Here is a 72,089-nt window from a genome sequence, read left to right as displayed (position 1 = left end):
TTTTGAGAGAGAGAGTACAAAAGGCTGAAATTCTTAAATTTTAGACTACCATTTTGAAGTTGAAAGTGCTATCATTTTTTTATGTGTACAATTGTTTAGAAAATAAGGACAGACATTTCTTATATAGGATGTATATAAAAGGTTTTTTTTTTTTTAGACTATAAACAAAAGGTTCATCTAAAGAATACAAAGTGCTATATGTTTATATGTTTCTTTTTTATTTTTCTTTGAATTTTAGAATAACTTTTATCTCCAAAAAAAAATTAATATTTTCATGATTTTTTGCGAAGGTCAATCATGGCCCTTGCAAATAATTTAGTATTAGTAAGGGTATATTTTTAACTCACACAAAAAATAAACTTTTTTCAAGAGATTTTTATTATCCCTCGGAAATAATTTGGTGGGAACATTTCCCTCCAATTTTTTTGACATTTTAATGATTATTTGTGAAGGTCGATCCTAGCCCTCGCAAATAATTTAGTATTAGTAATAGCTTTTTTTTACCATCACAAATAATACACTTTTTGCGAGAGATTTTTTACTGTCCCTCGCAAATATTAGTATTTGTGACGGCTATAACACATAATTGCGACAGCTTTTCTTGTTGGTTACAAATATTTCACATTTTACCAAGTATTTGTGAGGGCTTTATTTTGCCATCACAAATAAGATTTTTTAAGAGGGCTTTTTGGGTCCGTCAAAAATTCTTGGTCGCTAATAGGCATTTTTTTTTTTTTTTTTGTAGATCCCCAATCACGTTATCAGGAACAAAGACAGATACGCAGTATATACTATCATTTTCTGCTTTTATCTCTACAGCATATATTCTTGAACTTATTTCTTTAAAGCTGAAAATGGTAATGATTATCATTGGAAAGGAACAAAAATGAAAATATGTTAAAAGTAAATATGCCATATCAATTGAAATATTATTTCCATCAAGAACCCAAATGGTGCGTAAAAAGGTCATCATCATGATTTCTCATTTGTGTGTGGGTGCATTATGTATGTGATGCATGTGTTCATGTATGGGTTAATATACATAGATACAAACACAAAGGTAACCAAAATTACTTGCCTCTGTATATGCCCTCCAGTGATTGATATTCTAGAAGAGGTGACGCCAAATACAGGCTTCACGAATTTTACCAACATAGGGATGTTGCGTTCTCTTGTCCTAATATGGGATGGTGTACTCAACATGACAGCAGGCCTCAGAGATTCTGAATGTGGTGTACACAACGTTACAGCAGGCCTCAGAGAATCTGAAGGTCACATTTATATGTATCAGGAGGAAACACCCTACAAATAGACCTTTAAATATAAAGCTTTCCTAATTGCATAAAACCATAGAAATATTCAAAGAGTTAAAAAAAATATTTGAACATAATTTTGATTCCACAAACAAATGATTTATTTTCTCTTTGTAATGCTTGTAAACTATTGTCAATCATACCATATAGGAAAGTAATTGGTTCAACTAGGCAAACTGGAGTCCCTGAAATGCATATTATGGTTGAATTAATGTTTACTGTGACTATACCCATGCCAGATATGCATGTAGCAGCCTGAAAGGAGAGAGTGAAAAAAAGTAAGAAGGTATGAGAAAAATAGGTCCTAAAGATATAAAAGCGATTGATGTTCTGACACACTCACATAATGTACACTCCGTACACACTAAATCCACAATTTCACATGTGATATCCATATTTTTTAAGAACTCCCATATTTAAATGTGAAGTTGGTAGTGTGTATAGATGATGTACAATAATGATTGTGTGATAATCAATAGATTCAATACCCATTTGCATTTTATATTAGGGGGAAGTTCAAGATGTGCAACCATGTAAATTTTTTGAAAATGATTAACTTTCTCAATACAATTAATGGCTCCAATGTTTCTTAGTGACCCCATTCAAGATGATGATGTGTATTACATATTATACAAAATATAAATGAGTCATTCCAAATTCATAGGACAACTAAACAGCCTCCTAACCAACTTCTATTCTCATGGCTGAAAAAATAATATAAGATTCTGAGAACCATCTGACCTTATATTCAAATCTGTGATGCCCTGGATGTTGTTTACTGACAGCCAGGGGAAGAAGTGTGCCCTGATTCAATTGGAGAGCAAATAGGATTTGCACTTTGATAGAATTTAAAATTTCTGCAGATGAGTTGAGAACAGGCTCTAGAAAGGTTAAACACATCCTTAGTTTAATACAGTTGTTAGTTACTCGCACCAGTCTAGTTTCACTATTAAGCTGAAGTAGCCTTTCAGGGACGTGAGTAGTAAAGTTGACAAACATAGTTCGTCTATCTGTAGAATTAATGAACAGAGCATGTAAAGAACACATTGACAAGAGCAACAACAATCAATCAATCAAATTGGACAAAGTCAGTTACATAAACAGTCCAGATGATTCATTTTAAAATGATAGAGACTCCCAATAAGTAAAGCTCAAGGCATCAATTAGAAAAAAAAAAAAAAAAAAAAAAAAAAAAAAAAAAAAAAAAAAAAAAAACAAGAATAGCTATGAAAGGACATGTCACTTATAACTCCTGAAAAAAATGAAAAATGTTGCCTATTGGGAAAAAAAATATTCCTATGGAAATAAAGACTAGACTCACCAAAATGCACATTAAAAGTAGAATTCTGATTTCTTGTAAAGTTGTTCCCAGCACTGTCAGTACAAAAGTTCTTATCCATTACCAAAATCACTCGCCCATACTGAGCAGTGGATGATAAACCCACAAGGATAGAATATTGAAGGTTTGGCTGTAGAATGTTGAGCGAGGATGGTATAATTTGGCCGGAACCAAAGACCAAAAGCTGTAAAGAGTTTTCCAAAAATGATGAAAATGTTAGATTTGGTTTATTTCTCAGTCTAGACAGCATAACTAGTCAGAGAACCTAGATTATGGGATTCAATTTACACATCCATTCAATTAACATGGTGTACAGTTCCATATGAGGAATTTCAAGACATTTGTCAGTGATTATAAAATTTTAAAAAGATTATTATATCTATATTGGTAAGTGTTTCAAGCAAGGTTATTATAAAATATCTGACAATAAATCCTTGACCAGGGAGATAATCCACCATTATTGCCTTTTGTGTATGGACTCCATTACACTAGCGGGAACTCCATTTTATCTTTCTCAAATCGACCAAAGTGATTTTTCAATAAATAGAAAGGTTGAGAACAAATCAACCCAAAAACCACAATTCTGAAACACTATAATAATGCAAGAATCGAATAGAGAACATAAAATCAATTTAACGTGTTTGTTAGCCACCTACTCACATTGCAGTCATTTACAGATAAGCATACAAAACTTCCACCACCAGTAGGTCCAGTACAGGGTTCACTGAAAGATATATTTATAGAAACATTCAGAGCATTGGTGAAAGGTGTTGAGGTTGTGATATATGCTGTAGGTGGGACTGTATCTGCAAAGTTAAGGTATAATATGAATCAGCTTAGTGTACAGACAAAATATAAGTCAACATGATTGCCAGAAAAGCTAAATTGGATTGTTACATCATAGACTCGGTTTGGTTTCAGCAGGCTTGATAAAGTGTCAAACTAACCTCAATGTAGGTTGTATTTGAGTCTTCAAGAATAAGAATTGTAAGGTAAATTTTATGCGTTTCATATTTAGTAGACGGATTTTGTAGAGCCCATCTTCCGAAAATGTATACATTAGAAATTGGGTACTAAAGAACATAATATAAGCTCATGAGGGGGGAAACATTTCCTAGAAATTTCCTCATGGACATAACTATTGAAGACTTTCAAGCAAGAAGGTCTTCTTAGAGTGGTAATTGAAGAAAATATAATAACAATAAGAAAAAGAATAAAAGGAAGGTTCTTAACCAACAGTCCAGTTATAGCTACCGCAGCCAACTCCTCGAGACCCGTTGGTGCAAACCTCAAATGTATGATTTCCATCCTGCAAGCCTGCATACAAAACTGATAGTTTTTAGACCTCTTAAAAACACAATTAGATTAACCTAGGTAATTAGCCAAGTTGTTACTTAGTCCAAATTCCAAATCTAGGTTATCACAATCAAACAATCATATCATGCAAAGCAGCGGAAAGATAAATAAGACAAAGATATGATCACCTAGGAAACCAAACCGGTAAAAACTTAAGGAGGATTTAAACTAATTATCCTCAAGATAAACTTGAATTCACTATGAAACAATCGAAGTTGTTCAACAGGACTTAGAACACTAACATCCTATTGCTACCCACCTGTAGAAACTTATTGACACGACCACATGCAAGCTTCAAGATCACGGACTCCTTCTTTCTTGGATTCTCCAGCAAGTACAAACACACCTGTTTGTGTTTCTTTAAGTTATTATGGCAACAACTGAATGATCATCAAGCTCTTGAAGAAATCTCCTTCTTGATAATCCTAAACTTGTGTAAAGGAAAGCTCCTCACAGATCTCACATGAGATTTACATAACCAACAATATGAGCAACACAAAAACGTGGCTAGGGTTTGCCTTATATACCTAGGACAAATTAGAAAACCCTAAACATTTTAAAACAAAACTAGGCTTGAGTTGAAATTCTGCAGAAAACGCATCTGACTTGATTTTCGATTGATCGAGCCTAGATTTTCGATTGATCGAGCCTAAGCTTTGATCGATCGAACCAGGCCGAGAAGCATAAATAAATTCTGCATCAGTTTATTCCAACTTTACATAAATGAATCAACTTTGAGCAAGTCTAGACATGACTAAACATTTTGTTTTGATCATGGTTTGCCAACAATACACATTAGAGTTCTAAATACATAAAATCCTAAGTCTTTAGAACCTAACAAACCATTCTACCTTCACAATTTGAAGCAATGTCATCATCCAGCTGCAACAAGAAGTTTATTACTTTTGTTAAATATTAGCAACGTGAGATGTGATATACCATGTTGTGTATGCTAGAGTGGATGCGGAAGAGAAAGCATAGAAGAGGAACACTGAGAACACGAGGGTTACGTGGTTCAGCCTTGACGGCCTACATCCACGGAGGAATCCCTTAAGGGCTACATCTTTATTGTATGAAAGTGTTATACAATAACCTCCTATGTTACAATGAACCCTAACATGAGTATATATAGGCGACTAAACCCTAGACTACTAGTACAAGCAGGAATGGGCTTGGGCCTATTACATTGGGCTAATATGTCTAATATATATCTCTAACAACTTTATTAACCTATTATTTTGTGGAACAAACCAAATGGACATCAAGATAAAATCCAAAGTTTTCCCAATAAATCAAACCATGATGCAGCTTCTTCACCTCCCTCTTAACATTGAGTTGGAAAGCAAAACACACACACAAAGCAACAACAACAAAAAAAATTCCAATAATTTAGCTTGGCACCAGGAAGAATATGACTAAATAGCAAGTATATGAGTGATCGTTCATTATAATAATCTTATCAACTATAGAAAAATACAAAAATATGTACATATGAATAAATTGAATTCCAAATAGTTTTCTTGAACAGTCTAAAAACTCTAAGCGAAAATTTAAGCCCATTACATCCTTACAGAGTAAAAAGAAGTGCTAATTAGTAATTACTCTCTGAAATCAACCAACTCGCTTACATTAATTAACTTAAGAACCATGAAACAAATAAACTCATGACAAAGAAAGAGAGAGAGTAGAGCAAGCAAAATAAAAGCTAAGTAAAACTAACTCATAGTAATACTAGAGCTTAAGGTACCTTGCAAGTGATATTACTATTGGTGCAAGCGCCATTCCCACCCACAAGAACTTCAAAGACGAATGTGGCTGAGTTAAGATAAGAGAATGCATGAGGCGCCTTCAAGAACTTCACAGTTACCACTGAGTATTCAGAGAGTGCTATGAAACTCAAAAGATGAAAAGCCAAGCAAAGTAAAACCACCAATGGAAGCTTGCGCAAGCCCACTTCAGAATAAACCTCAATTGAAGTCCGAGACATGTAAAGGACAACAATTTATAACCAAAAGAAACACATTTGTGGGGTTTGTGAAAACAATTTTGAACAATGAGAGCAGGGGCGTAGCCAGGAATAAATACTTGGGGGGGGGGGGGGCAGGTTGTAACAGAGATATACTAAATATAATTCTTAAGTCTATTGGATACAAAATTATCAACTTTCATATCTCATTATATACTTGAACATGTTGGGAATTCAACCGAAATTCCAAACCTGTGAGAAACAAAAAAATAGAGAAAACAAAACGCCAAAAGAAAAACAATCACATGCACAAGACAGTATTTACGTGGTTCGGCAATTTTCCTACGTCCACAGAGTTGCAGGGATTTCACTATTATCAAAGAAAATTACAATGTGCGGCTACAATGTTTTTCTTTCTCAAAAACAACAACAAGACAAAACCCTAATCACCAAAAAAAATGGCTTTTATATCCTGCGCACAGGATTCACAATGGGCTACAAAACGGGCCAAAATTTTTTTGTCAGCCTAAGTCTCCGCTCCATGGACTAAGCCTCAGTAAATCTCCCATTATTTGGGTCAGGTCAGGTCATCGACCGGATCAAATCATGCCTGACGATGATTTTTCATGGAATAAAATTCGTCCATTATCATCTCTATAGTGAAATTCCTTGCAATTTCCTTCTCTATATAAACTATCATATTATCTGCCAAAAGCTTATCCTCCATTCTATTGCGAAGTCTTGTTTTTAACAACTTCATAGCTGAGAAAGCTTGTTTTGTAGTTGCTGTAGAAACTGGAAGGGTCAACACAAGACAAATAAGTCTATCAATCAAAAAATAGATTTTAGACTTTCCTAAAATTTTTAATCCCTTACATAGCTCAGAAATTGTACTCATATTCTGAAAATCTGGATGTTTTATCACATCAAGCTCATAATGTTGCAATTAAGACTCCAAAAGTTCTTGTTCATGTTCAGTGAAATCTTGAGGATAATATTTCTTAACCAAATTGCATATATGAACAATTTTGAATAATCTAAAAGCATCCTTGGAATTTAAAGCTGAACTAAGAATGACAAGTTCCGTTGTTAGCTCACAAAATCTACTTTTCAATTATTGCAATTGAAAGTCTATTGCAACTGTAAATATGCCAATTCTAAAATGATGTTCCATTGTTAAACCGTCATCTTGACGACGATATCTACCTCGACCTTTAGTGTAACAAGCATTCATATCAGGAATATCAATTTCATGTTGCTTACAAAATGATATAACACTAGCAAGTAAAGGCTCCCATCCATCATCTCTCAACTTTTAAATAAGTGATTTTGTAGTTAAAACTAAATGCATGGCATTTAAAAGGTCTTAAGAATGTTGTTGCAAAGCTTGACAAAGAACATTAGTAATTCCCATTATCTCTTTTATCAAATGCAAGAATAAAATAAATTCAAATGATGTTAATGATAAGCTCCCTCAGCATCACCGCGTTGTTTATAGTTAGCCCATTCCTCAGAGATAGTGTTGATAACTTTGCAAGTAGCATCAAACATTTTAATCAAATTACAAATAGATTGAAAATGAGATCCCCACCTAGTATCTCCAGCTCGTTGCAAAGTACCAATCTAGTTTGCACCTCTTCCAGTCTCAATTTCATTAGAAGCAATCATATTCTCAACTTGTTCTGCTTGAGCATGTTGCAATTCATCATTACGCTTACTAGAACCAACAACAATATTGATAATATTAACCAAATGATCAAAGAATTGGTGAACATCTTTTACTTCTCTAGATGCTGTAACTAGAGCTAATTGCAACCTATGAGCCATACAATGTACATAATAAGCATATGGGCAATCTTTAAGAAAAAGAGCTTGTAATCCATTCCATTCACCACACATGTTACTAGCCCCATCATATCCTTGACCTCAAATATTTTCAATGTGGAGGTTGTAACGAGAAAGGACAACACATATCTCATTCTTTAAAGTCAATGCAGTAGTGTCTCTAACATGCACAACATGAAAGAAATGCTCTTTAATGAAACATTCTTTATCAACAAAGCTCAAAATGATGGCCATTTGCTCTCTCTTCGACTCATCCCGGGCTTCATCAACAAGAATGCAAAATTTTGCATCCCCAATTTCTTCACGAATAGCATTTCGCACATTACTAGCAAGAATATGCAAAATCTCATTTTGAATTGTGGGTGATGTATATTTGGCATTTCCTGGAGCATTTTCCAAGACAACACTAGCTACTTTGTCATTGAAAGTTGATGTGAATTTTATCAATTCAATAAAATTACCTCTATTTTTTGAATCAAGGCTTTCATCATGACCTCTAAAAGCACAAGCTTGGAATGCTAGCCATCAAGCACACTCTATTGAGGTTTTGAGCCGCAACCGATTATTCTCTAATTCTTTTGACGTTTGTTTCTCAATTAGATTGTCAATATGTCGTGAATAATTCTTTAAATCCTCGCATCATTTCACAGCAATTTTATGTGGGGAGTTTGGTTCTTTCCCTATATCACGAATTAAAGGACAATTCATTCCATCTTTCACCTTTTTCCAATTATTAAAACCTGTTGAAATGAATGCATCTGATCTGGGACGACCTATTGGTTTCTTACTAAAAAGGTAGCAAGGTAGACAATATATCGCATCCATTGAAGGTGAGTATTCCAACCAATCCTTATGTGAAACAAACCATGAAGGTTGAAATCGACGACGATGAGTATCATCATTGTATAAATAGTCTATATTTTTAGGTTGATATGGACCTTCTATGAGATAAGCTCGTCGGATTTCATCTTGTTTGTTGATAGGAAATTCACATATTTGTTTACATGTTCCTAGATCACGATCTATCTCTTCAAATTGAAGTTTTGGACATTTGGAGGGGTGTTCATTAGGCATTGAAGTATTAACATTTGTTTCTATAGCCACAGGTGTCCTAATTTCTGAATTGCTAACATCTTTCTTCTTAAAAAATGCATCAATTTTTTTTTTTGTTTGCTCATAATTCTTTTAAATTTAAGAATATGAATCAAAAATTAACCTGAAAAGAATTTTAAAAAATAAAATTTGAATTAGAAATTTTTACTTAATTATATGAATGTTATTCATACTCAAGAAAAAAACAAAATTTCCACTATAATTTAAATAGTCAACCCATTTTTAATACAACTTTAATTAATAATAACCCCTCAAACAAAAACAAAAAATAATTTAATTAATTTGTCTTTTATAATGTATTGGTTAATTTAATTATATAGCTTTAATTATTGTTGTTTAGCGTAACAATAAACTATATTGTTTTAATTTATTTGTCATTAATTATACTATTTTAATTTGTTATATTGTTTAGCTCCTTGTACATATTACATTAAAAGAGCCGAACATTATACATTCCATGTGCAGCACAATAATTAAAGCAGTGTAATGTGCTGCATATTACATTGCTTTAATTATTGTTTACTCGGCCCCATGAACCCATCTACCCCCTCCCCACCCCACTCAACAGACAACAGACAAGCACAACATGCGCCCCAATCACAATAGCCAACTGCAATAAAAAAATTTTGCAATGCCAATCACAAATCACAACACACGTTACACTAAATGACAATCAATATTTCACCAACACGGCAACTCCAACACACTGACCAACAAAAAGGGATAGGATAAAGCCAAATTTAAAAAGACAAAAATAGGAAAAAAGCAAAAGCCAGCCAATAAGAGACTCACAGTTCAAAAGAGAGAGAGACTTACTAAGATGTGAGATCAGATAGGCTATTAAAGAATAAAGAGAGAGACGTTCATAAATTTCATTTCATTTTTTTCATTCAATGAGATAAAGAGAGAGAGATTGAGAGAGAGTCAGAGAGAAAAACCTTGAGGGAGGGCCGGACTGCCGGAGGGAGAAACGAGCACCATTGCACCGGAGCAGAGGCAGAGCGATCTGCGATCTCCATCTCTGATGACCAATCTACAATCTGCGAAAATTTCATTTCATTTTTTCATTTCAGTGAGATAAAGAGAGAGAGAAAAAGAGAGAAATACCTTGAGGGAGGGCCGGAGGGAGCACCGAGCACCGAGCACCGGAGCAGAGGCAGAGCGATCTGCGATCTTCGATCTAAGATTTGCGATTTGCGATAAGGGGCGAGCGACGACGACGACGACGAGTGAGCTGCGGCGACATGACCGTGGGTTACTAGGTTTGGTTTACTGGGGTTTGGTTTTGGTTTGTGTATTGAGGATTTTTTTTTTTTTTTAAATAAACACCTTTGTGTTTGGTTTGCTAGAGTTTGATTTGCTTTTGCTCTGTATAGACAGTATTGGGGTTTGATTTCTTTGCCAGCGACGTGATGGGTTTGATTTCTCTGCCACTGCCAGCAACGTGATGGGTTTCATTTCTGATTCTCTGTATTGATTTTTTTTTTTTTTTTGGTTGAGAATCCGTGGGCTTGCCGTGAGCGAGCTACCTCTGTAATCTATTGGGCTCACCATGGGCTTAGCTCTGTTAAATTTTATTTTATTTTATTTTTTTTCAGATTTTAGTTCAAATTTTTTTTGGGCTTGAATGTAGAACAAATAATTTTTATTTTTATTTTTTAATTTGAGGGTGTTCCTAATTTTTGATTGAGGGCTGGGAGAATGTGTGAGAAATGGGTAGGGGGGCCGGTTGTCTAATGTTGGGGGAGCCCATTTATTTTTTCTTCATAGTCTAATGGGAATTTTTTTTTTTTTTGCAGGGGCCACGGCCCCTCCAAGCCACTATGTGGCTCCGCCCCTGAGTGAGAGCTTGACGTTGAATAGAAACAGTGTTGAAGATGAGGTCAGTGGAAAAGAAAAGAGATTATACAATGAATAGTAGAAGCAAGAGAATGACTTAAGAAGTTGAGTTTGGAATGTTTAGTGGTTGATGAAGGTTCAATTAAAGATAGTGCACACGAGACTAACAGAGCAAGTTACAGGCTTTCAGAGAGCAAGGGACAGAGAGAAAGAGAGAGCGCAAGGACAAGGATTTGTTAATACTATAAAATGAAGGTTGAAGACAGACATTTAAGACAGGAAAGAAGCATTAGTGATGGATTTGTTAGTTTGTACAATAAAGAACCATGTATTCCCTTCTTTATAGGGAAATTATTAGGTAGTCCATCCCAAACTCACAAACAAAACACAACAAATCAGATAAAATGCTGACATCATTTAGTTAACGTTAGCAGCCTAACAAGTTGTTTTCAAATATCGTTGGGGCCACCAGCCCAGGAGTGTGAACAAAACACAACAAATCAGATAAAATGCTGACATCATTCAGTTAACGTTAGCAGCGCTGCCAAGGGGTGTGTGGTTAAGTGGTAAGAAGCCATCTTTACCCTATCACATGTGCTTGCATGAGTTATGGGGTTTGGGTAGTAGCGTGTCCCATTTTTACTTGAGTCGTACTTGTGATATTACTTATTGTCATCATGGGACGTGGGGTCAATGAGTCCATAGGAGACCCCCATTTTTCATTTAGCAAAAAAAAAAAAATCCTTTGGATCTCACATAAATTTTAATTAGGAAAATCAAGTGATGAATAAAAGTTTTAGGGTTCTCTTATAAACAAAAACAAAAGTGGCTAGGGTTGGGCCCTTTTAGTTGGAACAAAGAACTTTTCTTTTGTATAGTGCTGAAAAAACAACTACTGCTGCCCTAGCGTGATTCTGACTAATTTCTCAAATAAAAAGCTCTAGTACAAAAACAATATTGTTCATTATGATTGGAATCGATCTTCCTTCAGTTTTGGTTTTTAACATAACCCAAATCTTGAAGAAGTACTACTTTTTATACAACTTTATGTAAATAATTGTATATTGATAAATCTGTAATGGTGTTGGGTCTTCTAGGCTTGTTATGCAAAATCTAACTTAAATTATGTTCAACTCTAAAACAATTGTTTGAAAATTTAAGCATAAAATGTTAGCATAACTTTTACTTGCCAACAAGTCAAAATGATTCCAAAGCGAACAAATGTACTTCTCAAAAATAAAAATAACAAACAAAAGAAGTTATGTGTCATGATAACCATCAATTGGCTCAAGTCAAAATGAAGAGACAAAATTCTATATTTTTATATAACCGAATTTAAATTGAAAAAATCTTTACAAAATTGGAGGCCAATTTAAAGGCTCGGTAAAACTTAATTGACAAAAAAAATATATTCTAAAACATATATTGATTGATACTTACTGAACTCTAATTTGACTTAAAAAATATTAAATGTACCTAAAATCAATGAATAAAACCCCTGAACCTAAAAATTTGAAAACATAAAAAAATCAAATTAATAAATAACAAAAATTAAATTGTAGATTTTGTCCTACAATATATAGTCAAATTAATGTCTTTTTTAATAATGATATAATTTCTAAGCACTTCAAAAATCAAATGATTATATTTTTGGTTTTGTGTTATAAATCAATTCAAAATCTAATCTTAATTGCTAATCTATGTAAAGCACGTGCCTTATATATGCAATCCAAACTAGTGCCGCGAGAGTCAAAAGATTTAGGATATTATGAACAATCAATTCTTATTAAGATTTTATGAATGTGATTTCAAGAACTTTCTAGCTCATCCGAAAAATAGAAAAAAAAAAAAAATTCCTGCTCTATTTCTCGGATCGATCCATTATTTGTTGTTATTTACATTTCCAATTAATTTCTCAAATTTTCAAAACTCACAGTTCACAAATTAAACCTTGTAGCAGAGTTGAAATTTGCAAAGAACAAAGGCTCCTTTTCACCCTAGTTGGCATTCTAATTGGTTCCACAAGAACATTTTTCATGCTTCAGCCACCTTTTCAATAAGTTTATCAAGAGAGGGATCGTGTGATAGTCATTGATAATTTTTAAATGACGAGGTCACTATAGGTGCACTTTCATGAAAGTAGAACTAAAATCAATCCATTTCTTCTAAAAAAAAAAAAAAAAAATCAACCCAATAATTTTGAGTAAAAATGATAGATAAAGAAAAGGGTAAAATATCATTTTCGTCCCTAAACTTTCACAAAAGTTTGTTTTTCATTTCTAAACTTTACAAAATATTTGACTTTTTGTCCTTCCGTCTATGTCTTTTAGTTTATGTCATACTTGGTCTAACGAAGTGCTGACATGGTATCTGACTTGGATTAAATTATTTATATTAAAAAAAAAAACACATGGCAAAGTGTTATTGGTACCCCTAATACAATTATTTAAAAGGAAAAAATTGCCCCCACACCTTTAATGATCCTTTAGTCCTCACTTCAACCCCTTCAGCCATGCTTTCTCTCTCCTCTACCATGCCACTTTCTCTTTCTAAACCGCATCACATTCCTCTAAAGGCTCAGCTAAGCTCATCCTAAACTTGGGTTCCACTATCCCACTCTTAACTTTGCCATAACTATCAAAACCCAAATCAAAATTATAATTTGACAAGGACCCACTATTGCTGTTCACAAATATACTAATTTCATATTTATCAAACCTCTCAAACCCATCAGTTGTTAAGGAAGTCTTGCTCTTGAAGCTTATGGGTTCTAGAGGCTTGGCAGTAGATTATTTGCTATAATTCGGAGACTCTGTGAGCTGAACCTTTAGGGCTTTGGGTGGGTTGTCGTTTGATGGGTTTATGCAGAACTTAGTGTCGAGTCGGATAGCATTTTGGACTCGAAGAGTAAGTAAAGGTAAAGAACTAAAGAAGACATTGAAGGAGGAATGTGATGGGGTTTTAGAGAGAGAAATTGGGTGGTGGAGGAGAGAAAGCATGGCTAGGAGGGGTGAAGTGGATTAGTGGAGGCCTAAAGGATCATTAAAGGTGTGGGGGTAATTCTTTCCTTTTAAATAATTGTTATTAGGGTACCAATACTTCTTTGCCACATGTCTATTTTTTTTTTTTTATATAAAATAATTTAGTCCAAGTCAGATACCATGTCAACATTCCATTAGGCCAAGTATGACATAAATTAACAGACATAAACAGAAGGATGAAAAATAAAATGGTTTGCAAAGTTTAGGGTAAAAAAACAAACTTGTTAGGACATATGTGATTCACTTATTAGGAACATATGTCACTATTTTATGTAATTGGCTAATCCTTTGACAAAATACACTTTACTTGTATTTGGGTAGATCTAGGATGTGTTTAATACTTCAAGAAACCTTCTTTCAAGTTCAAGTGTTAAAGCCATGCAAGTCTATCCAAGAATCAAGTGAGAAAGTGCTGAATTTTAAATGAAGATCAAGAAACTCATTGGTTACAAAACCTTTGGCACAAAGACGTAGTAGCTTCTACAAAGAATATGATGAACTAGGGCAAGAATGTCTTTGGTCACAATATGCGTGTCTCAATAATTGCAACAACCTTTTGCATAACTAGTGACGACCCTTAAAATAATCCTTATATATGTTTGGGGCTGTGAGAAAAGAAACCCTATACAAATAATTATGGATATGCGTGAAATTAGATTTAAAAATTCTAATTTCGTAATTCTCAACAGATTCAGCTTCTGTCGAGCTTCAACGTTAAACCTCGATAGAAAGGATTCTATTGAGATATCTGTCAAGTTTCAATGAACAACACTTCTTCGCTTGTTTCTTGGTCAGACTTGCATGGCTTCAATACTAAACTTGAACACTTGTTTCTTGAAGTACTAAACCCATCCTAGATCTACCCAATTACAAGTAAAGTGCGTTTTGTCAAAAGATTAGCCAATTTACATCACATATGTCTCTAACAATTCCCACATATGTCCTAACAATAACAAATCACCAAATTATCTAAAAGCAACAGAAAATAAATTTGACACATGTGATTTGTTTATGAATGGGGAAAACCATAGTGACAAAACCCCATCGGGTGATTTTAAGGTCACCAATCCTAAGAATCCTCTATTATCAATTATAAGCGGTTACAAGTATAAGGAATTTTACCAAACCCTTTGGCCTATCCCAAAATACCAATTTACAATTGAACCTTTATCCCAATACCCAATTGGACTTGTATTGTAGCGGCAATCTTTCCATTCAATGTACGAATCCTAGTACATAATTAACCAATGATGCACTGATCCTAGTACGTGACTAACTCCAACAACTTAAAGAGGTTTTTGGCTGCAAGTTCTTTAGTTCATTAACAATGAAGATCAGGAAGCTCCTTGGTCACAAAACCCTTGACTTAAAGACATAGTAGCTTCTTCAGAGAGAATAATGAAATAAGGCACTTTCTAAATGTGTTCTCTATGTATAACTGAAAGCTCGAATATGTGTGAAAACACAAGAGCTATTTAGACTCCTAAATTCAAAATTATGGCTTGGTTGATTTACTCTAACTTAACTTAAGTGTGGAATAGAGTAAATGCGAGCGGATAAACAAAATAACAATTGTAAGCCATATTCATTAAATCATAGCAATAAAATGAAAACTAACAGAGTAGGGAAGAAGAATGCAAATACAAGATAACACGCTGATGTGTTATCGAAGAGGAAACCAAAGAACTCGATGTAAAACCTTTCCACCGCCCTCCAAGTGGTAAATCGATTCACTAGAGAATATGTTGGAGTACACGAATAACAAAAGACCCTCCAAGCCTAGTCTACCCTATGTACTCGAGCCCTCCAAGCTCCTGCTACCAACTGACTTCACCAAGCCTTGTCTTCTCTAGCTCTCCGGATCATGCAATTCAGCCTGATTGCATCCACCAAATATATTGCTTCTTCCAATACTTCCCAGCAGCACTAGAACCTCACTTTACACTCAAGATGGGTATGGTAAGTGTTTGGGCTATCAACCTTTCAAGAATTTGGAAATGGAGAGGTAGGGGTTGAGGAAAACCACAATGGATTGTGTAGAGTATTGTGGGTATGACAATCTCTAACTTTCAAAGGTTGTGGCTAGGATTTTCTCTCTAAAAGCACTCCTCAACATATGTGGGTAATGTGGGTATATATAGTGTGGTTAGAGATAAGGTTTATCAGATATGAAAAAATAGCAAAATAGAATGTTTTGCGGGTATCTCGCGAGAAGGCCTTACCTGAAAGACACTCGCAAAAACCAGCTGTCATGACTCTTCGCATTCTAGTCATGTGCTGGGCATATGCTTCACTTCGTAGGAAGGCTACTTGCAAGTTACCCGTGAAAACTTCTTTGGTCTTCAATTGCCTTGAGTCTTCACACTCTCTCTCACATATAACCCTTACAATGAAATCCCACATAAAATATAAGGTGCAAAAAATTGAACATAATTACAATCAAATTTGGCACGGAATTAAAACCAAAACAAAATAGTTGTAAATCACAACTTTACAATAACGGCCTTCAAAAATAATCCTTATATACGTCTAGGATTGTGAGAAAAGAAACCTTATACAAATATACAAGCATGGGCCTAAAATCAAATCTAGAATTTCTGATTTCGTAAGTCTTAACAGAAACAGCTTGTGTCGAGCTTTTACATTAAATCTCGATAGAAAGGATTTTGTTGAGACTTTTGTTGAGCTTTAATGAACAACTCTTCTTTACTTATTTCTTGGTTAGATCTTCATGGTTTTAACACTTGACTTAAACAACATGTTTCTTAAAGTCTTAAACCTATCATAGATCTACCCAATTACAAGTAAAGTGCATTTTCTCAAAGGATTAGTCAATTACATAAAATGTCCCTAACAAAGAGTCAGGCCAGCTAGATCACTACAGGACAAAAAGTACAATCTAGCTTAGTCTCGTAACTAGCAACTGGAACTCGCGACTCATCCCAGTCACTAAGTGACTTGCTAATGCACCCTGTTTTACTAAAAAATGACTTTTCAGACTCCATCTCATACCCTACTATAAATACCCTTATACCCACAAAATGTAGAGAGCTTCCAGAGAGAATTTTGAGAGAGAAACCCTAGAGAAAAACAAGATTAATTCATTCACAATCTTATATATTTGATTCTTCAAATTCTTCTACTTTCACCCTCTCCATTGTCATACCGATGAGAGGATTATAAACCAAATCCTTACCTCACCAAATTTAGAGTAGTGAGAAGGTTCTTGGTGTTTGGGAAGCAGTTCAAGAGAAAATCAATTCATATTGGTTGATGTAATGGGCTAATTGCGGGATTTGGAAAGCTAGAGAAGACATAGTTTAGGTGCATTGGGTAGATTAGGCTTGGAGGGTCTACTGTTATTCATGTATCCCAACTAATTTTCTAGTAGATCGTTTACCGCTTGGATGGTGGCAGAGAGGTTTTTCGCCGAGTTGTTCCGTTTCCTTTTCAATAACACGTGCCAGTATTATCTTCTGTTTGCATCTCTCTTTCCCTTACTCTTATCTTTTAATTTCTACTAGTTGTGATTAATTAATGGCTTAAAGTAGTTTGCTAATTTGGGTATTGCTTATATTTCATATTCTACATATATATTGTTTGAATATAAGCTTATTTTGGAAAATTTGTATTTGGGGGTCTAAACATTCACAAGTGTTTTATACACTAAGTGAGTTTTTAAATAATGTTCCAAAATGGTTTTAAGCATAAAATAATTGAGTACAATAATGATTCCTTTTAGAAAATCCCATTAAGAAGTCACTTACCTCAACAGTCCAAACCAAGTTTACCTCAACTGAGCACCACATTCAACCAATCAAGTTACTAGGTCCATCACCAAGTAACTTGGAACCTAAAAACACAAGTATCAAGCCTATTAATAACAAGGCCTACTGCAAATTACACTATCATATTTGTCTCCATAAATAGGAAAGGATCCTCTCAAAAATCAAACCTAAGGCCCTAAAGCCTAACTTGACCATCCCAAGACAAGTACCCCTACCCAAATGGGAACCAAGCAAGCATACAAGAAACTCATAGGGCTATAACACAACTAAAACCTTTTATTTCCATACCATAACCACAAGTCAAGCAAATGCAACCTCATAACTCATTGAGGTCATCCGTCAAACACTTGACATGCCTACATCATTTAAACAATTCTATAGTTACATTTTCATCTACTATCCACATAGCTACACTCATTTTTACATGTCACAAAACCACTCAAAGATGCAAAGAAACCCACTTTTAAAATCAATTGAATTTTTTAATTAAAAAATTCACAATCACAAGAACAACAAAAGTCGTTCAAGAAAGCCCAACCCTCAAATTTAGTTTTCAAAACCTCCTTACCATTCATCAAAATAAATGGCTAAGCATCAAACTAATTTTATGAAAATATAACACAAAACCCAAACCCATAGATGCTATGAATTAAAACTCACAACCTAACTTGAGATTTTCGGCCATCCATCCAAGACCACCTTCCATGTTAAATTAAACAAAACTCCAAGTAGTCCTATTAACTAAAAATCACTGGGATCCACCATTAATAACAAACATGCATATTTAAACTAAACTATCAAAAGAACATGAAAATTACCTTTCTTTTTATGATAGTCAAGTATACAAGGGAAAATCTAGAGCCTTCATATAAGATTGCAAGGAAGAAATCACCAAGAGAGAAAGGTGGAGATGGCTATGGAGTGTGTCGGCTACTAAAGTAGGAAGAGAAAGAGTGAATTAAGAGATGGAGGGGTCTACTGTATGGTGATAAGAGAGGGGGGTGTTGTGGAACAATATGCACATTTAAAATATCTTAAGGGGAAAATTTTACAAAAATATCCTCATTTAAAATATATTGCCAAACTTTTTTTTTTTTTTTTTCCTTTGTTTTTGGGGTGTTACAAAACTAGTGTTAGAATCACCAGGGCAAAAACTCTAGAAGTCAGCCTGAATGTATAGGATAGGACCAACCTTAAATTTCATCTTTAATTAGCCAAGCTGAACAAGGATCCTAGGTTAAGCTAAGTTAGGTGCAGACTTAACTCAACCTATATAGGTTGAGAATTAAATACTACAAATGCAGTGTGACAGAGGTAAAGACACAAGTGTCCAGCAAAAGACATTATAGGACGTGGAAGCAATATAAATGCCAACATCCAAACTCTGTGATCTTAATCTAAGATGCTTTCATTTGTTTGCAAATTTTTATTTTTATTTTTTGGATAAGTAAGGTAAGAAATTTGATTAAAAAAACCAACCAAGTACACTGGAAGTGTACTACAGTGGCATAAATCACCCAGATTATAATGATCTATAAGATCGGGGAGAGAAAAACAAGAATAGGAAGGAAAAACTAAACTCCACTCAAGGAGAGTATAGAAAAAGAAAAACTTAATGTCAAGAATAGACCGTTCACAATCCTCAAAGCACCTAGCATTCTACTCCCGCCATAAGCACCAAAACAAACAATGCAGTACAAACCTCCATGTTAGGACATATGTGATTCAATGTTAGGAACATATGTCACTATTTTATGTAATTGGCATATCCTTTGACAAAATGCACTGTACTTGTAATTGAGTAGATCTAGGATGTGTTTAATACTTCAAGGAATAAGGTTTCAAGTTCAAGTGTTAAAGCCATGCAAGTCTATCCAAGAATCAAGTGAGAAAGTGCTAGATTTTAAAGCTTGACAACTAGCATCTATCAAAGTTTAAAAGCTGTTTTAGCCTGTGGCTCGACAGCTAGCATCTATTGAAGTTTAAAAGCTGTTTTAGCCTGTGGCTCAACAGCTAGCTCGATAGATAGCTATCTATCGAGGTTTATGAAACTCAGTTTTCAGAGCTGTTTTTCATTCAATTCGTGGGTGTATGTTTGGGCTTTCTTTTTTCACAACCCTAAACATATATAAGGATTATTTTAAGGGCCGTCTAGGGTTGCACAAGTGTGAGGCAAAGTTTTATTCATGCAAATTGTGATTGAAGACAGAATTTTCCCTAGTTCATCTTTCTCTTGAAGAAGCTGCTATGTTTGTACACCATAGGGTTTTGTGACCAAGGAGCTTCTTGATCTTCATCGTGTAATGAATTGAAGAACTTTGCAACCATCATCTTTCTCAAGTTGGTGATTAAGTCACGTACTGGGATCCGCGCATCTATTGGTTAGTCACATATTGGGAGCTGTGCATTGAAAGGAGAGATTGTCACTACAGAACAAGTCCAATTGGGTATTGGGGTAAGGGTTCAACTGTAGGTTGGTATAAGGTATTGGGATTCCTTTACTTGTAACTACTTGTTGTGATAATAGTGGATTCTCGGGAGTGGTGACCTTAGAATCACTCGATGGGGTTTTTGCCGTGTTGGTTTTCCCCATTCGAAAACAAATCACCCGTGTCAAATTTAATTTCTGCTGCATTTAGTTTAATTGATGATTTGTTTATATTGCCATGCATATTGTATGTTAATCTGATTAATTAATCAACTTGACTAATTAATTGGTTAATTTATCACAAGGGGTCAATACATTATTGGCCTATCACCCCATAAACCTATATTTCGATGTTTACCAAACTTCCCCTACCAAGAACATACACCTCACTAACTTTATACAACATAACCCAATGTATACCAAACAAACAAAAAACCATACACCACAACTTATATGCTATAGGACAATGAAGAAGAAGATGATCCACCAATTCCCTACACATTTTACACATAAAGCACCACTCTACCACTACAATATGCCCCTTACAAAGATTATTCATAGTTAAGATCTTACCTACGGCAACAATCCAAGAAAAGAATGCTACTCTAGGAGGATCCTTTGATTGCCACACCATTTTCCAAGGAAAATCAATGACAAAAGAAGAAGATAGAGAGTGATAGAAGCCTCAAAACCTCAAAACCTCTTTGCAAAATTATTAGTTGAAGCAAATGTGCCTGCTAGGCTTTAATTAATAATTAGAGAGCAATAACCGCATTGAGCCGAAAAGTTGAATTGAGCTCTAGTTCACTTATACCCAAATTCTTTTATCTATGCTCTTGTGGCTACATGTGTTTATATATTTTTCTTCTTCTATATTAATTTTTAATAGATCATATACCAAATCCAGAATGCAACAAGTATCAATTGAAAAAAAACTATATATATATATATTTACATTTAGAAAGAAAAAACAAATCTAGAGCATAGTAACAAGATTCAAAACATACCAAAGTCAAAGACACTGCAAAACAACAAAACCCCTCACAAAAATTAGATACTAATTTTCCAAGAAAAAAAGTTTCAAAATCTAAGGGGAAAAAAAATACTTCTTTCCCAAAAATGAATTCCATTCAAAACAAGAAAAAGAAGAGAGATGTAAAAGTGAATTACATCTACAGTTAGCAGCAGAGGGGGGTAGAGACTTTGCATGCAGCAGGAAAGGCAGTGGCCTTTGTGACATTCCACAAGTTTTTAAGCTGGAACAAAAAGTTAAAAAAATCAATTATTAAACAAAAATGTATCCAATCAGCTAGAAAAACAAAGGAATAGAAAGATTAAACCAAGAATCCAAACCTATTTTCATGGAGTAAAACAAAGGAATAGTTGGCGGAAAAAGGAGCGGCAGATTTGAGGGGCATGATGGGGAAAGGTGGAGCGGTAGTGGCGAGGCGAGGTGAGCCGATGATGAGGGAGGCAGTGATGTGGCTTAACAGCAACTTGTGGCCAAGAGAGATTGAACGACGAGAGAGAGCTGAGGTGAGTTGATGGCTTAGCAACGGTGTATGGGGAAGAGAGAGTGCAAAGTGGGAGAAAGAGTGAAAGTGTATGTTTTTGAAAAATGAGAGTGACCAAACAGGCTTCTAAAAGAAGGTTTTAAGCAATTGTTTAAGCGACAAAATCGGTTTCGTTGCTATTGGTTACCTTTTAGCAATGAAATTCGTTTCGTCACCAATACTGTTCCATGATTTAAGTGGTTTCTTTTAGTGCGACGAAAGATAACGTTAAACTTTTAGTGACGAAATATTTTGTTGCCATAGATTATATAATTTTGCACCCACTTTTTCCCTTTGGCACCCTTATTTCATTATATAATTGGCAATGAAATTTAATTTTTTGTCACCAAAGTGTTATTAATTTCTTATAATTGGTGACGAAATTCATATTTCGTCGCCATATATTACTTTTTGGTGAGGAAAAATATATCCTTGCTAATATTCATCGCCAAAAATACATTTTGTTGTATTTTTGGAGATTGAGTTTGTTGATTTCTCTCAAGATGGTCATCGTTAATGTTGGAACGCTCCATAATGTGTTGGGCCATGTTTATGGTGCATTTAAGATAAGCCCACTATTTTTCTCTAGAGGATGGGGTGGCTCAAAGCTTGAATTGCTGGAGAGAATGATCAAGCAGCTTTTCCCAAAAGTGGTTGGTTTGAATTGATGAGGAGGCGTTGTAGAAGAAGAAGGATTGCCTCATGCTAAGCATCAATGATGTTTGCCTCAAATTCTAAAACTTTCTCTTTTTTTTTTAGAAAAACTTGTTTTGTCTTGTTTTACCTTATACTTGTTTTCTCGTTGCTTTATGGTGCTTTAAGTTACATTCAGTATCTATGCTTTGTTGCTCTCATTACATCTTGTTTTTGTGTTGGACATGCATTTATCCTTATGCAATTGTGCTTTATTGATTGCATGTTTGGATGATCATTTGCTTTGCTATATAATCATTGTGGTCATTTCCATATTACTTGAATGTTCAAAAAATGTGTAGAACACCTATAAACATTTAGACCCCCAAATTACAAATTACCAATTCAAGCTTATTATCAAACAATGTATGTGCGGAATATGAAAATAAGCTAAAATAGAATTGATAAAAAAATCTAAACCAAAAATAATCATAGCCACAGCAGTAATTAAATGGTAAAGATTAAGGGAAGGGAGATGCAAAAAAAAGGACAACATAGCGATGTGTTATCAAAGAGGAAACTGAAGTCTTCGACATGAAACCTCTTTACCGCCCTCCAAGCGGTCAATAATCTACTAGAGAATAAAGTTGGGATACATAAACAGTAGAAGACCCTCCAAGCCTAATCTACCTAGTGTACTTAAGCCCTCCAAGCTTCTTGCTCCAACGAGGTTATGCTAAACCTTTGTCTTCTCTAGTTTACCGAATCCTACAATTAGCCCATTGCATCAACCAAAATCAATTGGTCCCTTCCTAACTACTTCCCAAGCACCAAAAAGCCTTCTCACAAATATGAGTATGGTGAGATAAAGATTTGGCTAATGTACCTCTCAAGGATGTAACAATGGATAGGATGAGAGTAGAGGAATTTGGAGAATCAAAGGATGAAGATTGTGAATGAGTCAATCTTGTTTTTTTCTAGGGTTTCTCACTCAAAATTCTCTCTAGAAACTTTCTACAATATGTGGGCATAAGGGTATTTATACTGGTGTGTGTTTGGAATGTGAAAGGTCAAGTTTGTAACAAGCAAAGCTGTTTGGTAACTCGGGCTCGCGACTGGAATGAGTCGCGAATTTGAGTCGCAAGCTAATTGCCTGGCCAGACTGGAAGTTTTATCGTGTAGTGCTCCAGCTGGCGTGACTCTTCAGCTCCCCTACATGCTTCACACATGCGCCTCTTTTGGTGACTCGCCAATCACGAGATCCAGTTGCGAGGCCCTGCTTGAGTACACACTCTTGAGCTTTTCTTCACACTCTTTCACCCACTATCCTTATATGATTCCTACCTAAATACAAGGTTTCTAAATGCTGAATTACAAGCAAATTGACATGGAATAAAGCCAACAAAATGGTTGATTAAATTCAACCTTACATTACTATTTTGTGTTTGATCAAGTTGCTCACTTGTTTCACATCATGTTTACTTGATCACAATTCACTTGTTACATTATACTTGTCCTTTTATTACTTGCTTTACCTTGAGGGTCTAATGTGTTTTGTGCAAGTGTTTCAGGTTACAGGTATATATGTTCCAAGTTCATCACAGCTTCTAAATTTAGGTGTGATTGAGTTTTGCCATTGTTCCCAAACTCATGTTTAAGTCTAGAGTCTATTATAGGGTGTTTTGTCACGGAATAGCCAAAGGGAGAGATTGTAAAGTTGTGATTTACAACTATGTTTTATGTTGGCTTTATTCCATGATAAAAAGTGTTGTAATTGCTTTAATTTTTTCCCTTGTATTTTGTGGGATTTTATTGTATTGAGTTTAGTATTAAGTTGGTGAAGAATCGAGCATGAATTGAAGAACAAGTGGATTTTACGAGAAGCTCACGAGAAGCTAACCTACAAAAGAGTCACGTGAGAAGCACATGCTGGAAGCTGAAGAGTCATACCAGCCTAGGGGAGGGTAATGAGGGTATATTTTTGGTATGGGTGAAGGGTAATAAAGTCACACTTAAAAATTCTCCAGGTAGAGAGTTTCGTGGGTGTCTCGCGGCTCGTGAGATACTCACGAAACTCTCTACCTGGAGAATTTTTAAGTGTTACTTTCTTACCCTTCACCCATACTATAAATATACCCTCATTACCCATAATTGTAAGGAGGTCATTCAGAGAGAAAAACCCTAGATAGGTTTTCTACAACATACACACCCATCTTTTAGAGAAAAAACTACTCATCCCTAGTGAGAAATCATTCTAGCCTCTTCTCCTTCCCTCTCTCATTGTCATACCTTAAGAGCAGATTTGTACCCAAACACAACCCACACCTAATCATAGTGTAAAGAGTGTTTTGGAGCTTGGGAAGCTTTAGGGATTTGCCAAAAGAAGCCGATGAGGCTTGGCGGATGCAATCGGGCATATTGTGTGATCCGGAGAGCTAGAGAAGACAAGGCTTCGTCAAGTCAGTTGGTAGTAGGAGCTTAGAGGGTTCAAGTACATTGGATAGATTAGGCTTGGAGGGTCTTTTGTTATTCATGTACTCCAACATTATTCTCTAGTGGATCGATTTACCACTTGGAGGGCGGCGGAGAGGTTTTTCGCGGAGGTCTTCGGTTTCCTCTTCGATAACATGTCTTGGCGTTATCTTGTGGTTGCATCTCTCTTCCCTTAATCTTGTACTTTACTTTTATTGTTTGTTGTTCATGTTTATACACTAGAGAAGTAACGGTTCATTGTGCACATTTATTCTTGTTCCGCACTTTGATTAAGTAAGAGTAAAAGCAATCTAGTCGTAATTTTTATTTGGGGGTCGAAACAAAATCTTGTGTTTTCACACAAATCCAAGCTTTCAAACACAAACTATAACATATTATAATATGAATTTTTTTCCAAATTAGATCAACAACTGTTAGGTTCTAAAGACTTAGGATTTTATGTATTTAGAACTCTAATTTATATTGTTGGCAAACCATGATCAAAACAATGTGCTTAGAAGTGTTTTAGTCTAGCTCAAAGTTATGCATTTATGTAAAGTTGGAATCGAGTTAAAGCAGGAAAGCATTGTGCCTTTCGGCTTGGCTCGATCGATCGAAAGACAGGCTCGATCGATCGAAGCTCGGGCATAATAATTTTCTGCAGAATTTTCCAACTCAGCCGTAGTTGTTTTAAAACGTTTTTAGGGTTTCTTATTTGTTGTGCCTTTCGGCCTGGCTCGATCGATCGAAAGACAGGCTCGATCGATCGAAGCTCGAGCAGAATAATTTTCTGCAGAATTTTCTAACTCAGCCCTAGTTGTTTTAAAACATTTTTAGGGTTTCTTATTTGTCCTAAGTATAAAAGGCAAACCCTAGCCACGTTTTAGTGTTGCTCATATTTGCGGTTTGTGTAAATCTCTTGTGAGATCTAGAGGAGTTTTCCTTTACACAAACTTAGGGTTTTCAAGGAGAAAATTTATCTACACCTTGATGATCAACTCAGTTGCTGCCATTGAAGGTTAAAGAAAACACAAGTGGATGTGCTTGTATCTGGTGGTGAATCCTCCATGGATTTGGAGCTTGCACGTGGTCGTGTCAGAAAGTTCTACTGGTTGGTAGCAATAAGAAGTCGAGTGTGGGGGCTTGTAAGTTTTATTGTATGAACTTCGATTCTTTCAAGATAGTGGATTCAAGTTTACCTTAAGGATAGCTAGGTCAAATCCTCCCCAGGTTTTTACCGGTTTGGTTTCTTAGGTGATCATATCTTGTGTTATTTATTTTTTGCTGCTTTGCTTGATTTGATCTTTGTTATTGTGATAATCTAGACTTGTTAAATTGGACTAAGTAACAACTTGGCTAATTACCTAGGTTAAATCAATTGGTTTTAAGGGGTCTAAAAACCAACAACAACAAACACCATTCATTAAAAGTATTTAGTGTTGTATTTGCATTAAAAAACACATATGAATTAGTCAAAACAAGACAGTAAGGGTACAAACCTCTAGTTGGAGATCCTCCTATAGGTAGCTATCAAGTTATATCTTTTCTAACATCAATGATTAAGCAAGACCTTTGTGAATACATTTTTTATAGAAAATTTTTTAAAAATATTTTTTATTCTTCATTGATTTCATTTTTCAGTTATAAGCAATCAAAAGTAGAATTCTAAAAAACACAAACATTCATCAATCTAAGGTTGAAATGCAAGGAAAAAAAAATCCAACAAAAAGTGAAAAAAAAAAATTTGAGAGAGAGAGAGAGCCTTTTTTGTATAGGAAAAATATGCATAGAATGAAGAGATCGAGTGGCAAATTTATAATAAGATGATGAAAAGAAAAAAAGAGCCAAAATAAGGAAGATAAAAGGGAAAAATAATATTTAAATTTAAAACCGCCTAAAATGAATTTGTAAAGTAAATATATTTATATAGTTAATATTGTAAAAAAAATTAAATTTAAAAAATAAATATGAAAAAGACTAATGATGTGGCAGATGAGGTGGCTCAACAGGAATGTAGCAACAATAATTGCTACTCTTCAGCTTAGATATATATATATATATATATATATATAGATATATAGATTATTGAAACATTCTCTCTCCTCTCTCTTTTGTTATGACCACCTTGGGCATAAGCTGCACCTTTTTTTTTCCCATGTGGGGATCTGGATATGGTGAGGAAAAGAGAGAAACATGAAAAGTAAATGTCAAAGAAATTTTATGGTTAAGGGGTTACCAGGACCTCCTAACAAGCATATATATAAGTTTGATTTTTCTCACAAACATTCTGATAATCCAATATTATGTTCATTGGCTTTTATAGAAGCCTTACACACATGCTTATCGAATAACAACTTATTAAGCAACTAAGATAACACCTAATAAATCAAATAACAATTCTAATAGGTCACATTGTTGGCTGCCATCTTCAAATTATCTCAGGCAATCCCTAAACAGTTTGTAACAGCCTTTACTAGTTGGTTTAACTAAGATTTTTCTGGCACAGTAGTTTCTGAGTTCCTGTTCTTGTTCCTGTTCCTGTTCTTAGGGTTCTTGTTCCTTCTCCTAGAGTTCTTGTTCCTTTCAGTTGCATTAGTATCTTCATCCCCTTGGCCACCAGTGTCATTAGTTGACTCTTTTCCCCCTTGGCCACCAGTGTCATTAGTCGGCTCTTCACCTCCTTGGCCACCAATGTCATTAGGCTTATTATCCCCAAAAAAATCTAGCTTTTCCAAAGAATCCTGTGAGATGAAAAATAGAAGAATTCCAAATGAAGCTATCCTCAAACCAGTTCGAAAACGCTTTTCAGCTGTGTCTAGGTGCTTTATCTGTCTGCGCAAAGCATACAATTCATTCACAATTTGTGGTAAAAATCCCATCAGGAAAAGTACAAGCATGGACACTCCAACTATAGTCTCTTGCTTGGGTGACAATTCCTTGTCCACGAGAACCAAAAAGAGAGCAAATAAACATACTTCACTGGCAACTGAGATTATCTCAACCAATTGAACTCGTCTCTTAATAAATGACTTTTCGAGAACAAGGAAGAAGAGCTGCAAAGAAGTGATGCATAACAAGATTATAACGGGAATCGTAGAAGACCAAGTATTCTTATAGGCACCTCCCATTGCCCCTAGCAAAACGCGTCTCACGGACTCAATCAATGTGTAGTATATTCTGAGTTGCATAAATAGATTTTGGATAGAAGATGCTTTTGCATGTGTAGGAACACTACCCCCAGAAACCTCTACCTCTTCATTTTTGTCATCACGGGAAATGATCTGATAATCACCATGTGTATGAGCACTTGTGCTGGATGTCAATGGGACTGCCGGAGTTGCTACGGTACTTGATCTTGTCGAGGGAATATGACTCGACCTAGTTGAACGGGACATACTTTGTGCTGAACTCAGTGGAGCCAAGTTAGTGCCGCCAGAACCCTCTCCAGCTTCGTCATCAGGGGCAGTGATAGAGAGAATGGGGCCTCTTAAATCTTCGAATAGAGGCACTAGCATGGTTAGGCAATCAAAGTTTTGTTTCCTGTTCAATGTCCACTGGCCTTCATTACCAGGACCCAAAGTTACTTGGGCTATTCTGGGATTTCCACGTCCTGCTTGAATCATTTGATTATCTTCTTTGTATAGAACTCGCTTTGCAAATGTAATACCCGTAGAAAGGAACCAGAGCAAGTTCAGCAGTAGAAAAGACACAGCAACCAGAATCAAAGTGCCAACTACAATCCCTGATGTCGTTCCTCCTTAATTTACAAAAGTGAGAAAAGATTAGGCCATGTAGTTATGTAGTTCTTGAAGTTTTAGCATTAAACCAATGATAAAGAGCATGTAAATGTGCAGAAAATGTGAATTTGGTTCTAGATACACATTTGCATAACTCTGATATGATGCAGTCAGATAACTATGCCTATGAATGTTGTCATGCACGGAGAAGTGATTTGAGTTAACGTGCAAACAGTGTGAAACATTAGCTGTATTGCAATGCTTAAATATGTGAGTAGATGGGAATTTAGATCAATTATGTTGCCATCCAATATGATAATTATTAAGTCCATAAGACATATCTGAACAAGACAAGAACATGGCCACAATTCCATCACATATTTGGAAAGTAGTGTAGAAAAAATTACTCGATAAGAAAGTAATAAAAAGAAAAACATAGCTCATTCTATGGCATATCATAATGAGAAATAGGCAATTCCTTAATTAATGAATTCAATATAAGTAATGAGTTTAAAGAAGCTAACATGGGGTTTGCAATTAGTAAAACAAAATCCAGCAGCATAATTATCTTTTGAAACTCAAAGTTTTCATGATAAATGCATATTTAAGGATTCATATGTTGGGGAAGGAAAAAAGCTTTCAAGTTACCTCTAATTAGAGCAGCAGATGCCTCACAAATACTAGGCACTGCAAGATTAACAAGTAATATTTCAAATCTTGGGAATGCGAGTACTCCATAACCCCTCTGCCTTTGCTTCTTGAATTTTAGGATGGCAAGGAGTAAAGCATGCAGTAGTATTAAAGTGCCGCCAATTATGGCTAACCAAAACATGGTTCTACTAAAATCCTCCCACCTACACGAGACAAAATCTAGTAAGATATTACACTAAAAAATAAATGAGTATGTTTATGGCACTTCAAAATCCAAATGATGAATTCTCGAATTAAACAAAAATGAATAATAGGGAATTAAGTATCAAGTTTGTCCTTTTGGTTTGATCAATAATTTGAAATAATTCAAAGCATGAATAGTTTTAATTTTTCATAGAACCTACACAAAATTCTACCTCTAAATAACTAGCATAACAAATGGTCCATTCCCATAATTATTTAATTTCCATTCAATAGTTCTTTTAAAATTGACAAAATATTCCTTTATCACTTTCATAGTTTTTCTAATTTATATTAAATATTTTTTGAGCAAAAAAAAAATCTGAATTGAATATTTCCTTTTTTTACTATGTCTCTAAAATCCATATGCAAGTGCATGTAATAGATAGAAATAAGAGGCCTCATAACTTACCCGTTTGAAACAGGGTCTGGTCCACTATTCTGCAGGTGTACAATGCATTCTATCACAAATTTTATTCATTGTATGATTAAAGAAGTCAAAAGAAAATCACAAAAAAAAAGTAGAAGTTTCAAACCTGAACGAGTTGTTTATATTCATCTGCATTCAAAAACTTGGATTTGGGAATAGCCTTATGGTGCACACTCGAGAAAATTCCTGAATCATGAATTTTAGACCTAATGGGATGTGAGTTGGCAGGAGCACTTGAGTGAGTGCGCCCAGTTTCCCAGGGAAGCCTGAAGTAGGGAATGCTCCATTGCATACCCCTTGAAAATTCATAATACCCCACTGGTAGTGGTACTCCCAACCATCTAGATAATGCAAAAACCTGAATATGGCCTGCCATTCTCTGTATGAAAGAGAAAAGGAAAAATGCTAGTTAGTTCTACAAGAATGATGCAGTTCATAAGGTTTGATAAGTTATTTTTATAGGATACTTAAATGATAGTATGTTACACTAATCTACCCACCAAAAACCATATATAAGGTTTGGTGAAGTCTTCCTCTCTCTCTCTCTCTCTCTCTCTCTCTCATCCAAATTGCCAATATTAGAATAACATGGTCAAAAGTCTCAAAACAATGAAAATATTAAGAGAGCTGAATTATATATTAAACTAATAAGTTACCCGTGCAATGCATGGATAATGTTGTAATGTTTTATATAAGATGGTTTTAGAAAATGCTATATATGTATTATAGCGTAATTGTTATAGAGCTTTATTAGAAATGAGTTCATCATAGAAAGCAGCAATTATAAATTGTACACACAGATCCATTATAATTATTCAATTGAAGTAATAAGAAGGGGGGAAAAAAACACTTTAGAGGAATATTATAGAATAAAAGTTGATATATAATGTATCTTTCTCTTTCTCCTTAATTCTAAAATATATATATATATCCCAAACACTCACAGTTAATCACATCATTTACAAAACCCACAAATCCATAACGTTCAACCTTTACATCAAAATCGTAATTGCTGTTGTCATTCAATATAAAATGCAAGCCCCCATTCCTTGGTTGTAACCAATTCATATGGGTTAGAATTAGATGAGACAACAATGTTAGAGAAAGGTAGGTATTGTCGAAAGATTAATGGTAAATAACATCATTTTTGGTTTGTGTGTATTTGACATGGGATGGCATGAAGGGCCATGGGTAGATATATAAAGGGGTAAAAGTGCAAGAGGTGAACATGGTGAATTAAAATGCAAAGAGTATTGTGTGTATGTGTGAGGAACAAAAAGTCTTGAAACATTGAACCAAATGATACAAAGAATATTTATTTTTTAATTAGAAAAGTCTTGAAACATTGAACTAAATGAAACAAAAAGTCAATATTTAATTTGTTCTTGTCTTTGATTTGGCACTTGAATATTTCAATTCTCTTTGCATAGAATGCGTCACTTGGCAAAACCTCATGTTTTCTCACGTGAGGGCTCTGCTTTTATATATATCTAGATATATATATATATATATATTGATATTAATTGATTTTATGTACAAAATATCAAGGAAAGTTATTTTTACAAGAGGAAAGGGGTCACTTTGTTCCACAATATTTCTAATTATTTTTCTTGATTGTCAAAAGGCTACATATAATCATGGTATAACTAAATAATCAATTAATGAGATAACAGTTCAAATGAGTTAAATTCCTAGCTCCAGTAGTGCAGGGTCATGGGTAGATATATAAAGGGGTAGAAGTGCAAGAGGTGAACATGGTGAATTAAAATGCAAAGAGTATTGTGTGTATGTGTGAGGAACAAAAGGTTTTGAAACATTGAACCAAATGATACAAAGAATATTTATTTGTTAATTAGAAAAGTCTTGAAACATCAAACTAAATGAAACAAAAAGTTAATAATTAATTTGTTCTTGTCTCTAATGTGGTATTTGAATATTTCAATTCTCTTCGCATAGAATGTGTCACTTGGCAAAACCTCATGTTTTTTCACATGAGGACTCTACTTTTATACATATGTATATATATTGATTTTATGTATAAAATATCAAGGAAAATTATTTTTACAGGAGGAAAAGGGTCAATTTGTTCCACAGTATTTCTAATTATTTTTCTTGATTGTCAAAAGGCTACATATAATCATGGTATAAATAAATAATCAATTAATGAAATAACAGTTCAAATGAGTTAGATATCATACAAAAAGATTACTCGCAGGATCAGGAAGAGAAGAAAATGGTGGAGAAAATGTCCCGATAGAGGAAAGGCTTGCAATTGAAGCCGTAAGCAGCCCGGCAGCAATAGATGTCGCCACAAATGAAGTAGTTGCAAATACTAAAATTACAGTAGATATTTTGGGCACAGAATCTGTATATATATGTTTAACCTTACATCAGTAAATAAATAAGAAAATTAAAGAGCTTAAAAGTGTCATCTATGGAGTTGTTGGACTACAATTGAGCTGACAACAAGGATAAGAGTGAGAACCCTTACATGGCCTTACTAGTAGAATTTTGGAAGCTTGATTTTTGTTTCCAGCAACATCGTGAGTTACATTTTCAGGAACACTGACAGATACAATATCGTGGTCATGGAATGCTCTTATCACTACAGCATATTTTCTTTTACTTTCTTCTCCTTCAAAGCTGAAAATGGTAATAACTATCATTGGAAAGGAACAAAAATGAAAAGATGTCAAGAGTAAATATGCCATACTTATTGAAATGGTATTTCCATCAAGAACCCAAATGGTATGTAAAAAGGTCATCATCATGGTTTCTCAATTGTGTGTGGGTTCATTGTGTATGTGATGTATGTGTTCATGTACTGGTTAATATATATAGACACAAAGGTAACCAGAAATGACTTGCCTCACTAATTCCCCTCCTGTGATTGATATTTTAGAATGGTCGAAGTCAACTACAGGCTCCATGAATTTTATCCACACAGAGATGTTGTGTTCTCTTGTCCTCATGTGGTACAGAGTAGTCAAATTTACATCAGGCCCCAGAGAAGGGGGTGTACTTAACCTTATATCAGGCATCAGAGAATCTGAAGGTGTAATCAACATTACAGTAGGCCTCAAAGAATCTGAAGGTCACAATTATATCTATCAGGAGGAAACACCCAACAAATACACATTTAAATATAAAGCTTTCCTAATTGCATATAATCTCTTTTTTTTTCTTTTCTTTTTTTTCTTTTTTTGATACACCTTAAGCTTTCCACAAACAAATGATTTATTTTCTCCTTGTAACACTTGTAAACTATTGTCAATCGTACCAAATAGGAAAGTAATAAGATCAGCTTGGGAAACTGGAATCCCTTGTCTGTTTATTATAGAGTTTTCATCAATTCTTATTGTGACTATAGCCATGCCAGATATACATCCAGCAACCTGAAAGTAGCGAGTGAAAATTAATAAGCAAGAAAAGGTATGAGAAAAATAGGTCCTAGAGATATAAATAGCTATAAATGTTCTCTCACACACACATAATGTACACTTTGTACACACTACGTCCACAATTTCAAATGCAATATTCATATTTTTTAAGGAAGTCTACATTTCAAACATGAAGCTTGTAGTGTGTATATATGATGTACAATAATGACTATGTGACAATGAATACCCTTTTGCATTTTATATTAGGGGAAAGTTCAAGATGTGCAACCATGTAAGTATTTTGAAAATGATTTAACTTTCCCAATACAATTAATGGCTCCAATGTTTCCAAGTGACCCCATTCAAGATGATGATGTGCATTACATATTATAAAATAAATAAATAAATGAGCCATTCCAAATTCATAGGACAGCTAAACAGGCTCCTAACCTATGAACCAACTTCTATTCTCATTGCTGAAAAATAAAATAAGTTAGTTAGAACCATCTGACCATAAATTCAAATCTGCGATGCCCAGGATCATCTTTACTGACATTCAGAGGAAGAAGCTTGCCCCGACTCATTGGGAGAGAATATAAAATTTTCGGTTCAAGAGATTTTAAAATTTCTGCAGATGAGTTGAGAACTGGCACTAGAAAGGTCAAACAGATCCTTAGTTTAACACAATTATTAGTTGCTCGCACCAGTCTAGTTTCACCATTAACGTCAAGTTGCCTTTCGGGAACATGAGTAGTTAAGTTGACAACCATACTTCGTCTATCTGTAGAATTAATGAACAGAGCATGTAAAGAACACATATTGACAACAGCAGCAGCAGCAGCAGCAGCAACAACAACAACAACAACAACAACAACAACAATAATCAATCAAATTAGACAAGGTCAGCTACACAAACAGTCCAAATTATTCATTTTAATATGATAAAAATTGCCAAAATCAATTAGATAAAAACAAGAATAGATATGAAAGGACATGTCACACTTATAACTCTTCCTGAAATAAAAACTACTCACCGAAATGCAGAGTGAAATTAGAATTCTTGTTTCTTTCAAATTTGTTCCCTGCACTGTCAGTACAAAAATTCTTATCCATTACCAAAATCACTCGCCCATACTGAGCAGTGGATGATAAATTCACAAGGACAGAATATTGGAGGTTTGGCTGTAGAGTTTTGAGCGAGGTTGGTATAACGTTGCCATCACCGTAGACCAAAAGCTGTAAAGAGTTTTCCAAAAGTGATGAAAATGTTAAAATTCGGTTTATTATTTAGTCTAGACAGCATAACTAGTCAGAGAACCTAGAGTATGGAATTCAATTTACACATCTACACAATTAACATGGTGGACAGTTCCATATGAGGAATTTCAACACATTTGCCAGTGATTCAAAAATTTTAAAAAGATAATTATATCATACATTGATAAGTGTTTCAAGCAGTGTTATTATAAAATGTTTTTATTTAAAAGATTTGATAATAAATCCTTGACTAGGGAGATAATCCACCATTATTGCTTGTTGTATGTGGACTCCATTACACTAGAGAGAACTCCATTTTATCTTTCTCAAATCAACCAAAGCCATACTTCAATAATAGAAAGGTTGAGACAAATCAACCAAAAAACCGCAAAAGACTAGGATAATGCAAGAATCAAAGAGAGAACATAAAATCAATTTAAAGGCTTTTTTACGTGTTTGTTAGCCACCTACTCACATTGCAAGCATTCACAGACGAACATACAAAACTTGGTCCACCAGTACAGGACTCACTGAAAGATATATTTATAGAGACATTCAGAGCATTTGTGAAATCAGTTGACGCGGTGATATTTGCCGTTGGCGGGACTGTATCTGCAAAGTTAAGGTATAATATGAATCAGCTAAGTGTACAGACAAAATATCAGTCAGCATGAATGCAAGAAAAGCTAAACTGGATTGTTACATCATAAAGTCTCAAACTAACCTTCAATGTGGGGCGTGTTTAAGTCTTCAGAATGAAAATAGAAAGGTAAAATACATGCAGTTCATACAAAATTTAAAATTGAGTAGATGGGTTTTGTTAAATTAGTAATTGGGTACTAAAGAAGAACACAATATAAGCGCATGGGATGGGAAACATTTCTTCATAGACAACTGTCGAAGACTTTCAAGCAAGAAGGTCTTATTTGAAGAAAATATAATAGCAATTAGAAAAAGAATAAAAGGGAGATTCTTAACCAACAGTCCAGTTATAGCTACTGCAGCCAACTCCTTGAGTCCCGTTGGGGCAAACCTCAAATTTATGATTTCCATCCTGCAAGCCTTCACACAAAACCGTCCCATTTTCACATTGAGAAGCATTAATGCGGCCAAAGCCATCATCCAACTGCACCAACAAGTTTATTAACCTATTATTTTGTGGAACAAGCCAAATGAACATCAAGAGAAAAACCAAAGTTTTCCCAATAAATAAAACCATGATGCAGCTTCTTCACTTCCCACTTACCATTGAGTTGGAAAGCAAAACACATACACAAAGCAAAAAAAATTCCAATAATTTAGCTTGGCACCAGGATGAATATGAGTAATCATTCATTATAATAATCTTATCAACTAAAGAAAAATACAAAAATATGTAAATATGAATAAACTGAATTCCAAATTGTTTTCTTGATTAGTCTAAACTCAAAAAGAAAATTCAAGCTCATTACATCCTTATAGAATGGAAGCTAACTCATTGCATTAACTTAAGATCCATGAAACATATAAACTCATGAGGGAGAAAGAGAGAGAGAGCAGAGTACCCAAAACAAAAGCCAAGTAAAACTAGCTCAAATTATTGCTAGAGATTAACGTACCTTGCAAGTGATATTACAATTGGTGCAAGCGCCACTCCCGCCCAAAAGAACTTCAAAGACAAATGTGGTTGAGTTGAGATTTGAGAATGCATGGGGAGTCTTCAAGAACTTCACAGTGAGCTCTGAGGCATCACAGAGTGCTATGAAACTCAAAAGAGAAAAAACCGAGCAAATTAAAACCACCAATGGAAGCTTGAGCATGCCCATTTTGGAGTAAAGCATAATTGAAGTCTGAGACATGTAAAGGCCAACAATTTATAACCAAAAGAAACACATTTGTGGGACTCGTGAAAACAAATTTGAACAGTGACAGCAGGATATTGTATGGAAACAGTGTTGTAAACGAGATTATAATAGTGGTTGATGAGGTAAGAGAGTGACATAAGAAGATGACTTAAGGATAGTGCATATGAGAGTGAATGGTAGTTGTTGCATGTGAAAAAAAGAAAAAAATCAATAAAAAGAAATCAAGAAAATTGATGTTGCAATGAAATATAGTGTAAATATGTAATATAATGTAAGGTATTGTAAGGTTGAATTTATTCAACCATTTAATTGGCTTTATTCCGTGCCAAATTTGCTTGTAATTCAGCATTTAGTAACCCTGTATTTAGGTGGGTTTGATGTAAGGGTAGTGAGTGAGATAGAGTGAAGATTGCTCAAGAGTGTGCAAGAAAATAGAGACTCGCGGCTGGGACTCGCGGGTGACTCGCGGCTGCAAGCCGCCAGAAGTAGCACACGTGCCAAGCATGCTGGAAGATGAATAGTCATGCTAGCTGGAGTACTACAGGACAAAACAGGACAACTGGCCATACGGTTATCTCGCGACTGGATCTCGCGACTCAGCCAAGCCGCGAGGTCAAGCCGCGAGCCACCCCTGTTTTTGTAAAACCTGACGTTTCACATTCCTCTCCCACTCCAGTATAAATACCCCTTTTACCCACGATTGAAGGAGAGCTGTTAGAGAGAATTTTGAGAGAGAAACCGTAAAGAAAAACAAGATTGATTCACACACAATCTATACCTTAGAGACTCCTCAAATTCCTCAACTCTCTTCCTCTCCATTGTCAAATCCTTGAGAGGCATTATATCAAACTTGGTTCTCACCATTATCATCATTGTGAGATTGCTGTTTGGATTTCTGGGAAGCAGTTAGGAAGGAACCAATTTTCATTGGTTGATGCTACGGTCTAGTAGCAGAATCCGGGAAGCTAGAAAAGAAAAAGGTTCGGTGCAACCTCGTTGGAGCAAGAAGCTTGGAGGGCTTAGGTGCACTGGGTAGATTAGGCTTGGAGGGTCTATTGCTGTCCTTGTATCCCAACTGTATTTTCTAGTGGATTGTTTACCGCTTGGAGGGCGGCGGAGAGGTTTTACGCCGAGGGCTTCGGTTTCCTCTTCGATAACACATCGCGTGTTGTCTTTGTGTTTGCATCTTCCTTCCTCTCTATCTTTGCCTTTTTATTATCTGCTGTGGTTTTATTTTGTTATGGCTTAGATAGTATTTAACCAATTTCGTATTATAGCATATGTTAAGTTTCCGTACACTAGTTGTTTGACATATTGCTTGAATTGGTTAAATTGTAATTTGGGGGTCTAAACGTTCAAAAGTGTTTTGTACACGTTTTTGAACTTTCAGGTATTTTGAAAAGTAAATATGTAAAATAAGAAAAAATAGGTTGTTATACTAAATTAGGCATTAATTTTAGTACAAGCTAATACAATTTTTGTATGAGCTAATACGACTGCAAGTTAAAAGCTTTCATAGAGAGAGAGAGAGAGGTCAAGGATTTGTTAGTAGGCTCAATATAAAATGAAGAGGGAAGACAGACAGGCCTTTTTTTGCCAAATAGTATAATTTTAGGAAAAAATTAGAAAAAGGCACTGGGTCAAACTTATTTAGTTATGTTAACATGTTTTTTGGAAATTGAGTTTGCCATATTCGAGTTTATTAAACTCGAGTTTCAATGAAACTTTAGTTTATTAAACCCAAGTTCCAAGCATTATGGCAATTTGATCAAACATAATACTTGGAACTTGAGTCTGGTAAACTCGAATTTCATTGGAACTCAAGTTTGAAAACATGTTACATAACTAAACAAGTTTGACCATGTGCTATTTAGCAAAATTTTCCAAAAATTATGCTATTTAGCAAATTTTTCTAAACATATATGTAAAAGATAGGAAAGAAGCATGGAGTGGCGTTCTTGGCTATAGACAATTAGTACACATGTGTGTAAACACTTCCCTTTACTTAAGTGGCTCAAAGCAGTATCCAGCTTAATTCGTATTCCCACAAACACAGTGTTGAAACTTGAAAATAAGATAAGATTCTTTTTTCTTTTTCTTTTTCTTTTTTTTGAGCAAAAAAAAAAAGAGATAAGACTGAGTGATTAGTGGATTAACTCTACATGACATAACATGCTTAGAACATTTAAATATAAAACAAATCACTAGAAGTTTAATTAAATTTCTTGGGATTGTGATTATCAAAAACGTATCTTGGGATTGTAAAACTTGATCAAGTTTGCATAAATGCACTTTTGGTCCTACATTTTGATCTTATTTCTATTTTGGTCCTTACTTTTTTATTTTACCGCTTTTAGTCTCTAAAATGAAAACCGCATTCCATTTTGATTCCTACTATCATCTCACTAACGGAAATATCTTGCATGGTTGACGCAATATATTGTTGGCACATTAAATATTGACGTGGCCAATTAAATAATATTAAAAAAATTATTTTAATTAAAACAAAACAAAAAAACAATTTCTCAATTTTTATTTGACTTGAAATAAAATCAACAATAAAAATTTTGTAGTATCTCTCAAATTTTTATATGAGAAATGATATATCCACAATATTTTCACAACAAATCTTAAGTGGCAGGTTATTACTGGTTGTTATTGTTAAGACAAAAAAGTAATCTTAGTGTTAGGTTCAAATTTGAACTAATAACAACTAATCACCTATGATTTATTGTAAAAATATTGTGGACGTAACATCTCTCTTTTCATATTCACTAACGCTCATCATCCACTTCTTTCTCTCCTAAGATTTTACAAACCCATATTTGGAGCTTTCACAACTGTCAAAGCTATGGCAGATTAGCATTGTAGACCTTATGGTGGTAGATTGGAGCTATCTAAACAACTATGGAGAGTTTTGACAAAGCTACAAACCACCCATATTTGTTTTGAGTTTTTAGCTTGGACTTGGTGGTCGGAGCTATCTAAACAAACATGGCGAGCAACCCCTCATTCATTTAGGTTGTGCCTGCTATTCTATTGTTGTGGGATTTGCAAAGAAAATTTTGAAGTATTTTATTAAGGTTTTTGGGTTGATTTTTTAGGTTATTTGATGAGTTTACAAAGATATTTTTGGAAATTTGTCTAGGCTCTTTTTTTTTTTTTTTTTTTTTTTGGTTTTTTAGTGGGTTTTGTGGTTGTTTCTAGTTATTTTTTGGTGGCTTTTCTCTAGATTTTTTATTAGTATTTGGCTGGGAATTTGAATGTTTCTCTATGGAGAGGGTAGAGACGTGAAAGGGGAAATCTTAAGGACTAAAGAGTTTTTTTTTTTTTTAGTTGGTGTTTTTGGGGATTCTTTTGCTGGTTTTGGTGGTGTTTGGTTGGATGTTTTTGTTGGTAATTTGTGTTTGGCTTCTAAGTATAAGAAAATGCGAGAAAAGTTTATGTTAGTATCATGTTCTTGTCGGTAAATTTATTTTTTCTGGGTTTGTGTTCTTTCTTGTTCATGTTTAAAATGAAACCAGATCTAAATTCATGTGTATTTTGAGTTCTAATTTTTTTTTTCATTTTTCATTTTATTAAAATTGATAAATTAATTTTTAAAAATCAAAGGTTGATGTGGATGCTAATGTATCTTTTTTAATCAATATTTTATGTTGACTTAGCATTTATTAAATGCCAAATAAACTTTTTTAATATTATTTTATTGTTCACGTCAGCATTTAGTGTGCCAACTGTACACTCTATCGACCAAGTAGGATATTTCCATTAGTGAGATGATGGTAAAAACCAAAATAAAATGCCTTTTTCATTTTAGGGACTGAAAGCAGTAAAATAAAAAATGTAAAGACCAAAATAGAAATATAGTAAACTGAACGGCCCAAAAGTGCACCTATATAATTTCCACTAGGTACGTCCTATTTTTTTTTTTTTTTTTTGATAGGCTAGGTATGTCCTGTTGAATGGTGGGCGAGATTGCAAATGTATTACTGTGCTCCAAAAAAGGTGTGCTTGCTTTGTTCACTTAGGGTACGTTTGGTACACTGAATGAGAATTACGATAGGAATTGTAATCTTTATTACTAGAAGTAAAATGTGCTGTAATGTAATAACTAAACCTATTCATTAGTTTGGTTGTGAGTTATAACATTAGAATGAAACTTAACATTAATTTTAGGAAATTTCTTACTCATACAATTATATCTCCTTAAAAATTATTATTTTTAAATTTAAGAGAGATATGTGTTATTTTTTATAGTTTTTATTTTTTTATTTTTATAATTGTTAGATGTATATGGAAAGTTTGTTTATTTGGAAATATATTAAGTTTTGAAATTATTGCTCTTACTAAGGAATAACTAATACAACCTTTTAAAGATAAATAGTTATTCCTCATTTTGAAGAATAGCTATTCATAAGGAATGATTATTCCTTGTAATAAAAACATAACCAAACTAAAGAATAACTAAACCATATGAATAACTATTACATTACAGTGCCTATTACAGTCTACCAAACATGCCCTTAGTGCATTTTTTTTTTTTTTTTTGGGAAGCATTTAGAGCATTTTCATTCAAGATTTCAAAAAAGTTCTATTTTACAACCTTAAAATTTACTTTTATCTATTATACCAATTCATTTTACAGTACACCCTAAATCTCAATTTTTATTTTTACATACAACTCATTAAAATAATATAACTAAACAATAAAATAATATTCTCAAATTTCCTCTCACTAAATTTTGGTCTCTCTTCCTATCTCTCTCTTAGCCACCCACAGCCACCACCCATAACCACCGTCGATCAACCAAATCGCACCACCCACCACCACCGCCGAGCAATTCAAATTTAATACCAATACCTAGTACCCAAACAAAAGCCATTACCCAAACCCAAACTCAAAGTCAAAACCCAAACCATCCAGTACTGTCGCCATAGATCAACCCACTGCCACCACCCACAACCACTACTGATCAACCAAATCACACCACCCACCACCGCCAAGCAATTCAAACTCAATACCAATACCCAATATCCAAACAAAAGCCAATGCCCAAACCCAAACCCAAAACCCAAACCACCCACAACCACCATAGATCAACCAAATCACACCACCCACTACCATCGAGCAATTCAGACCCAAACAAAACCTAATACGCAAACTCAAGTTGAACCGTTGGACCACCCACCTCGGAGAAAGCTCATCTGACCGAGTTGGACTTTGACATCTCAACTACACTGGCTCAAAGTTCAAGCATCCCAAACCCCTTTGCTCTCACCAACTCTTCCTCATCATCATCATCATCATCATCATCATCTTCACCGCAGCAAGCACCGAAACTCACCACCAAATAGACCCATCAAACACCGAAACCCAACACCAAACCCATCGGAACAAATCACAACCACCGGACATAAATCCAACCACCCAATCTCCACTCGAATGCTGACCCAAATGCCACCCAAATCCGACCCAAACCAACCAAATTGTTTTCTATTACAGTGAGCAAAATGATTTATAAGGGAGAAGATCTGAGAGAGGAGAGATTCAGTCATGAGAGGGGCTGAGGGAGAAGAGAGAAAGGATAATGGAGAGAAAACGCAGAGAACTAATAAGAGAGAGAGAGAGAGAGAGAGAGAAAGAATAAAATATATTATTTTTGTTTGCAATCTGATGAACAGTTGGTTGTAAATATGGAAACTAACTATTCACGGATGCTTAACAATTTCGGATTCCCATCCTCGAATGGAGCTCTCTTTTTGGGTTTTGGTGGTTAAAATAGCAACTTGGGGGTTTTCACACCCCCCAATGCTAGTGCTCTAACTGAGTTATTTTTGTATTGCCAAAAGAAGTAAGCATGATGGTATGTTAAACATGTTAGAAAAAAATAGTTTATTTAAAAATAAAAATAAAAATTTATTGGCAAAAAAAAATTTGAGACAAAAAGTAAAGAACAAAAAATATTTTCAACAATTTCCAAACGCATAAGGTTTATGCCAATATGAATTATGCATTTGGAATTTGGATTAGCAATTCTTTCTCAAAATAAATAAATAAATAAATAAACTTATATAGGCAAAATTCAGCCATGTGACAGTACTTAAGGGCGGCCCAACATAATTTAGGACCTGAGGCAAAAAATTTATGTGGGGCCTATTATATGTAATTATTAATTAAACAAAAATGTTTAATGCTAATTAAATCAATGTTAATTTGATACATATTGATGAATAATACCAATTAAACTAATGTTAATTTTATATAGAGAATTGAATATAATAGTTGAACCATAAATTTTAATAAAAAGATATAAAACTATATTATGATTAAGAAAATACTTTATTTTGGATATATGAAAATGCATAGTTAAGTAAAATTGTAATCTAATTTTTAATTTTATATCTTGTTTTTAAGAGAGAGAGAGAGATAGATGTTATTTGGTGTATGGCTTTGTAGTATAAGTTCACAAAAGTTAAAGTCTCAACCTAATATGGGAGATTAATATATAATTGATGATTTAACACATTTGCAACATTTTCTTAAAACATTTTAGGCTTTCCTATTGGCCTCATATTTTTGGAGTCTTGATAGAAATGAAAAGGAAAAATGCAATAAAAGCATTACAAAATGTTCACAATATGATGTGACCTTGATTATGCTTAAATTAATGAATGTTTAAATTACTTTTTTTGTGATCCGTAACATGCCAATTTGTAAGCTTATAATAAAATTTATGGTATTCTTGCATCATTATTTTTTTTTAAGTGCACAAGAGTGCGTGCGCACGCCCGCGCGCACACACACACACACACACACACACACACACATATAATTTTCTACAATTTTGGGCCTTTGACAATGCAGGAGGAGCCTTTTTCTCTAAAAGTTTTTGTTTTTTTTTTGTTTTTTGTATTTTTTTGGTGGTAGGGCCTTAGGCCTAGGCCTTGGGCTGACCCTTGTAATACTTAACTAAAAATACACTTTCATCCTATGAGAAAAAAGTCACATGACTGAATTTTAAGAGAAAAATCTAAGGAATAGCATCTAAGTACTATCCACTTAGATTATTGGTATTAGGGAAGAAATAAAAATACATAAAATGATACCTTTATTATGTCTTTAATGCAAAGAATTATGATTGCGAAAGACATATTAATGGTCCATAGTTTCATTACTTCTTCCAAGCTTGTGTTTTTACTTTTAAGCATCATATTATTCTCTAGCTACACATATTAAATGATATAATATTAAATAAGAATTAAAAAGTGATATAGATAAAGGGTAGTGCAGTGAAAATGTTGGGATAGGATTTTGGACATGTGTCTGTATCTTAATGTGTCCAGTATAACTGATGCATTGGACACAATTCCAACTCGGGGAGGGCATATATGAAATGTTCTTTGTTTTTTGTTTTTTCAGGTTTTCCTTGGTTGTTAGAGCATTCACATTAATTCGTGTGAAAATTTCAGTCTATTTCAGTATAAGAATCTATTTTTTCTATTTTACATACTCACTTTTCAAAACACTCCATATCAGATTATCTATTTTATACTACATTTCATTAAAAAATCAATTTTCTTGTTTTTTTAAAATTTTTTTTCTTTTTCACCCACAACAACTAGAATCCACTTTTTTCTTTCGTCCTCAAAATAAGTAAAGAAAAAAAAAAACTAAATGCAAAATAAATAGTATTATAGTAAATTTACACAGTTACTATAATAAATATGTAGATTTAAATAATTATACACGGATTGATGTGTGTTGTTCTAAGTAAAACCACAACAAAACAAATAATTATGAGAGAAGACTTAAATCACTAAACTCATAACCACTTATTGTATTAGAAAGTAAATCTATCCCTACTATAAACTCTTAAAAAACTTTGCAAGAAAATAGTTCACAGCATAAGTGATTGAACCTCAAATATTCTCATTCGAAAGAAAAAGTACCACTAAAAAAAAAAAAAAAAAAAAGTTATAAAGCTATTGGCTGGTGCTGGTGCTGGTTTCTGATCAAAAGTTATGACTATAAAATAAGGGCCCCATTAAAACAAACTTTTTATGTAACTTTCAATCTTTTTGATAAATTCCATATTCGCCGCAAAGGGTTAATGTGTACACAAATAAATTATTCATATCTTAAAGGTGAACCTATTTGGTGCATTAAAAAGTAAATGGTTAAAATAGATAAAATAATTTTTTTAATTATAAAAAATTATAATTTTTAACATTTTTGTTGTGAATACTCTTATAGCTTTACATTCCTATATATGTCAGCAACAATACTGCCACATATACACCGCCTCAGCTTGTGGCCTGTCAATTATATGGACCTATTTATTCATCAAAAAATTATGTGGACACGTTTAGAAGATGTTTCATGATCACGAAAGCATGTTCCGATTTCCCCTCTTTTGATAAAATATTCGATTCCTTTCACGCTAGATTGAAAGTTACATATAAGGTTTGTTTTAATGGGGGCCCTTATTTTATGCCCTGTCCAAAGCTGAAGAACCATCTGATTGGTCCATTTCCTCCATCACTCAGGATACTGCTGTTTTGAGTGTATTTTTTGATAATTGTAAGTTTTGTTGGGTTAAGAGATTTCTGAACTCAGCAGCTCACTCAGCTGCTAAATATGCTGTTGCTCTTAAGGCAGGCTTCTTGTGTAATATCTATGATTTGCCTCCCCCTATCTTGAAAGCTTGTAGGCAAGATTGAGGTACCTTTTGTAATTCTTCTTAGTTTAATGAATTGGCTGGTTATCAAAAAAAAAAAAAAAAAAAAAAAAAAAACCAGCACCAGCAAGTGGTACTTTTTCTTTCGAATGAGAATATTTGAGGTTCAATCACTTATGTGCACGCTTTACATATTCATTAGAGCCATGTTTTCCTTTTTCATTGGAAAATTATTAGGTCCGGACTACAATGTTAGCAAACTGACATCATTTAAATTATAGACATCATTAGATCATCCAAAAACAATAGAAAGACAACTAGAAGTTAGATAAAAATATAACACCAAAAGTGCGTCAAGGTCATCGAATGAAGATATCTTTCAATGGTTGAGATTGAGAGTTAAAAAAAATAAAAAGTAATTTTCAATCTTCTTTCATAATTGATTTTTGTGATTTTGTCACGGATTGCCAGAGGGGGGGGGGGGATTGTTAGGTTCATATTTTATTATAATTGGATAATCATTTGACAAAATGAACTTTACTTGTAATTAGGTGTATCTAAGATGAGTTTAGTACTTTAAAAAACATGTTGTTTAAGTCAAGTATTAAGGACATGAAGATTGGTCCAAGAAACAAGTGAAGAAAAACTGTTCATTAAGTCTCGACAAATAGCTCGATAGAAGCCTGCTATCGAGACTTAATGTGAAGCTCGATAGATAGTTCAATGGTAGCTCAATCTATCGAGAATTACGATTTCAGTATTTCTAGATCTGAAATTCTACCCAAGCTTGTGTATTTGTTTAGGGTTTTTTTTTTTTTTTTTTTTTTTTCTCATAACCCTAGACATATATAAGGCTTATTTTTAAGAGTCATCACACACAGATACGGGGACCAAGAGACTTATGTTTTTTGTGTGAAGCTACTGTATTTGTATGCCATAGGGTTTTGTAACCAAGTGCTTCCTGATCTTCATTGTTGATGAAGTGAAGAACTTTATAGCTAACAACATCTGTTCAAGTTGCTGGAGTTAGTTACGTACTGGGATTCGTGTAAAGGGTATTTGGTAAGATTCCTTATACTTGTAACTGCTTGATTGTTGATTAGTGGATTTTTGGGAGTGGTGGCCTTAAAATCACTCGATGAGTTTTTGCCTTGCGAGGTTTTCCCCATTTGTTAACAAATCACCATGTCTAATTTATTTCCCGCTGCACTTAGTGTTTTTGGTGATTTGTTGGTGCCTTCACAATTTGCATGCAATTGAACTTAATTAATCAACTTAGGTAATTTAATTAAGTAACTAGGATCAAGCTATCTTAACCCAACAAAAAGTGCTAGGGTTCTCTGAAACAAAAACAAAAGCAGCTAAGGTTGGGCCCTTTTAGTTGGAACAAAGAACATTTCTTTTGTGTAGTGCTGAGAAAACAACTACTACTGCTCTAGCATGATTCTTACTAATTTTTGAAATAAAAAGCCCTAGTACAAAAACAATCTTGTTCATTATGATTGGTATCGATCTTCCTTTAGTTTTGGTTTTTAACATAACCTAAATCTTGAAGAAGTGTTGATACCATATTTTGTCCGCCCTCGATTTGCGTGCTGAACCCTGAAAAATCCAAAAATATCATTTTTTTTTCTCTACGGGGCCATGAGAACATCTAGAATGACGTGGCGCAACCCGTTCAGACACTGGAGCACCCGAAGTGTCTTTTTCAGTCGAACAAGGTCCAAACTTCCACAAAAAAATGTTTTTCATAGCTTTACACCAAACCCAAGCTTCTCGAAGATTTATATGTTTGACCTGAAGTTGATCTCGGGTGGACCTAAAAGCCCTAATTTTGATCTGGCTGTCGGAATGGGTTGAAACCAATGCCACTGCAAAGATTATCAAATTCTCATTCCAATGACTATTCATGGGTTGAAATCAGAGTTAAAACGATCGAGATATCACGAAAACTGGCATGATGCACTGATTGATGCACCCCAAACTTCCGAAAGCTATAACTTTTGATTCGACAGTTGGATTTTTAAGTTCCATACCTTTTTAGAAACTAAAAATCATGATCTATCCAAAAGAGTCAAGATCAGCCTGACCAGAGGAGGATTGAGGCCGACGGCCATTGAAAGGCCGCCTTCAGCTTTACAATGGTTGTTGCCTCAATTTTTGTGCTCGGGGCTATAAATTGCCCTAGGCACGCCCTAGACAGGGAGGACAGACATTTTTCTTAAATTTGCCTTTAGCCCAATTGCTCTCTACGTTTTTTTTCTCTCTTCCAAACACCAAAAAACACCAAAAAACACTCCAAAAAACACATCAAAGTCTCTTGATTCTTGCATCTTTACCAAGAACACAATGTATTGCTTTTTTACCTAATCTTCCTTTCCTTGGTTCTACACTTTGGATTTGGGGTTTAGGGGTGTTGATGTAGCTTTTTAGCTATCATCCACACCCTTAACCTTGTAAATCTTTTTCCTAGCATGTTCTTGCTCTTTTTGCCATGATAATATGCCTTGTTGCTTTCTTTGACATGTTTCTTGCTTTATCTTTTTTCTAGCATGTCCTTAGCTTAGATCTATGTTCTTTTATGCTTGCTCATATGTTTATTTGTCCCGATCTACATGCTTAGGGTTTTATGCCACGTTTTGTGTTTAGATCTATGTTTCTACATACTTATATGTTTAGATCTACATGCTTAGGATTTTATACCATGTTTCCTTTGTTTTGTTCCTCTTTTTGCTTTGTTTTGATGTTAGGGTTATGTGCTCGTGTGCTTGATACCATGTCTATGGTTATGCTTTGCTCAGATCTATGTGCTCGTGTGCTTTTGCCACGTTTTATGCTTACATGCTTGGATTCATGTTCTTCCATGTTTATGTGCTAGATTTCACATGTTCACACATGCATTGCCATGCCTATACCTAGATCTACATTTTTACATGCTTGCGTGCTCAGATCTAGGTTTTCACATGCTTATATATTCGGATCTATGTTCTTACATGCTCGTGTGTTTAGATCTCTGCTCTACTTGCTCTATGCCATCTTCCATGTGCTTGTGTGCTCCATGCCATGTTTCTGTGCTTAGACCTAGGCTATGTTTATCTTGCCATGTGCTATTGTAGCCCTTTTGTCGCTTTACCTTTCTTTCTTGTGTTTTGGCCATGTGGTTAGGACTCGATCTAGATCCTGTGGTCTTTGTCATCATCCATATACCTTGGCCCATATCAAAGGGTTTGGATCACCTGTTTGCATGTCTATACTTGCTTACTTCTATACTTTATCTTTCGTGCTAGCCTTTTTAGTTCCAGGCTTTGCAATGCTTGATGCCTTTAGTGGGTTGTGGTTGTGTGGTTACATCTGACGCCTATGAGGCCTTGTCTGGATATAACCACTTGGGAGGCATCTCCATGATGCCGATTACTTCGTGCATACCCCTCCTTTTCCGCTCCATGTGATGATATGCTTACCATGCTTGTTTGTGCCACCCATTGGCTTCTATTAATCTTTACACGTTTGCTTACATGTTTATGCATGAGTCTTGCTTGCTAGTGTGTCATCCATGTTTCAACACAATGAAGTCATGAGCATTCGATCCAAACCTACATTTGTCCCTCGCAAACACCCCCTTTTGTGTGTTTTCCTTGCTTGTTTGCCCTCTTTGCTTGTTGGTTAGCTTTCTTTCTTTTGTCACATGCCGTGCTTGCCATATCTATCTTGCTTGTTTGCTTTGCGACCTTGTGCTTTTATCTATGCTTTTTCCTTCCATTGCTTGTTAGCTAGTTTTCTTGTCTTTGCCTTTGCATGTACATATATGGAGTGAGGATGCATGGAACTAGGGCATGATCTCCTAAGCGCAAGCAAAATGGGCAAGGACGCGAGCACGTGGCCGAGTCAAGCCACTGCAGTTAATAGGTTTAGGAGTTTAGCCTTTTCCCTTTGGTTATGTACTCTTTAAAGCCCCTCCTTCCTCCCTTTCTCCCTTAGATGGTTTGTAGTAGGTATATCATGTTTTGTACCATCCGTCCTCATCTCTAGAGTATGGTGACCCTTGTTTATGATAGGCCAAAAACAAATTGACCCCTTATGATGAATTAATTGATTAATTAGTCAAGTTTATTAACTAATCAAATTAATTTGCAAATTCGTGGTAGCACAAACAAATCACAATAAACTAATTATGCAACGAAAAATAAATAACACGGTGATTTGTTTACGAATGGGGAAACCTAACAGCAAAAACCCCATCGGGTGATTTTCAAGTCATCACTCCCGAAATTTCACTATTATCAAAACAAGCGGTTACAAATAAAGGAATCCCAGTACCTTATACCAACCTATAGTTGAACCCTTACCCTAATATCCAATTGGACTTGTTCTGTAGTGACAATTTCCCCTTTCGATGCACGGCTCCCAAGTACGTGACTAACCAATGTGCGGATCCCAGTACGTAACTTCAATCACCAACTAGAGAAGGTTGTTGGCTGCAAAGTTCTTCAGTTCATCGAAACGATGAAGATCAAGAAGATGCTTGGTCACAAAACCCTACGGTGCACATACACAGCAACTTCTTCACAAGAATGATGAACTAGGGCAAAACTTTGTCTTCGGTTACAAATTGCTTGAACAAACTTTGCTCAACACTTATACAACTTGTATATCCTTTGACGACCCTTAAAATAATCCTTTTATATGTCTAGGGTTAGAAGAAAAGAAAACTCAAACACATAATCCCGGATTAGAGTTAAAAACATAACTGGAATTCTATTTTTCATAAAGCTTGACAAATAGCTGTCTGTTAAGATGCTATCGAGCCACAGGGTCGGAACAGCTTCTTAAGCTAGATGGATAGCTAGCTATCGAGCTTTAATGAACAACACTTCTTCAGCTTGAATCTTGGACAGACTTGCATGTCTTCAACACTTGATCTTGAAACACAGTTTCTTGAAGTATTAAACACATCCTAGATCTACCTAAATACAAGTAAAGTGCATTTTGTCAAAGGATAAGCCAATTACATAAAATAGTGACATATGTTTCTAACAAGTGAATCACATATGTCCTAACAATCTCCCTCTTTAGCAATCTGTGAAAAAACCACAACAAACAAATGAACATATGAGAGAAGTCATAAATCACTCAACTCATATTCACTTGTTGAATACAATAAAATCTATCCTAACACAAACTCTTGAAAAACTTTGCAAGAAGAAAGTTTATGGCAAGTAGAATTTGACAACTTCTATTTCTGAAACACTTTAAACAAAACTCATTAATGATCTTTGTGTGAAACAGAAATAATAGATTGCGTACACGTAATAAGAAGCATGTGCATAAAGAGAGAAAAGAAACAACACTTGTAAGGGGTAGGTCAAAAAAACATATATCAATATATATAAAGAAGATAAGTACAATGTATGTCAAAAATGGTCACAAGACCCATGTACAAGAACAAATGTATCTAAAATAGAGAAAAGAAAAAAATACAAGTAATCCTCATTACATCCCTCAGATATCAACACTCCCCCTAACAAAATGTCCTATACTAACTCTCCCCCTAAGAATGACTACTCTCATATCCAAAACTACTCCCCCTTTTTTGTCACGAGTGATAAAGGGTAAGAGTGTCAAGTAGACATCTCATCGGTAGAGTTAGCATCTCCATTATCATCATCAGAAACATCATCGTCATCACCATTATCATCATCATCATCCTCAGACTCAGAAGCCACTGGAGGAGGTAGTGGAGGAGAAGCCTTAGGAGCATAACCACCTATGGTCGCCTGTCACCGTGCAATATGACTGACACGAACGTTCACATGATACAACTCCGTAGAGAGTGTATCTAGGCGAGCATCCATGTGCTGTAGCTACGCCATGGTATCTTCTAGAGTCACATTACCCAAAGAAGAGGAGGAAGCGGATGTGGACGGAGCAGAACGAGATGGAGCAGAATAAGAGGGAGGAGCTACTGAATCCGACTGTCGAGACCTAAACTATGCCTCGCTATGTTTAACGGTAGTGTAGTCTATGGCACACATGACAGAAAAATGATCGGAAGAGGGAAAAGGAATAGAAAAATGGCATAGAATCCGCGTGATAGCTGAAGGGAAAATGAGCTTATCACGGGTAGCCGTATCTCTATACATATCTAAGATAGAAAGAATGAAATGTGAAGGAAAATCTATAGTGAGGTGCTTTAATAAAGAAAGCAAAAATCGAGCATGAGGCTCTGTGATAGAGTTATAGTAAGAAAGTGGGTCCAAAACAAAAGTCATCACCATGTTCATGAATCTAGGACCTTTAGCAAAAGGCTTACATTGTGTGAACTAACGATCACCCAATCTACAAGACGTTCACAGAAAGCAGAAATCATCTCATCTTTGGACACAGTCCGTAGACGCTCACAACTGGGGTAGTCAGGATGCTCTACCCTCGGAACATGAAGCACATCCGCAACAAGCTACGGTGTGACTACAATGCGCGTACCTCGAACGCGAGTAGAAAAGAGAGGTACTGAAAAATCAAAACCATGCATGTTGGAGTAAAACTCCTAGATCAGCACAGTTGGACAAGTGACCGGGACGTCACATAGTGGCTCCCATCCCTAACTGTGAATGACAGTGGGAAGGTCAGTGTTGGTGAAGTCCGCCAATATGACTTGGCATTCCTAATGAACACCTCGTCGAGCAAAGTTCTCCGATAAGTCCTTTCGGGCATCCTCATCACGGAACCGAATATGAGAAGGAGTAGGATCAAAAGAAGACGATGTCCTAGAACACAAAGGGTTCTGAGATGGAGCTGACTTATGCTTAGGTGCCATAGACACGACTAACGTAAACAGAAAGAGAGGGAGAGAAAGAAAGACAATCAGAAAAGCTCTAAAGCAATTCAAAATATAACAAGTATATTGAAAAGAGAGTACGTATAAATGGGGAATGCATGAACATGTGATATGCAAAAGAAATTGCATCATGGGCTCAGCCCAATCCAATCCTACCAACACACAATCAATTTGCACACATCTAAATACATGATAATATTGTTATTATGCTAATGTGATGCAATGCATGAGATTTTAAACTCATATAAGTGAAAACCCATTCCAAAATTTCAATAATAACTCATCAATTTTGAAAAAACCCCAAAATTTCTCAAAAACCCTAAATCCTAGGTTTTAAAACATGAAATGCATGTAAATGAAGGATAAGAAACTTACCAAGTGTAGAAAAAGCCTTGAAAAAGTTTGAAAATCACTTTGGTAGAGGTTTGGAGTGAGAGAAGATGTTTTGGGAGGTGAGGAGACAAAGGTATCGAGAGAGAGATCGACAGAAATGAAGAACGGATCGCACAGAACCTATATATAGAGGTTCAGTAAATCTCGATAGAAGAAGGTGTCGAGCCAAGTGTTGAGGATTTGGCTGTCGACAAATATAGGTGTTGAGGAAGTGTCGAGGTACAAAGCATCAAACACAAGAGTTGAGGCTCAATCGATCCACCAGGTGTCGAGAAGCTATTGAGGGGACAGGAACTTTCTTGTTCGATTCACTAGCTGTCGAGGATCTATCAAGATTGCAATAAGAAAAGACCTTAAGAGCTCGACAGATAGCTAGGTGTCGAGGAGGTATCTAGGAGGTGTCGAGATTGCTTAAAAATTGTTTTTCAAGAAGGGAAAAACACAGATATGAATGCAATCAAGCATGCAACTCAACCAAAGATCCAATCAACATTTTAAGCTCTCAAAATCATCCCTCAACAAAAATTTAAGCACAATGTATACATGTTATGACGATTTGAGATATGAGAAAATCACTTTAACTCACACACAATTATAACTGTTTGATGGGAACTATCACCTTCGAGGTACATCCTATAACTCCCACATCTCCTAGAACACACTTGCAATCATATTCAAAGCATTTTTGATCTTTTTGCTTTTCATTTTCTTTGCATATTTTTATTTAAGCAAATTCTGCATGGGAATATAAGAAATAGAAAAGAAATACCCAATGATGGTAAGCATTTGACATTCCAATTTTGCTATGCCGAAGCACACAAAGTTATTGATACTGCACTTTTGCTATGCCAAAGCATACATGTGTCATATTATGATTGGCGGGCAACAGTGGTGAGATGGTTATTTATGCCTTTCTCTTAGGATTTTTTAGTCTTTCCCATAAAAAAGAGTGATACGAGTGTTAAGTATAAGAGATAATTTAATCTTCCTCATCACAAACAAGAGCCACAAATCTCACTTACTTAGTTGTGTATAGAGATGGTCATCTAAGTTACAAGAGATATAAAGTTTAGAAAACCTTGTTTCAATGGCCATCTAAGGTATACAAGTACCAATGTACACATAACACACATTGTTTTTGTATTTTTCTGATTTTTCAATTTTTTTAATTTTTATTAAATAAAAACAAAATAATCAAAACTGAAAACAAACAAAAACATTTTAAACAATGCAAAGTATAAAAACTAGACCGACTCAAAACTTGAAAGCAAAACACACAAGTAATGAACACAAAAAAAAAAAAAAAAAAAAAAAAAAAAGAAAAAAAGAAGAAGAAGAAAGAAAGAGAAAAGTGATAGAATCACTTAGAGCCCTTTTTCCTTCCACACTCTGGAAGAACCTTTCCTTTGATTAAACCCTTGAACCAGCGGTGAGGGGGAAGAATTAAAACCGTTCAAGTTTAAAAGGAACATGAGGGCTTTGAAAAGATCTCCAAGGGGAGCAAGAGAGGATTGAAGCTGATTTTGGCTTCCAGATGCTATCATGCCATTGCTCTGTTGAGTGGCAAGCCACTTCTAGCAATTTGGTCGAGTATGACCGGTAACTCCACAATGATGACAGAGATGCTGCATCTTTTGTTTAGGCTTTTGAGAGTTAGCCTTCTTAGCTCTAGGATTCTTATCTTCCTTCTTATTTTGCTTAAAAGGTGCTCCTAAGATATATTTTCCCTTGTCTAAGTTCTTACTAGCTAAATCAGTTTTAACATCATTGTTCGCAATTTCAACATTATTGCTAGGAGGAACAAAAACAGTAGTACCAGTAGAAGCAGTATTAGAGAATGAGAAACCATACATTAAACCTGTTCGATTAGAAGCAGATTTCTGAAAACTGAGCATCTCATCAAGCTTTGCACTTGAAGTCCTCTCCAATTGAGCTTTGACTTGAAACAGCTTTGCTTCAAGCTTCTTGGTCTTCTCAGCCAAGAAATTGTTCTCGTACCTCAGTGCTCCAATAGTTTGATTAGCCTCATCAAACTTTAGGGAAATCTCTTCACGATCAAGTTCCACATCATTGAGCTTCTTGGTGGTCAGCCTATAAGATTTCTCATGTTTCTCAAAAAGCTTGTATAATTTCTCATAGGCTGTATGGATATCATCTTGATCATCCATCTTCTCAAACTTGGATTCCACCAATTCCTCTTCTTCAACCACATCTTCAACAATCCCAGTAATAGGATTAATAGTGACAGTGAGGGAATTTAAGATTCCGTCATCCTCATTGTCGGAATCATCCTTAGGCTCAGTGTCGCTCAAGGTAGCAGCAAGTACCTTGCTTTTCCCAATGCTCTTGAGATATGTAGGACACTCTTGTTTCATGTGACTGAAGCCTTGACACCCAAAGCACTTAGGTCCTGCAGGAATAGTGTACTGACTGCCATCCCTTGCATCCTTCTTCCCTTTGTCTTGGATCTTGAACAAAGAAGAACTGGATTGCCTACGATCCTTGTCGAAGCCTCCATTAACATTCTTCATAAACTTCTTGAACTGCCTGGTGATGTAGGATTTCATCTTAGAATCTTCATCGTCTGAAAACTCATCTGTCTCACTGCTCTTGGTCTTCAGTGCCATATTCTTGCCTTTACCCATCTTGCCAATCCTAGTCAACCCTAGCTCGTAGGTCTGCAAATTTCCAACCAACTCTGTCAAAGGAATCTTGTCAATGTCCTTTGATTCCTCGATTGCCGTAATCTTAGCATGGAATCTCTCAGGTAAAGATCTGAGTACCTTTCTCACAATCTTGGGTTCAGGAATGGTTTCCCTAAGATTGAAAGCTGAGTTCACTATGTCCTTGAGCTTGGCATAGAACTCATCAAACGACTCATCCTCCTCCATTTGAATCTCTTCAAAGCTTGTAGTGAGCCTCTAAAGCTTTGAATCCTTAACAGCCTTTATTCCCTCATAGGTTGTTTGGAGGATGGTCCATGCTTCCTTAACAGTTTCAGTGGAGGATATCTTCTTGAACTCCTCATTGGTGACCACACTGAATAAGGCATTCAACGCTTTGCTGTTGAAGTTTGCTGCCTTTATCTTGGCATCATCCCAGTCGGCCGACACTTCCTTCGGCTTAGTCCAGCCTATCTTAATAGCTTGCCACACTTTCTTATCTAAAGACTGCAAGAAAGCTCTCATGCGTACTTTCTAGTATGCATAGTTAGTGCCATCAAATAAAGGAGGTATGATTAACGATTGTCCTTTATCCATGACAAACAGGGGTCAATGGATTAACACAGCAAAGATTAAACCCTAATTAGAGTGTGCCTACTCTGATACCACTTGATAGGCCAAAAACGAATTGACCCCTTGTGATGAATTAATTGATTAATTAATCAAGTTTATTAACTAATCAAATTAATTTGCAAATACGTGGTAGCACAAACAAATTACCAATAAACTAATTATGCAGCGGAAAATAAATAACACAGTGATTTGTTTACAAATAGGGAAAACCTAACAGCAAAAACCCCACCGGGTGATTTTCAGGTCACCACTCCCAAAATTTCATTATTATCAAAACAAGCGGTTACAAGTAAAGGAATCCTAGTACCTTATACCAACCTACAGTTGAACCCTTACCCCAATACCCAATTGAACTTGTTCTTTAATAACAATTTCCCCTTTCGATGCACGGCTCCTAAGTACGTGACTAACTAATGTGCAGATCCCAGTACGTGACTTCAATTAGCAACTAGAGAAGGTTGTTGGCTGCAAAGTTCTTCAGTTCATCCAACGATAAAGATCAAGAAGATGCTTGGTCACAAAACCCTATGGTGTACATACACAGCAACTTCTTCACAAGAATGATGAACTAGGGAAAAACTTTTTCTTCGGTTACAAATTGCTTGAACAAACTTTGCTCAACACTTGTGCAACTTGTATATCCTTTGACGATCCTTAAAATAATCCTTTTATATGTCTAGGGTTAGAAAAAAATAAATCCTAAACACATAATCCCGGATTAGAGTCAAAACAGAACTGGAATTCTATTTTTCATAAAGCTCAAGAGATAGCTATCTATTAAGATGCTGTTGAGCCATGGGGCTGGAATAGCTTCTTATGCTCGATGGATAGCTAGCTGTCAAGCTTTAATGAACAACATTTCTTCAGCTTAAATCTTGGATAGACTTGCATGTCTTCAACACTTGATCTTAAAACACAGTTTCTTGAAGTATTAAACACATCTTAGATCTACCCAAATACAAGCAAAGTGCGTTTTGTCAAAGGATAAGCTAATTACATAAAATAGTGACATATGTTCCTAACAAGTGAATCACATATGTCCTAACAATTTATTTTCCTGCTCTTATATTTTAGGCCATGCTCTAGAGATGTAGGCATTTACTGTCCTGCTTTGTGTGCTAGCATTGTGCATGATGCATGTATATATATACTTGCTTGCCCCTTTTCAGTGTAATTGTCATGATCCGTGTCACCTAAGGCTAGCAATTCCTAATTTCTGCCGTGAAAGTAAGGTGACCTCTCGCCGGATTTTCGTAGTGGAAATCTGGCACTTTGCTAGAATGCCTTAGGAAAGCAAAGATTGGGACCACCCCCATTCAAAACCAAACCTCAAAGCCCCCATGCATGCAAAGCCCTGAAAGCCAATGCCAATGCCAAAATCATGTTTTTACTGTCAATCACCAAAAATTAAGATTTTATCAAAACAAAGGACTGTCCTTGGGATAGGTATTATAGGGTGCCTAACACCTTCCCCACACGTAACCAAACTTCCAGACCTAAGAATCAAGACTTTTTATGATCCACATTAGATTAGGAAAAATAACATTTTTCTTAACCTAAGATTGGTAATAAAATCAACTAGAAACAGGTGGCCAATCACACCTTAGAAAAACCCAATGATTGGTGGCGACTCCACTTTACCTTTGGTAATGATCTAAAATTTGGCCCAGATTCCCGCCATAAAACCAAAGGTAGACCTACCATCCTTCACCGAGAGAGAGAGAACCCGAAGCTTCGCGCGAACCATACACATTCACATCGAGAGGGGCCTTCAATAGGCCCCACGCACATACGAGCTGTCGCCACGATGGGTGGTCGAACGAAGGCCCACAGTGGCAGTGGTTTTCTTTTGGTTGCCAAAGATCGAGGCCGGGCATCGACAAGAAGTACTACTGTTTATATCACAACTTTATGTAAATGATTGTATATTGATAAATGGAGCCTGCTATCGAGACTAAATGTGAAGCTCGATAGCAGCTCGATCTATTGAGAATTATAATTTCAATATTTCCATATCTGAAATTCAGCCCAAACTTGTGTATTTGTTTAGGGTTTCTTTTCTCACAACCCTAAACATATATAAGGCTTATTTTTAAGAGCCATCACACACGGATACGGAGACCAAGAGACTTATTTTTTCTATGAAGCTACTGCATTTGTACGCCATAGGGTTTTGTAACCAAGTACTTCCAGATCTTCGTTTTTGATGAAGTAAAGAACTTTGCAGCCAACAACATTTGTTTAAGTTGCTAGAGTTAGTTACTTATTGGGATCCATGCAAAGGGTTTGTCACAAATTAGAGGTTTGTGCATCAAAGGGAAAGAAGTCTAATCAAGTCCAATTGGGTATTAGAGCAAAGGTTCAAATGTAGATTGGTATTTCAAGATAGGCCAGGGTAGTTGGTAAAATTCCTTATACTCGTAACCGCTTGATTATTGATTAGTGGATTATTGGGAGTGGTGACCTTAAAATCATCCGATGGGGTGTTTGCCTTGCGAGGTTTTCCCCATTTGCTAACAAATCACCGTGTCTAATTTATTTCTCGTTGCACTTAGTATTTTTGGTGATTCATTGGCGCCTTCACAATTTGCATGCAATTGAACTGAATTAATCAACTTGGGTAATTGAATTAATTAATCGGGGACAAGCAATATTAACCCAACATAAAATTTTAGGGTTCTCTGAAACAAAAACAAAAGTGGCTAGGGTTGGGCCCTTTTAGTTGGAACAAATAACTTTTCTTTTGTATAGTGCTAAGAAAACAACGACTACTGCTCTAGCATGATTCTAACTAATTTCTCAAAACAAAAGCTCTAGTACAAAAACAATCTTGTTCATTATGATTGGTATTGATCTTCCTTCAGTTTTGGTTTTTAACATAGCCTAAATCTTGAAAAAGTTCTACTGTTTATATCACAACTTTATGTAAATGATTGTATGTTGATAAATGGAGTTTGAGACTTATTGTAAAGGTGTTGGGTCTTCTAGGCTTGCTCTGCAAAATCTACCTTAAATTATGTTCAACTCTAAAACAATTGTTGGAAAATTTAAGCATAAAATGTTAGTACATTACTTTTACATGCCAATAAGTCAAAATGATTTCGAAGTGAACAAATGTACTTCTCAAAAATAAATATAACAAACAAAAGAAGTTATGTGTCATGATAACTTTCGATTGGCTCAAGTCAAAATGAAGAGGCAAAAGTCTATATCTCTATATAACCGAATCCAAATTGAAAAAACGTTTGCAGAATTGGAGGCCAATTTAAAGGCTCCATAAAACTTAATTGACAAGAAAATATATTCTAAAACATATATTGATTGATACTTACCAAACTCTAATTTGACTTTAAAAATATTAAATGTACCTAAAATTAATGAAATAAAACCCCTAGAACTGCAAATCCGAAAAAAAAAAAATTTGTAGATTTTGTCGTACATCATATAGTCAAATTAATGTCTCTTTTAATGATATAATTTCTAAGCACTTCAAAAATCAAATGATTATATTTTTGGCAAGCACGTACCTTATATATGCAATCCAAACTAGTGCCGCAAGAGTCAAAAGATTTATGATATTATGAATAGTTAATTCTTATTAAGATTTTACGAATATGTGGTTCCAAGAACTTTCTAGTTCAACCGAAATCCAGGAAAAAAAAATTCCAGCACTATTTCACAGATCAATCCAATGTTTGTTGTTATTTCCATTTCCAATTAATTTCTCAAATTTTCAAAACTCACAATTCACAAATTAAACCTTGTAGCAGAGTTGAAATCAGCAAAGAACAATGGCTCCTTTTCATCCTAGAAGGCATTCTAATTGGTTCCACAGGAACATTTTTCATGCTCAAGCCACCTTTTCAATAAGTTTATCAAGAGAGGGACCATGTGATAGTCATTGATAATTTTTAAATGACGAGGTCTCTATAGGTGCACTTTCGTGAAAGTAGAACAAAAATCAACCCAGTTCTTCTAAAAAAAAAAAATGAACACAATAATTTTGAGTAAAAATGACACATAAAGAAAAACTTAAAAGCGACTTTTCTGGTTATCTTATATTTGGAGTTTTGTTAATGGTGCATGGCTTTGTGCAGGAGATTTCAATGTAGTTCTAAATAGTGCAGAGAAGTTAAGTTTAAGGCCTCCTAATTCAGCAGAGATTGATGCTTTCAGGACTGTGTTAGATTCCTGTTCTTTGGAGGATTTGGGATACAGAGGGTATACCTACACATGGTCTAATAAGAGGCCTGGTGTAGCTAATACCAAATTAAGACTTGATAGAGCTGTGGCAACTATGGAGTGGCGGGAAAAATTTCCGATATCTACAGTTTCTCATCTTCCACCCCATGCATCAGATCATTTGCCAATTTTGGTGCATGTGAAGAGTGTTCAAAGGTTTCAGAAAAAATTTAAAAAGAGGTTTAAATTTGAAGAAAATTGGTTACTGTGGGAGGATTGTGGCGGAGTGGTTAAAGATGCTTGGGAGATGGTGGGAGGGGGGGTGTCGGGCCTAGCTTCAATAAAGGAGAAGATTAAGTTCTGTGGTGAGGAGTTGCAAGCTTGGGGATCTTCAAAGTCAGAGCCGAATGATGTAGCAATTAAAACTCTCCAAAACCGACTGGAGGTATTAAATAGTGCTGAAGTAGTGACTGAAGAATCAAAGGCTGAATATTTGAGTGTTAGTAAAAGCTGGATGATTTGCTACTAAAGCAGGAAGTTTACTGGGCACAACGGTCACGGATCCTGTGGCTTAAACATGGAGATAAAAATACTAAATACTTTCACTCAAAAGCCTCTCAGAGACGAAGGCGAAATTATGTTAAGGGAATTCGAAGTGAACAAGGGCTTTAGGTGGAGGAGATAGCTACTGTGGCTACTGATTATTTTGACAATTTATTTTGTGCAGGTAATTGTGACCAGATGGAGGAATGTCTCAATGCGGTCCCCAGGAAGGTGACACCGGAGATGCATGATACCCTGTCCAGTGAGTTTAGTGCTGATGAAGTTAAGATAGCGTTGTTCCAAATGGGACCAACAAAGGCACCTGGACCTGATGGTATGAATGCTTTATTTTACCAAAGATTTTGGCATGTTGTGGGTGATACTGTGGTTGATGCTGTGTTGGATTTTCTGAATAATGGTCATATGTTGCCTGATATTAATCATACATACATTGTGCTGATCCCTAAAGTGAAAAATCCGGAGAAAATGTCTGATTTTAGGCCCATCAGTCTGTGTAATGTGATTTACAAAATAATTTCTAAAGTTTTAGCAAATAGACTGAAGCAGGTGTTACCTAGTATCATATCTTCCACTCAGAGTGCTTTTGTCCCTGGGCGTCTTATTACTGATAACGTGTTGATAGCATATGAAACACTACACACTATGCACTGCAGGAAGAAAGGAAAAAAAGGGTATATGGCGTTGAAATTGGATGTGAGTAAAGCATATGATAGGGTGGAGTGGCCTTTCCTTCAGGGGGTTTTGCAGCGGTTGGGTTTTCCTGAAACATGGATAGAAAGGGTTATGAGCTGTGTGACAACGACGTCTTTCTCTGTTCTGGTAAATGGGAGACCATTTGGTAATGTCTTGCCTTCTAGGGGAATCCGTCAAGGTGATCCTCTCTCACCATATTTATTTCTGCTATGTACTGAAGGGTTTACTTCGCTATTGGACAGAGCAGAGAGTGGAGGGAGTCTACATGGGGTATCTATCTGTAGAAGTGCACCAAAGATAACTAATCTTCTTTTTGCAGATGATTCATTGATTTTTGGTAGGGCCACACCAGCAGAGTTTAATGCCATTGTTGACATCCTTCAAGTTTATGCTAAAGCCTCTGGACAATGCATAAATTTGGAAAAGTCTTCAGTGTATTTCAGTAATAACACCACCGTTAGCCAGAAGCAGGAGGCATTGGGGATTCTGGGAGTGAAGGAAGTGGTTCGGTTCGAATCATATCTGGGTTTGCCTACCCTAGTTGGAAAGGCAAAATACCATACTTTTTCTTTAATTAAAGATAGGGTGTGGAAAAAATTACAGGGGTGGAACGGGATGATGCTTTCTAGAGCTGGGAAAGAAGTTCTCATTAAGGCAGTTGCTCAGTCTATTCCAACGTATACAATGAGTGTTTTTCAGCTTCCAAGGAAATTATGTGAGGAGTTGGATGGCTTATGTGCTAGATTTTGGTGGGGCCAGGTAGGGAATGAACGGAAAATTCATTGAAAAAGCTGGGATAAACTGACATTGTCAAAGAAGGATGGTGGAATGGGGTTTCGAGACCTAGCGTTTAATTTAGCTATGTTGGCCAAGCAGGGGTGGAGATTATTAACTGATACAACTTCTCTAGTCTATCAATGCTTTAAAGCAAGGTACTTCCCTAGAACTTCAGTGCTTGAGGCTTTAGAATCACCTAACTGTTCTTTTGTGTGGAGGAGTTTAGTGGCGGCCTTACCTATTTTGAGATTGGGACATTGTTGGCGAGTGGGTGATGGACTTTCTATTAATGTCTATCGGGATAGGTGGATTCCTGAGTATCCTACTAATAAGCCCTTTTTGTCAGTAAGGGATGATGAAGAGGAAGATTGGGTGTCAAGGTTGATTAACCAAGACCTCCATGTATGGCGACGGGATTTTATTATGGCTCATTTCAATCGGGATGAGGGGGAAGCTATTTGCAACATACCTTTAAGTCGAAGGCAAGTATCTGACTCTATTTTTTGGAAGCATAATAAGGATGGTATTTTCACAGTGAAGTCTGCCTATAAGGTTGCCAAAGCTCAATTGTGGAAGTTGGATCGGGCTGAATCATCATCAAGCAATGGTGGTAGTCCAGTGTGGGCTACTATATGGAAGCTTCGGATTCCCAATAAGATTAAGGTGTTTGGGTGGAGGGCGTGTCATGATATTCTCCCTACTAGAAGGAACCTCAAGAAGAAATGGGTGTTAACGGATGATGTGTGTTCGTTATGTGGTCTATTCCAAGAATCAACTATCCATGCTTTATGGGAATGCTCAGTAGCGCAGGATGTATGGTATGGGAGTGTAAGGGCATTGCAGAAGTGTGGTACGGGTCAGATTGATGTTGTTGCTTTATTGGAGTATTTGCTAGACCGGTTGGACAGAACAGAGGTGGAATTGTGGTTGGTGCAGGCATGGTTGATTTGGAACTAGCGGAATAGAGTTGTGCATGGAGGCAAATTAATTGATCCGGGCTGCTTGAATAGGCGTGCATCTGAAATGCTGGAGGAGTTTCAGCAAGCACAAGTGAGTCTACAGGCGGCTGTGGAAGTTGGAGCAACTCGGCAGGTGGTACAGAATGATGGAATGCGCTGGATACCCCCACCACATAATGTGTACAAGCTCAACTATGATGCTGCAGTGTTTAAGGACTCTGTTAGCTCTGGTTTCGGTGCAGTGATTAGGAATTTTTTTTGGAGATGTTATGGCGGCAATGACAGTTAAAGGTCCGGCGGTACAGGGAAGTGATTTGGCTAAACTACTTGCATGTTGCAAGGCGCTAGAATTCGCTATTGATGCTGGTTTCACGAGGCTTGTCATGGAAGGGGACAGTGTTAATGCTACAAGGTGGATTGCTTCAGGTACGGAGAACCAGTCAGCCATTGGCCATGTTGTTGGAGACATCCGACACCTGGCGGGAGCTTTGGAATGGACATCTGTGAGCTGCACTAAAAGAAATGGTAATCAGGTAGCACATAAGCTTGCTAGGTATGCCCAAAAGGTGAATGTTGACTTATTTTGGATGGAAGAGGTGCCATCAGTTGCGGTTGAGTATGTAAACATTGATGCATCTTTGATTTAATGAAAGTATGTTTTCAGTTTCAAAAAAAAAAAAATCCATTTGTGCTATGTTGTGGGCATTGTATTGCTCATTCACTTAACCCAACTTTAATTTCAATTTTTTTCCATGCATCGGATTGCTAATCTGTTGTATGGCATGTTCTTCATAGATATTTAGATTATAATTTTAAAGAAAATAATAATAATGATATATATTTGAAAATTTTTATTTTATATATGGGTTAGAATTTAATTATTATATATATAATTTGAAATAGAATTTGAATAATATTTAAAATATTTTATAAAATGGTGATTCAAATAAATGAATTCAATGAAACTCCATCCAATAAACTGTAAGAATTATAAATCTCAAACAGAAATAAATTTTGTTTTAGACTCATAATATTTATAGAGGAAGGGCTAAACAAGGCAGACAGCAGTGGGAGAAATAAAGAATTTTTTATATATGTATATGTGGTAACCATGGTCTCGTCTCCATCGTCATTTGCCATTTCACTAATAATTCAAAAGACCCCCATTGTAAAGCTAGAATTTTTGATTATCTCATTTTCCAAAAGAGAAAATAATCATTTTTTTATTAATTGGAATCCATATAATTAATAATCAACAGATAAGGTCATGGATGATGGGACAAGACTTCAATTTTATGCCTTTGGCTTATCGGATTACGTAGTTTGGTTTAGAAGAACTCCCTTGTATGATTGAGATTAGGGGTGGAGCTAGAAGTTTTTGTTTGAAGGGCAAATTTGTGTTACTAATTTGTTATCCATATAGACTTTCGTACACATACACAAACACATACATCTATACACACACACACACACAGAATTTAGTATCTTTCATAGTGAAATCCTTAAAAATTAATTTTTTTGTAGAGTTAAATTCACCTTTCACTAGCTTCTATAGTGAAATCATTAAAATTTTTGTTTTCAACATATATAAGTTACCAAATTCTCTACCATTGCGAGTAAAAAAATTTTCAATTGAACTAATGAAATGTTCAGATATAAATGATTCAAGAGAACACATTTTACAACAAAAAATCAATTTGAGAAACAATACATTCTCTATAACTATTCTAACCAACTGGACAATTTTTCTTAAGAAAATTATTTGAACTAACTCAAATATATGGGGGGGCCAAGTCCTATTTTTGGGGGCTAATTTTTAAAATATTAAATATTTCTATATGGATTTAGTACTTCAAGAAACATGTCGTTCAAGTCAAGTATTAAAGACTTGAAGATTGGTTCTAGAAACAAGTGAAGAAAAGTTGTTCATTAAGTCTCAACAAATAGCTTGACAGAAGCATGCTATCGAGACTAAATGTGAAGCTTGATAGCAGCTCGATCTATCAAGAATTACGATTTCAGTATTTCCATATCTGAAATTCGGCCCAAGCTTGTCTATTTGTTTCGGGTTTCTTTTCTCACAACCCTAGACATATATAAGACTTATTTTTAAGAGCTTATTTTTAAGAGTTGTCACACACAGATACGGAGACCGAGAGACTTATTTTTTCTATGAAGTGACTGCATTTGTAAGCCATAGGGTTTTGTAACCGAGTACTTCCTGATCTTTATTGTTGATGAAATGAAGAATTTTGTAGTCAACAACATTTGTTCAAGTTGCTGGAGTTAGTTACTTATTGGGATCCGTGCAAAGGGTTTGTCACGAATTGCAGGTTTGTACATCAAAGGGAAAGAAGTCTAATCAAGTCCAATCGGGCATTGGAGCAAAGGTTCAAAGGTAGATTGGTATTTCGAGTTAGGCAAGGGTAGTTGGTAAAATTCCTTATACTTGTAACCACTTGATTATTGATTAGTGGATTGTTGGGAGTGGTGACCTTAAAATCACCCAGTGGGGTGTTTGCCTTGCGAGGTTTTCCCTATTTGCTAACAAATCGCTGTGTCTAATTTATTTCTTGCTACACTTAGTATTTTTGGTGATTTGTTGGTGCCTTCACAATTTGCATGCAATTGAACTTAATTAATCAACTTGGGTAATTAAATTAATTAATTGGGATCAAGCTATATTAACCCAACAAAAAGTTTTAGGTTTCTCTGAAACAAAAACAAAAGTGGCTAGGGTTGGGCCCTTTTAGTTGGAACAAAGAACTTTTCTTTTGTATAGTGCCAAGAAAACAACTACTACTGCTCTAGCGTGATTCTAACTAATTTCTCAAAACAAAAGCTCTAGTACAATAACAATCTTGTTCATTATGATTGGTATCAATCTTCCTTGAGTTTTGGTTTTTAACATAACCTAAATCTTGAAGAAGTACTACTATTTATATCACAACTTTATGTAAATGATTGTATGTTGATAAATGGAGTTTGAGACTCTAGCATATGTTCAACTAGTATATTGATAAATCTGTAAAGGTGTTGGGTCTTCTAGGCTTGTTTTGCAATGTAAAGTTGTAATTTACAACTAGTTTATGTTGGCTTTATTTCCATGCCAAATTTGATTGTATTTTTGCTCATTCTTATGTACCCTATATTTTATGTTGGATTTATTTGTAAGGGTTGTGTGAGAGAGAGAGTGTGTGAAGACTCAAGGCTATTGAAGACTAAAGCAGTTTTCGTGGGTAGCTCACGAGTAGGCTTCCCGCGAAGTGAAGCATATGTCCCACACATGATTGGAATGTGAAGAGTCATAATCGGATGGAAACTGTTTGTTTTCGTGAGTGTCTCGTGGGTAAGGCCTTCCTGTGAGATACCTGCTAAATATTTTGTTTTGCTGAACTGTCATATCTTATACACACTTTCTTTACCCACTATATATACCCCCATTACCTATAGATGTTAAGGAGTGCTTCAGAGAGAAAACCCTAGCCACAACCCTTGAGAGTTAGAGATTGTTATACCCATATTTCTCTACACAATCCATTATGGTTTTTCCTCAACTCCTACCTCTCCATTTCTATATCCTTGAGAGGTTAATAACCCAAACATTTACCACACCTATTCTGAGTGTCAAGTGAGATTTTGGTGCTGCTGGGAAGCATTAGAAGAAGCCAAGCTTTGGCAGATGCAATCAGGCATATTGCATGATCCGGAGAGCTAGACAAGACACGGTTTCGAGAAGCCTTGTTAGAGTAGGAGCTTGGAAGGCTTAGGTGCATTGGGTAGATTACGCTTGGCGAGTCTTTTGCTACTCGTGTATCCTAATTGATTGTGTAATGGATCGATTTACCGCTTGGAGGGCAGCGGAGAGGTTTTGCGTTGAGTACTTCGGTTTCCTCTTCGATAACATATCGACATGTTATCTTGTGTTTGCATTCTTCTTCCCTACTCTTTTAGCTTTCATTTTACTGCTGTGTTTTAATGATTATGGCTTAGAGTAATTATATTGTTTATCCTTCACATTTACTCTATTCCGCACTTAGTATAAGTTAGAGAAAAATCAATTGAGCTGTAATATTTAATTTGGGGGTCTAAATAGCTCGTGTTTTTAACACATTTTCAAGCTTTCAATTGGTATGAGAGCGGGTACACTTATGGTTTTATTACCTAAGTGTTATCCTAGACCCCTTTGTGATGGATCGATCACAATTGCTCAATGCTCTTCCATTCTTTGATGGGAGCTACTTTGTGTTTTGGAAAGTTCGTACGAGGGAATTCTTGTATGCTATAGATGAGTCAGTATGAGATTCTGTTAAGAATGGGTATGTTAAACCCACGACACCCAAGTCCGAATGGGACAAGTCAGCTCTTGCTTTGGCTAATGCAAACAGTAAAGCTATTAACGCTATATTATGTGGTGTGTCTACTGATGAATTTCGCAGGATATCACATGTGGAGACTGCCAAGGAAACTTGGATGATTCTTGAGACTACCTATGAGGGTACCAAGAAAGTTAAGGACACAAAGCTGTAGATGCTTACCACTAGATTTGAAGAGGTCAATATGGGTGACGATGAGTCTTTTGATTCATTCTATGGGAAGCTCAATGAAATCGTAGTTGCTAAGCTCAATCTCGAAGAGAAGATTGAGGATGCTAAGGTGGTTAGAAAGATTTTGAGGTCCATACCGGAGAGCTTTCGTTCGAAGGTCACAGCTATAGAAGAAAGTAAAGATTTGGATGAGATCAAGATCCAAGAACTCATTGGATCTCTCCAAACATATGAGCTTGGATTGCCTTCTCACAAGTCGAGCAAATCACTTGCTCTCAAAACCATCACTGAGAGAATGGATGACTCCTCCTCCGAAGATGATGTGGAGAAGGAGGTAGCATTTCTTGCAAAGAACTTCTGCAAATTTCTGAAGATAAAAAATAGTGGGAAGTCATTCAGCAAAGGAAGGTTTTCATCCCCCAAAGGTGACAAAAAGGAGTTCAAGAAGAGAGATGGGAAGGATTCTTAATCCCCTTAAGGAATTGTGTGCTACGAATGCAACGGTCATAGACATCTCAAGAAAGGGTGTCCCAACTATTTAAGAGGGAAGGGTAAAGTGTTTGCCACTACACTTAGCGATTCTAAAACCTCAAATTCAGATATTGAAGGAGAATGTGACAGTGAAGGAAATTATAAGGCCTTTATGGCTATTGCCTTTGTTGATTCAAAGGACGATTTGAGCAATTTGGTTGATGAACTTGGTAATATTACTGAGGATGAAGAAATTGAAGAATTGGAAGATGAAGGCGTGTGCCAAAATGAAGGGGAGAACAACCTTCAAGAAGCATCTGACTCTCTGCTGGAAGATTGTGGCAAATATGCCAAAGTTGCGAACCTTGCTGTGAAAAAGATGAAAAAGGTTGAAGAAGAACATAGGTGTATACTTGTACAACTCAAGGAAGCAAAGTGTGAAGTAGAAGGACTCAAGGGAGAGTTGGTTGAAGCTTACTCTAAGGTCAAGTTTCTTGAACTTGAAATTATTCAAGCTAATGTCAAGGTTGAGCGCATCTCCACCAAGAAACTTGACAATGTGCTGTCCTCTCAAAAATCTTCACATGATAAGACCGATTTTGGATATACCAGAGAAGGAAGTTCTAGCAGCGAACCCAAGAAAGAAGTAAGGTTCATATCAGCCAAGAATGATGAGAAACTCAAAGAAGTGAAGCCTGAAATTGAGACCCCTACTGCTATAAAAAGAACTATTGGTGCAAGACCAAAGGAAAAAGGGAAGTCATTAACCAAAAATCAAAGGGGGCGTCAAATGAAGCATGTGTGTCATCATTGTGGCATACAGGGGCACACAAGACTGAATTGTTTCAAGCTTCATGCACTCAAGAGGGTTGACTCTATGCGTGGACAGGAAAGTTCAAAAAGAAGACCTAAGGGTGATAGTGAGGGACATCTCATTGGAGACGTTATGTAGATATTGAAGAACATATCACTGTACCTTGCTAGCTTCACTCCGAGGTTTGAAAGTTATGTTGGTCGTACCCCGCCATCTAAGGCTCTCACCTAAAATACTCGTAAAGAGTGGGTGAAGAAGGGTACTTATGCATGATCACTTCCTATGTCCATGCATTAATTCTTCTTATGTTTAAGATCATAGGTTCATGCATCATGACATACATAATCCTCTTGTGTCATTGCTTCCGGTTTATAGTATGTTTCTTTTACAAGTTGTGTTTTGTACTTGTTGTTTTTGTTGATCTTACTTTACATGTTTTGTTTTTTAGTGTGTTGAAAAATTCAAAAACCCATAAAAATTGAAAAATATTCAAAGAGTTTGATTGCTTGTGTTGTGTACATCACATGTGAGTTTGGCCTAGTACCTTCGCACTAATGGTGTAGTGCATTTACAAGCTTAGCTTGTTATGTATGCACATCTATTTGTGTGGGAAAAATCTTGAAATCTATGTGTGACTGTTGTAAATCAATCTTCAAGCTTGTCATGAATGATTGGTCAATAGTTTTGTTGGTTTTGATACATGCATAGACTTGTGTCTATATCTCTTCCCACTTTATTTTTATGTTTTGCTTAAAGAGCTCAACAAATGTAAATCTCAAAATGAAAAGAGATAATGAGCTGCAAAAGCCGTCGCACATACTAGTATTTGACTAGGAAAAAGAGAAAGCAACTTTTATTAAAATGTATGGTGCTTAAAAAGCCAAAGGCCTATTCTCAATATTAAAATATCAAAAATTTCAAGCACCGATCTCAAAATGAGATGTATTGTTCAAAAATGATCAAATGTTATGATTTGTAAAGAAGCCAAATGGAAAGCTTCTAATATTTCTAATCATTTTCTTGTGGGATGTCATATATGTTCACTTCTATAATTGAGATAGACCACTTGACTTAGTACTGATTGTGTATGACTTGATTGAATTGATCATTGAAGCTTCACTCTGGTCTAAGGACTATTCCACATTTGATACTCACCCACAACACACAAGTTTTAGTTCAATTAATGCTTATTTCATTTGTGTGATTATCCACGATCAAATGTGATGTGTATGCTCAATTGCTTGTCGATCAAATAGAAAAGGATTTTTGAGTATTTTATATGTTTTTGAAAGTGTTTTTGTACTTTCACGTTTTAAGATTTTTTTTTCAAAATGCATTTTTTTGTTGTTCTTCAAAAACTTCTTCAGAGGAATTTTTGCAAGAAGCTTGCGACTAAGCTCTTCCCACGAAAAGAGGTTAAGACAAAAACTGGAAAACACAAAATTTCAGACAGAGACTTTCACAACTGTCTCGGGACTATTTTGCGACCAAAGGCTTCCCGCAAAAAGCTTTGTGCTTCAGATGTGTGTTTCAGAAGTAATTTTGCAAGTATGTAACCCGTGAAAAATGCATGTTTTCAATTTTATAGGGCTGATGTGATAGTTTTTTTAAAACACTCTTGAGTTCCCTCCCTTTGCCTCACTCAAACCTCTCTCAAACCCAAATTGATTTTCACTCAAAACCCATCAATTGCAAGATCAAATCTCTGCAAAATCTCTTCAAAGGTATGTTTCTTAACAATCTGTTCACTCTTTTCTTAGATTATGCAAAAATATTTCTAGGTTTGTCTTGAATTGGGGAGTTTCAAAAAAAGGTCGGGTTTATTGATTTTGGGAAATTTTTTTCAAAATCTTGATTGGGCTTTGCCCCATTTGTCTTAATTGTATCTGCATTGGCCCCTTGTGGCAATTTGAACTTGTATTTAGGCATATTTTCATATGTTCGTGCATTGCCCATTTGTGTAGTGTAGTGTTGCATTCCACGTGTTTGATAAAATGCTCAAGTGGCATTTTTGAGTTGGTTTGGACTCAAATGAGTTCCAATTTTTGGGTTTACCCTTGATTGAACTTGTTTAACATGTTTTGATCCTTAGGTGTGTGTTTTACACACTTTGCCCAACTGTGCCTCACCATGCCTTGCCATGCATCACCTAGGCACACACCATGCACACCTCATGCACACCACATGCACACTAGATGCACACACATGCACAATTGCTATTGTTTTGCATTTTGGTATTATTCATATGGTTTAGCATTTAAAGCATGTTGTTTTAACACTGTTGTGTTCTTTTTTAAGTCTTTGTGCTTATGTTTTGGACTAACTTGACACTAATCAAGTTTGTGTCTGTTTTATGTGTTTGCTTTTGTTGCTTTATGTTGTGTGTCTGTTTCTACAGATGTATCGCCATTCATCTTGCAGTAAAGAACCTGTGATTGACCTTACATCATCACCAGTTTCAAAAAGAACATGGCATTCATCTGAAGTCTCCGACAGCAAGAGATTCAAGACTCCCCTAGACTCTCAGACTTCCTCCAACATTTTTCAGGAGGCCCCCACAGTGGTGGAGCGTATTGTCCAATTTGACACCTTGGGATCCACTTTTATCCCAAGGATTTTGCAGACAAAGATTGGGTTGATCTATTTAGAAACTTCGAGGATTCGATTGATGAATTAGTTAAGGAGTTCTACTCAAATGCTAGATTCATTGGAGTTGAACTAAAGTGTTGGGTTTGAGGAAATTAGTTTATCATCACTCCAGACTACCTTGCAAAGATCCTTTGCATCACTCGACCCGAAAATGTGGACAACTCTCCATATGATGATAGACTTCCTCAAGTGATAGATATTCTTCAAATTCTTTGAGCTGAACATGAGATCTCAGCCAAAGGCACATCCATTGGAACAGCGAAGTTCAAACCTGAACTAAAAACTCTCACATTTATCATGTTCTCCAATCTATATCCATTGTCCAACACGGGATTCATCAATCTTGGAAGAGCACAGTTCTTGTGTGATCTCATCACAGGAGCTACGATTGATATTTGTGCTTATATCTTCCAGATTATAGGGAAAACGGCAGCACGAACAGCAGCACAAATGTGTCTTCCTTTCTGCAGTCTTCTCATGAAAATCATGGTACATGAAGGTGTTTGTCCACCAAAAGATGGAAAGATCCTAGTTCGTCATTGCCCAATATCCATAGCATCTCTTTAAAAAAGCAAAAGTCACTCTTTTGCTAAGCGGGAAAAGCAAAATCTGTCCAAAACACCAAAGAATAAATCTGTTCAACATGTCACTCACTCAGGTCATGGCTCAGTTGCTCACACTAACATACCGAGACTACATCTCCTCACATTCCTGCTACTAGCACTTAGTCAAGACAATCTAGCTCTCACGCTGTTAGGTTCCAAAGTTTAGGATTTTATGTATTTAGAACTCTAATGTGTAATGTTGGCAAACCATGATCAAAACAATGTGTTTAGAAGTGTTTAAAACTAGTTCAAAGTTGTATGTCAATGTAAAGTTGGAATCGAGTTTAAAGCAGGAAGCACTGTGGCTTTCGGCCTGGCTCGATCAATCGAAGCTTAGGCTCGACCGATCGAAGCTCGGGCAGATTGCTTTTCTGCAGATTCGTCCAACTCAGCCCTATTTG

General features: G+C 35.6%; 2 protein-coding genes across 2 annotated transcripts; one reads left to right on the top strand and one right to left on the bottom strand.

The window, feature by feature from the left end:
- Positions 1-26,943: 26,943 nt before the first annotated feature.
- LOC115966041 lies at positions 26,944-36,210 on the bottom strand. The gene is made up of 13 exons (XM_031085380.1): positions 35,980-36,210; positions 35,360-35,507; positions 34,857-34,993; positions 34,159-34,360; positions 33,637-33,905; positions 33,025-33,139; positions 32,613-32,832; positions 32,236-32,387; positions 31,943-32,109; positions 29,851-30,123; positions 29,727-29,755; positions 29,072-29,277; positions 26,944-28,443 (listed from the first exon to the last, which is right to left on the bottom strand). Exons 1-13 carry the CDS (start codon positions 36,199-36,201, stop codon positions 27,173-27,175), a joined length of 3,411 nt encoding a protein of 1,136 aa, XP_030941240.1. The 5' UTR covers positions 36,202-36,210; the 3' UTR covers positions 26,944-27,172.
- A 23,230-nt stretch (positions 36,211-59,440) lies between these two features.
- LOC115964316 lies at positions 59,441-67,132 on the top strand. The gene is made up of 7 exons (XM_031083652.1): positions 59,441-59,477; positions 59,525-60,112; positions 60,337-61,625; positions 61,686-62,569; positions 62,654-62,838; positions 62,888-63,218; positions 67,042-67,132. The coding sequence occupies exons 1-7, from the start codon at positions 59,441-59,443 to the stop codon at positions 67,130-67,132; spliced, it is 3,405 nt and encodes a 1,134-aa protein (XP_030939512.1).
- The last annotated feature ends 4,957 nt before the right edge of the window (positions 67,133-72,089 follow it).

Source organism: Quercus lobata, chromosome 10, assembly GCF_001633185.2.
Source record: "Quercus lobata isolate SW786 chromosome 10, ValleyOak3.0 Primary Assembly, whole genome shotgun sequence".
In the NCBI taxonomy this organism is placed as follows: domain Eukaryota; kingdom Viridiplantae; phylum Streptophyta; class Magnoliopsida; order Fagales; family Fagaceae; genus Quercus; species Quercus lobata.
Note: the sequence above shows the minus strand (reverse complement) of the source record. Positions and strands in the feature narration are given on the sequence as shown.

What these genes read in the sequence shown, in the direction of transcription:
- LOC115966041 (XM_031085380.1), bottom strand. Translation starts at nt 36,201, where the DNA reads ATGCTTTACTCCAAAATGGGCATGCTCAAGCTTCCATTGGTGGTTTTA. An exon ending in ATTGTAATATCACTTGCAAG is followed by an intron (nt 35,508 to 35,979) that starts GTACGTTAATCT and finishes TTGTTGGTGCAG; the next exon opens with TTGGATGATGGCTTTGGCCG. An exon ending in TCTTATTACTTTCCTATTTG is followed by an intron (nt 32,833 to 33,024) that starts GTACGATTGACA and finishes TGTGACCTTCAG; the next exon opens with ATTCTTTGAGGCCTACTGTA.
- LOC115964316 (XM_031083652.1), top strand. Translation starts at nt 59,441, where the DNA reads ATGACACATAAAGAAAAACTTAAAAGCGACTTTTCTG. An exon ending in ACTTAAAAGCGACTTTTCTG is followed by an intron (nt 59,478 to 59,524) that starts GTTATCTTATAT and finishes GGCTTTGTGCAG; the next exon opens with GAGATTTCAATGTAGTTCTA. An exon ending in GTGCCATCAGTTGCGGTTGA is followed by an intron (nt 63,219 to 67,041) that starts GTATGTAAACAT and finishes TGAATTTCGCAG; the next exon opens with GATATCACATGTGGAGACTG.